Raw genomic sequence first — 71,357 nt, forward strand, 5'->3', positions numbered from 1 at the left:
GTGGGTCTTCCACGGTGAAGCCGATCGTATGAGAGAGGAGGTGGTGAGGCAACATGTCGAGGATTATGATGCCGATGCCGGGGTAGCGGAAATGTTACATGACTATCACGAGGCACAATTTGTTGAAGGACATACGGAGGAGGAGCCAGAGGCAAATGCAAAGGTGTTCTACAACATGTTTGCCGCGGCACAGAAATCCCTTCACGGACAGACAAAGGTTTCTCAATTGGATGCCATTGGACGCATAATGGCGTTAAAGTCGCAGTATAGTCTGAGCCGAGACGCCTTCGATGGTATGTTGACAGTTATTGGCAGCCTACTTCCGGAGGGTCACATTCTTCCAAAGAGTATGTACGAGGCACAGAAACTTCTTCGTGCACTCAAGATGCCGTATGACCAGATACATGCTTGTCCGAAGGGGTGTGTCCTTTTTAGGAAAGAATATGCAGAATCAAAGTATTGTCCAAGGTGTGAATCTTCTAGGTTCATGGAGGTAGACTCTGGTGATGGGCACAAGAGGCAGCTTGACATCCTCGTGACAATCCTACGTCACCTTCCGTTCATACCGAGGATCCAGCGGTTATACATGACAGAGGAATACGCAAAATAGATGACATGGCACAAAAATGGAAAACGATACAATCCTGATAAGATGGTTCATGCGTCCGATGGTGAAGCATGGACCCACTTTGATAGCATTCATCATGAGAAAGCCATAGAGTCTCGTAATGTACGTGTTGCGCTGGCAACAGATGGGTTCAATCCTTATGGAATGATGGCTGCAACATACACATGTTGGCCAGTATTCGTTATCCCCCTCAATCTCCCCCCAGGCGTATGCTTTCAACGACAGAACATATTGTTGTTGTTGATTATTCCTGGACACCCGGAGAATAATATGGGTGTGTTCATGGAGCCTCTAATTGATGAATTGGTCCGTGCTTGGGAGGAAGGAGTATGGACATATGACCGGGCTACAAAGTCAAACTTCAAAATGCATGTCTGGTACCAATACTCCCTTCATGACCTGTTAGCGTATGGGATATTCAGCGCCTGGTGTGTTCACGGGAAGTATCCATGCCCAGTATGCAAGGAATGTCTTAGGTTCATTTGGTTGCAAAAGGGTGGCAAGTATTCGGCGTTCGATAAACATCGGTAATTCCTCCCTCTTGATCATGCATTCAGACGAGACATCAAAAACTTTATGAAAGGTGTCATAGTGACAGACCTTGCACCTTCTATGAAGACTAGTGTCGCAGTTCGTCAGCAGATAGATGGCCTCGTGGTGAATCCAGAAGGTGGCTTTGTGGGATATAGCCAGCAATATATGTGGACTCATAAGTCAGGCTTGACTCGGCTCCCCTATTATGATGATCTTCTCCTTCCACACAATATTGATGTGATGCACACTGAAAAGAATGTCGCTGAGGCACTTTGGGCAACAATCATGGACATTCCCGGTAAGACAAAGGACAATGTTAAGGCTAAAGTGGATTTAGCAACATTATGCGATAGACCGAACCTAGAGATGAAGCCTCCTGGTCGCGGAAAGATATGGAGAAGGCCTAAGGCCCGATTTCATATTGAGCAAGCCCCAAAGGAGGGAAGTACTAGAATGGATCAAGAGGTTGATGTTCCCTGATGGGCATGCAGCTAATCTGAGTAGGGGGGTCAACTTATCTACTATGCGAGTCTTAGGGATGAAGAGTCATGACTACCACATATGGATTGAGCGGCTTCTTCCGGCGATGGTTCGAGGCTATGTCCCTAAGCATGTCTGGCTAGTGGTTGCAGAGTTGAGCTATTTCTTCCGCCAGCTTTGTGCTAAGGAGTTATGTCGGACCGTGGTGGCAGACTTGGAGAAAATTGCACCGGTGTTGCTCTGTAAGTTGGAGAAGATCTTTCCACCTGGCTTCTTCAATCCGATGGAGCATATGATATTGCACCTCCCGTATGAGGCACGAATGGGGGGGGCACGTTCAGGGTCGTTGGTGCTATCCAATCGAGAGGTCTCTAAAGGTTCTTCGGAAGAAATGTGGAAATAAATGTAAAATCGAGGCCTCCATTGCAGAGGCATACATTCTGGAGGAGGTGTCGAACTTCACAACAACATACTACGGTGACAACCTCCCTAGTGTGCACAATCCACACCCTCGTTACAATGCTAGTGAAAATGACTCGAACCTTAGCCTTTTCCTAGGGCAACTCGGAAGTGCAAGTGGTTCGACGACCAAGACATTGACACATCAAGAGTGGCGCCAAATAATGCTCTATGTGTTGACCAACCTTGACGAGGTGGTGCCGTACATGAAGCAATTTATTCATGAATTCTGACGTCGATCAAGGGAACCTACCCAACAGGAATGTGATACCCTTTTTAGCCAGGGTGTTGGAAATGGAGCGCCCGATTTCATTCATTGGTTCAAACAGCAGGTAACCGTCCAATCTAGCTTGTACTTACCTTGTCATTCGAAGTTGCTCCCATATACGAGGCATAAAATGATCTATCGTGCTTGAACATGCAGGGCCATACGATGAATGCTGAGTTGAGACAGGTTGCCGATGGCTTTGCCCTTAGGGTCAGGTTATATTCTGTTTATGACGTGAATGGATATTGTTTTTGTACAGCAAGCTACAAGGCAAGTCGACCCAATCGAAAGACCACAAATACTGGAGTTTTTACTCCTGGCCTTGATGGGATTGAGTATTATGGAAGAATTGAAGAAATATACGAAGTCAGTTTTTATGGTTGCAAACCTCTTAATCCTGTCATATTCAAATATCATTGGTTTGATCCTGAAGTAACGAGACGAACATATTCTAATCTTGGGCTAGTGGAAATTCGACAGGATTCCGTCTTCCCTGGAGACGATGTCTATATTGTGGCCCAACCGGCCATACAAGTTTATTATCTCCCATATGCGTGCCAAAACAAAGAGCATCTTAAGGGTTGGTATGTTGTGCATAAGGTATCACCGCACGGTAAAGTACCTGTTCCAAATGATGAAGACTACAACTTAGACCCAAACAATATGATGGAGAGTTCTTTCAAGAAGAGAGGCTAGAAGGGCGATTTGAGATAGACTTAACCGAAACAGACAGAATGGATGTTGAAACAATTGTTGATGAGGAGGAGGATGAGGTCCAAAATGTGAAAGACTTACAAATGCTAGAACGATTATATTTAGGCAATGCCAATGACGACGTTGATCCTTCGGATACTGTTGATTATGATTTGATTGATAGTGATGATGAGACTTATGATCCAGCTAATCCCGATTATGAAGATTATTTTTAATCAATGTAATACTATATTATTATGCATTTATATTTAATTTATTTTTCATCTCTTTCTAAGTACGTCTTGTTTATCTGTACTTATTACTTTACTCTTCTTAATTGCAGGTGATTGAACAAAGATGGTAGGCAGTGGGTTGAGGAGCATTAGGTCGCTTTACCAGAGGGCTAGGTCAACTACATCTGGGTCGTCTGAGAGGAAGGGGAGGAGGAGGGGGACGACGCAGGTGCCCCAGCAGGAGGCGGAGGAGGAGGAGCCGCAGGTGGGGTAGCAAGACGCTACGGAGGAGGAGGTGCATGTGGCGCAGGAGGAGGAGGAGGAGGTGCAGGAGGAGGACGAGGCGCAGCAGACCACCTCTGGTTCTGGTGCCTCTGGTTTGTCGAGCGTCTACTTGCAAGGTAAGAATCTTTATATGTTTTCATTGATTATTTATGTTATATGTTCAAATTTAAAGTTGAAACTAATAATTTTTCTTAATCACATGTACAGGTCCCGCCAGTCTCCCTAAGCGACCGATACCTCGTGAGAGGCGCCCGTTGATTCGACCCGAAGGGGAAAAGTAAGTAACTTTTCATATTTTTATTTCTTCTTCTTGTTATATGTTCAAATTCAAAGTCTAAACTATTAAGAGGTCTTAATCATTTGTGCAGGTCCTGGACGATTGTGCAGAGTGCAGGTGCTGCTCACAAACGCTCCGTCAATGGCATCCTCGGTCTTCTGTGCAGGGAACACTTCCCTGCCCTGGTTGAGTACGGTGGAGTGACGGAGCCGGCCTATACGTTTGACCACTACGCCGCCGCCCCTGATGCTGAAGATCGGGATGGCAGGGTATTCAACAACAAGGCGGAGCGGGTGAAACAAGAGCTGTGGGTAAGTGCTAAATACATTGCATTCATTTCACATTCTTAAAAAAATGAATGGTATACATTGTGTTTGCATGCAGGATTTCTTCAGATGTGAGGATGGATTTCAGGACAAAGCTGATGTGGTGGCTACCAAAGTCTGTAAGAAACGAGTCGTGGATATGCACTATGAGGCGCGTATCCAGGCCATTATTAGTTTTCACGGCTCCGTTCTTGGAGAGAATGTCACCAAAACGGAAGCAAGAACCATGTCTTTGACTGAGAAGCAGTACTTGCAGATAAATAAAGAAAATTAATATGCATTCTTTTTTACATTAAGCAGGCTTAATTTCATCTTCTAATATGTCAAATACTTGATGCCCTGTAGACGACTCCTTATTGGTGCCTCGGGCATCCAGAGTGCTGGCGACAGATGGTGCAGAAGTGGTGCTCCGACGAGTGGGAGGACTCGCACAACGCTTGTCGGGAGCGGCGTTTGATGATGCCAGGTGTAACACACCATCAAGGCAGTCGCGGCCTCAGCGGATACGCAGAAGCATGGGTACGCGAATGAATTTATTTAATGTAACACTCAATTATGCATGATTTCTAATCGTCTTGCTTGTTTTCTTGCAGTCGTCGTCACATGGTGGCCAGCCTTGCTCCCTCTTGAAGTCATATGCTATGTCCCATAAGGGCAAGGTGACGTCTGACGTCAACTACAATCCGGAGCACGGGCCCGAGGCATACAGCAACCCGATGGTCCATACCAGCCTCAGTGCGTACACAACGATGGCAAGGGAGGTCCATGGTCCAGAGTTTGATCCGGCCTCCGAGGACCTTGACAGAGAAGTCGTCATGAGGGTTGGAGGAGGTAAGAATCATGGGTGGTATTGGATTGCCAACGGCGCAATCGACTCGTCCTCTACTCCTACTCTATCTCAGATTAGAGCAAGGAGCACGAGTGCGAGCCCAGGCATACGACCTCGGCAAGACACTTCACAGTACCGGATACAGGCACTCCAGGTCATTTCTTCTTTATTCGTCGTTCATTGATTATTGTATACCATTTCTTTGTATTATCATAACATTGGAGTGAAAATTTTGCAAGCCCAATTAGAAGAAGAGAGGAGGCTACGTGTGGAGAACGAGCACAGGATGAGGGATATGTTTGCCTACATGCAGACTCTTGGTGCCGCAGCGGGTGTAGCTCCACCACCTTCGTTGTTCGCTTCACCTCGACCTCCTGCTGAGTTTTCTACTCCTATGAGTATGGATAAGTTTTAGCTATGTCTGACCTTCATTTATCTTGTCTCACACATGCGATCGCTTCTCCTCTTTGCAGAATCAATCGGCGGCCTCAAATGACCCTCATGCTTCTCCAACTACGCCGGGTTGGAGGTCGCCGGGTTGGAGGTCTTGATCATGATTTTTATCACTTATCCTGTTTCTGTAGACTTCTCATGTTTTTTGACATCTTATGATTATATGGACTATATTGTGAGACATGCATATTTGTGGTCTGTAATGATAATATGTTTGTGAACCGATTTGGGATATGTATGTGAATCGATTGTGTTTGTAATATAGATGTGATGTTTGTGATATAGATGTGATGTTGGTGGTCTTTGTGATGATATATGTTTTTCTGATATATATATGTGGATGAAATAGAAAAAATAGATTAAAATGGGTAATTCTGGTCACTTTGCCGAGTGTTTGCACTCGGCAACATCTGAAGAATCTTTGCCGAGTGTCAGGTCCACGGCACTCGGCAAAGAAACAATATTTGCCGAGCGCCAGGCATCTGGCACTCGGCAAAGTAACCATCTTTGCCGAGTGCCAGGTCCATGGCGCTCGGCAAAGATTACTTCTTTGCCGAGTGCCAGGTCCATAGCGCTCGGCAAAGTAACCATCTTTGCATTGTGTCTCAGCGCCGGCGCTCGGCAAAGATTATTTCTTTGGCACTCGGCAAACCGTCCGTTATGTCCCTGCTCCGTCACGGCGTTTAAATTTTGCCGAGTGCCAGGTACCTGGCACTCAGCAAAGTAACCATCTTTGCCGAGTGCTGAAGACCTGGCACTCGGCAAACTGTCCGTTATGCCCCTGCTCCGTCACGTTGCGCTCGGTAAAGAGTTTGCCGAGTGCCCGACGAAATGCACTCGGCAAAGTCCACTTTTCCGATATTTTCTCTTCCATATGTCCTTTGCCGAGTGTAACACTCAGCAAAACTTTTTCCGAGTATTTTTGGACCTTTGCCGAGTGTTTTTAACGCTCGGCAAATAGCCTTTTGCCGTAGTGCATGGCGAGCAATAGGCAGCGACGACCCCGGCGGCGCAGGGACGCGCCTGAGGCGCCCAAGCCGACGGTATCATCGACGAATAATGATGAAGAGCCCCCGGAGGTAGGAGGGGCGATGGCGTCGACGACGACCGTGCACGACATCCCCGACCACGTCCTGGAGCTCGCCCTCCTCCGCCTCGTCTCCCCCGTCTGCCTCGTGCGCGCCGCGTCCGCGTGCAAGCCGTGGTGCCGCGTCGTGGCAGACGCCGGATTCCTAGCCCGCTTCCGCCTCCTGCGCGTGCCCCGCATCCTGGGCCTCTGCCTCAACTGCAGCAACCCTCCGGTCTTCGTGCCGTCGCCAGCGCCGGGCATCCCCGTCAGCCAGTCCTTCTCCCTCGACTTCCTCCCAGAAGTCCCCGGCACCTGGGAGACCGTGGACAGCCGCGATGGCCTCCTCCTCCTCCGGAACAGGGACCGGAACTCATCGTGGAGCCGCCGCTCTGACCCTGACCTCGTCGTATGCGAGCCCAAGGCACGGCGGTGCCAGGCAATCAGCTTGCGGGACCGGCTGAGCGGCCGCATTTGCCTCGGCGTGTTCCTGCTCAGGGGCGGCACCACCACCATCAGCATGTCCAACTTCAGAGTTATCGTCGTCCTGCTCAGGGAACGCATGCTGGCTCGCCGCCATGGCGTGCCAGAGGCCTGCGTGTACCAGGCCAGCACCAGCACCAGCAACCGCCACTGGTCCTATGTGAGCTGCGCGTGGAAGGGCAACATCGATATCCCGTGCGCGACCGCCGCCTTCTACTTCGTTGGCCGCGCCGGTGGTTCTCTCTACTGGGCTATCATCGGGGGCGCCGGCGCCGCGCTTGTTCTCGACGAGGCCACTGCGGCGGTGTCGCTGGAAGCCGTCCCGGCCGTGAGCATCGGGTGGCGGGAGGAGGCGCTTTGCTTCCGGGTCATCGGCGGAGAGGACGGCACGCTGCGTGCCGTTCACTTGTCCGAAAACAACCTCAGGGTCTTCGCTCGGCAGCTCAAGGGCGGCGGTGGCGGTGCCACCGAGTGGGTGCTCCAGAAGCTACTGCGGTTGCCGAGAGGCACCGATGGTTTCCTTGGGCGCGCGATGATTGTCGCGGAGCATGATGAGTACGTCCTGGTGGCACCGCGCCACGGCAGGTGGCTCTTCTCCGTCGACCTCAAGACGATGACGGTGGAGCGCTTTAGGGAGAGGAACAAGTACGAGGAGCCAGCAGCCTACCCGTACGGGCTGCCGTGGCCGCCGACCTTGAAGGCCTGACCGAGCACCACGAGTCGACGCCTTTAATTTCTATGTACTGCTTGTGATAGTCTGCTTGGATCAGGCCTTGGCTTGGATTTGTATTCTTCCGGTATGTAATAGCCTTGCTCATATGGATATATTGTTTTTAGAGAAGTAGTCTATTTTGATTATATTCATATAAAGAGTCTTTCTGGATATATTGTTTCTTGAATACATTCAGATAAACAGTAGGAAGGCTGCACTATATATCAAACTAAGATGGTAGGATATCTGGAATCCCAAGATGCATATCTTATTTCTGAACATTAACATTGAACTAGTGCTCTGAACCGCAGGCTGCACTATATCTGCCAGTATGTTGCTTTTTCTTCTTCTTCTTTTTTCATTGCAATTTGCACTCTGAGATTTATGAGTGAGTTTTGTGACTATGAATTGTACTTGTGAATGAAATTGTAATGCTTTTTGTTCCCAGACTCGCTTTTTCTTTGTATGATATATTCAAATCTGATGCCCAACCATAATTAATATGACTGCATTTGGCACCATACTCAATCCTTTTCATTCTGACACTAATCAACAAGAAACAATGTGGCATCCCACAAAGTGGTATACAGTGATTAGGTTTAGTTCCCCTGTTCCCTTTTTTAGCTCATCTATTTATTTTCCCTGTGTACTGTGTCTTTAGTGAAGGCATGCTTATCTTCTTTGTTTGTTTCCTTTTTTCGCCTTGTTGCCTGTACCATTGGTAATCTGTTTACTTGTGTAGCATGCCATTTGTATTTCAATTTGCTTATAATTTCATATGACTTGCAGCTTGCAATGGTCTTCTCCGATGATGATAATCTAATTGCTCAATTTTGTGAGGAAGAGGATGACGCGCATCCGACAATGATGGAGACTATGATGATGTCATTTCAATTTTTATGCTTGCCGACATGGATCATGAGAGGCGCAAGAAGCGTCGTGGTTCAGTTTTGGGACGTCAGGTAGTTCCTAGGAACATATCTAGTGGCAATTCACACATTGTGGTTGATTGTTTTGCAGATCCTTCTATATACAATGCAAAAAAATTTAGAAGGAGCTTTAGGATGTCGACAGAACTTTTCTTGCGCGTATTGGATGGTGTGGAGGCACACAATGACTACTTCAAGAAGAAACCAAATGCATCGGGTCTTCTCGGTGCAACTGTATTGCAGAAGGTATTTGAATTATTTTGTATACTGGCATACGATGTTCCAACTGATTCAGTAGATGAAGTTGTGAGGATTGCAGAGAGCACCATGTTAGAGGCTTTTCATCATCTTGTTCGGGCTGTAGTTGAGGTGTTTGGAGAGGAGTACTTGAGGACACCTACTGTTGAGGACTATAAACATAAAGAAGGGATGGCCTGGTATGCTTGGTTGCATTAATTGTATGCAATGGAAGCGAAAAAACTGTCCAACAGCATGGCATCCCCGACTACGTCCTGGAGCTCGTCCTCCGCCTCGTCTCCCCCGTCTGCCTCGTGCGCGCCGCGTCCGCGTGCAAGCCGTGGTGCCGCGTCGTGGCAGACGCCGGATTCCTAGCCCGCTTCCGCCTCCTGCGCGTGCCCCGCATCCTGGTGGGCCTCTACCTCAACTGCAGCAACCCTCCGGTCTTCGTGCCGTCGCCAGTGCCGGGAATCCCCGTCAGCCAGTCCTTCTCCCTCGACTTCCTCCCGGAAGTCCCCGGCTCCTGGGAGACCGTCGACAGCCACGACGGCCTCCTCCTCCTCCGGAACAGGGACCGGAACTCGTCGCGGAGCCGCCGCTCTGACCCTGACCTCGTCGTATGCGAGCCCAAGACACGGCGGTGCCAGGCAATCATCTTGCCGGACCGGCTGAGGGCCGCATGTTGACTCGGCATGTTCCTGCTCAGGGTCGGCGCGACCAGCCGAGCCGGCGGCGATCTCAGCACCAGCATGTCCAACTTCAGAGCCATCGTCGTCCTGCTCAGAGAGCACATGCTGGCTCGCCGCCGCGGCGTGCCGGAGGCCTGCGTGTACCAGGCCAGCACCAGCAACCGCAGCTGGCACGACATGAACTGCGCGTGGAAGGGCAACATCGATATCCCGTGCGAGACCGCCTCCTTCTACTTTGCTGGCCGCGCCGGTGGTTCCCTCTACTGGGCTATCAAAGACGCCGGCGGCGCCGCGCTTGTTCTCGACGAGGCCACCGCGGCGGTGTCGCTGGAAGCTCTCCCGGTGACCATCGAGGGGTGATCCGGGGCGCGCTGCTTCCGGGTTGTCGGCGGAGAAGGCAGGGCGCCGCGTGCCGTCTGCATGGTAGACAGCGACCTCAGGGTCTTCTCTCGGCTCAAGGGCGGTGGCGGCGGCGAGTGGGTGCTGGAGAACTTGGTGCAGTTGCCGGGGGGCAGCCAATGGAATCCGGGGAGAGCTATGACTGTCGCGGCGCAAGAGACGTGCGTCGTGGTGGAAACGTGGAACAGGAAATGGCGGTTCTTCATCGACCTCGAGACGATGGCGGTGGAGCACGTCCCGATGAGGCGCTACTACGTGGGGCGAGCCTACCCGTACAAGCTGCCGTGGCCGCCGAGCTTACGTCTATTTGATGGATTAAAGTTGAACATTAAACTTTTAAATCTTGGTTAAAATTTAATCTATTCATTAGTATTTTTGTTTGGATGAGATAGTACTTAACTTTAGATACTTCGATCCAAACACCCCATTCAGTGCCTAAGCACTACTGTGTATTTTAATTTGCAGGTGTTGCTAATCTTTTGGTGACCAAACAATTTGCATCTTTTTCCTGTTTCTGTGTGAACAAGAAAAAAATCTTGCTGATAAACAACCGGAAGATGGGGAGAATCGTGGCAGCCACCTTCTTCTACCGCAAAAAAAAGCCACCTTCTTCTTCTGCTAAATAAAATCCGGGCGATCCCGTAACGAGCGGCGAAAGTATCTGAGATGATGCACTCGCATCCCCTCGATCTAAACAAGACTACTTGGAGCTGGAGGCCGCGGGACGCATACGACATCGTTACGGGAATGGAGTCCAACACGGACACGCTCGGACACCAGGAAGAATAGCCACAAATTGTGTTGGGCGGCGTGTCGACCAGGATACGGTTCCATGGCGCCAGGGAGACGACGGCGTCGGGGCGGCGGCCAGGACAGGCCCAAGGGCAAAAGTTCGTCGAGGACAGCGCCACCGGGCGGGCCGGCGACCGCGCACGACCTCCCCGACCACCTCCTGGAGAGCATCTTGGGCGGGACCACCGCGCACGATCACCGCGCACGATCAAAACGAGTTAGGATTTTGCCTCTTCTCGTTCTCGTTGCAGCGCTGCCATCGTAATATTCTCCATTCCGAGCGCCGGCATGCACCGGCGAATGGAAGAGATGGTCTCCGGAACCCTTCGCCTTTGGGATCCTGCACCGAGAGAGGGCGAATAAAGTTTGGGAAGCGCTTCGCGCAACTGCTCAAGGTCTTCACCACGGCACGTCTTCCACTCAACTCCATCACCTCACGGGCCAACCGCCTTCGCCGTCTCCGGCAACGGTGGTTCGTCGTCGTCAGCCCTCCAACCAAGACTTAGTACGTGTTCTGTGATCTGATCTACTTCTTAAGTATGTATCCTGAGATCCTGACTATGCTATTTATGTTGTCTAGTATGTTAGATCTATGTATGTTAGTTCATATGTTCATCATGATTTATTTCATATGGAACTTAATACTGTAATTGCCAATATTCTCAACAATCCAAAAATCTTATTATAAGCAATCTGTTGATTTTGCAATGGCTGGTTTTGATAATGCACTGAGGTCGGAAAAGTTTTCTAGTGTGCACTTTAATTGATGGCAAGTCAAGGTCCGTCTCTGGCTGACTGCAATGCATGCATGGGAAGCGAGGCTTGGCATAACAGCAGGTGATCATTCTCCCGCGGAGAGGAAGAAGTTCACGGATGACAACAATCTCTTAGTCGGTTGCGTTATAAGTGTTCTTGCTGATCATCTGGTTGATGTGTATGTACACATAATAGATGCAAAAGAGTTGTGGGATGCATCGGTTGCAAAGTATGATGCGACTGATGCGGGCATTGAACCGTATACCATGAAGAGCTTGCATAACTTTAGGATGGTGAACAACCGTTCCGTGGTAGAGCAGAATCATGAGATATAGATCCTTGTGAAGGAACTCGAACCCTGAAGTGTCCTTTACCTGCTAAGTTTGCGGCTGGTTGCATGATTGCAAAGTTGCCCTCCTCATGGAGGAACTTCGCCACAGCTCTGAAACACAAAAGATAGGAAATATTAGTTGAAAATCTGATAGAATCTCTTGATGTTGAGGAGAAGGCTCGGGCTAAGGATGCTTCTGAGAAAGGAGGTGAGGATCACTCTAGCGCCAACATGGTGCAGAAGAACCACCCACATAGCAAGAACAAAGGGAAGGCTGCTACCAAGCCTGTCAAGACTACTACCTTCGATAAGAAGAAGACTACAAATGCTAAAAGAGCTTGCTTCATGTGCGATGATGGGGGACACTTCGTGAGGGACTATCCAAACTATGCAGATCGCAAGGAGAAGACTAGCAATGGATCTGGACCCAAGAATGTCAACACGGTGACCGCAAGCAACACTAGAGATGGGTATGGTAATTTACTACTATTTTTTCAGTATTCTAATCTACTAGTTAGTGGCTTGATACGGATGCTAATGTTCATGTGTGTGCTGACATCTCTATGTATTCTTCTTACCAGGTCGCTCGGGGTTCTTTCGTCCTAATGGAGAATGGGTCACATGATTTTGTTCATGGTGTTGGCACGGTAAATCTGAAGTTTACTTCGGGAAAGATCGTGCAGCTGAAGAACATGAGTGCAGCTGAAGAACGTGCATCATGTCCCTTCTATCAACAAGAATTTCGTGAGCGGTTCCTTTTGTGTAGGAATGGTTTTAAGGTAGTTTAGAGTCCAATAAATTAGTACTGTCTAGCATGGATAATTTGTTGGTAAAGGATATGATAGTGGAGGCTTGTTCCGCTTTTTCCTTGCAGAATTTTGCAATAAGTCACTGAACCATATTTGCGATGGCGTTAATGATGATGCAGTGTTTGGCATTCTCGCTTATATCATGTTAATTTTGGTTTAATGTCTTAGCTTTCCAGCATGTGTTTAATTCCAAATTTCATAATTGCCAAAGGTTCTAAGTGCCATAGCTGTGTGCAATCGAAGCAACATCAAAAAAGTCACAAGTTGGTTGAGGAGAGAAACTTGGCACCTCTAGAACTCATACATTCTGATATCTGCGAGATAAATGGTGTGTTGACAAAAGGTGGAAAGAAATATTTCATGATGTTGATTGATGATGAGACTAGATTTTTCTATTTTTATTTATTGCAAACTAAGAATGAAGCGTTAGATTATTTTAAAATCTATAAAGCCGAAGTTGAAAATCAACTAGCGAGAAAGATCAAACTTCTCAGGTCTGATCGTGATGGCGAGAATTTCTCCAAAATTTTTGATGAATTCTATGAGGAACATGGTGTTATTCATGAGAGGATGCCTCTCTATTCACCCAAATCAAACTTGGCTACTGAGAGTAAAAAGTGCAACCTGACTGACTTGGTTAACGCCATATTGGACACTGCTGGTTTATCTAAGATATGGTGAGGGGAGGCTCTGTTGACTTCATGTCATGTCCTGAATATAGTTCCAAATAAGAATGTAGATCAAACACCATATGAGATGTGGATTGGGAGAAAACCATCGCTTTCTTATTTGCGCACTTGGGGTTGCTTGGCGAAAGCCAATGTACCTATTCCGAAGAAACACAAGTTGGGACCTAAGATAGGGGATTGCGTCTTTCTATGGTATGCTCAGCAGAGCATTGCTTATAGATTTTTAGTTAAATCTGAGGTACCTGATATGCGTGTTGATACTATTATGGAATCTCACGATACAATATTTTTTTAGAATATGTTTCCAATGAAAGATATACATAGCATTTCTTGATTTTCTACTAAGATAACTCCTAAACCTACTGCACCTACTGAGTTTTCTGAACAACCTGTTGAGAATGAGGAAATCCTTGAGAAGGATGAAGGAAATCCTTGAGAAGGATGACAGTGAAGCTCCTAGGAAAAGTAAGAGACAGAGAGTTGTAAAATCCTTTGGTGATGATTTCACTATGTACCTTATAGATGACATTCCCACGTCTATTGTAGAGGCATACACATCTCCTGATACTGATGATTGGAAAGAAGCTGTTCATAATGAGATGGGCTCGATTCTATCCAATGGGACCTGGGAACTAACTGAATAACCCCATGGTTGCAAACCAGTTGGTTGTAAGTGGGTGTTCAAGAAAAAGCTTACGCCTGATGGTACTACTGAGAAGTAGAAGGCTCGGCTTATGGCCAAAAGTTACACACAAAGGAAGGAGAAGGCTTCTTTGACACTTACTCACCCGTTGCTAGATTGACCACTATTCGAGCACTACTTTACCTAGCTGCTTCATATGGTCTTATCGTACATCAAATGGACGTTAAGATAGCTTTCCTAAATGGAGAGTTGGATGAGAAGATTTACATGGATCAGTCAGATGGGTTTGTAGTTGAAGGTCAAGAAAGCAAGGTGTGTGTAAGTTGTTAAAATTCTTATATGGTCTTAAACAAGCACCTATGCAATGGCATGAGAAGTTCGATAAAACCTTGACTTCTGCGGACTTTGTCATCAACGAGGCTGATAGATGTGTGTACTATCGCCATGGTGGGGTCAAGGAGTTATGTTATGCCTGTATGTGGATGAAATACTGATTTTTGGCACAAATATTAAGGTGATTAATGATGTCAAGTCTTTCTTGTCAAAGAGTTTTGATATGAAAGATCTGAGAGAAGCTGATGTGATCCTTAACATTAAGCTTATTAAGGATGAGAATGGGATTACTTTGTCACAATCCGATTATGTGGAGAAGGTCTTGAGCCGGTTCGGTTACATGGGTAGCAAGCCATCTCCAGTACCATATGATCCCAGTGTGATACTTCGCAAGAACAATAAAATTGCTAAGGATCAATTGAGGTAGTCTCAAATTATTGGTTCACTCATGTGCTTAGCTGGCGTAATAAGACCCGACATATCTTTTGCTATGAGCAAATTGAGCAGGTCCATGTCAAACCCAGGTTCTGATTATTGGCATGCACTTGATCAGGCTATGCGCTACTTGATAGTTACTACGAGCTATGGGATTACTATTCACACGGTTTTTGATGCAGATGAGCTGTATGCCACGAGTGGGTATGTGTTTACCCTAGGAGGTGGTGCGATATCATGGAGGTCTTGCAAACAGACCATTTTGACGAGGTCAACCATGGAAGCAGAACTTACTGCTCTAGACACAGCCACTGTTGAAGCAAAGTGGTTGCATGAGCTGTTGATGGACTTGCCTGTGGTTGAAAAACCAGTGCCGGCTATCCTTAGGAACTGTGACAATCAAACAATGATAGTCAAGGTTAATAGTGCTAAAGATAATACGAAGTCATCAAGACACATCAAGAGACGACTGAAGTTAGTCTGGAAGTTGAGAAACTCCGAAGTGATAAGTGTGACTTATATCTCAACAGAGAAAACCCTGGCAGATCCTTTCACAAAAGGGCTTTCACGGATGTGATTGAAAATGCATCGAGGGAGATGGGTATGAGACCCATATAGGTTGCCATAGTAGTAACCCAACCTTTATGATTGGAAATCCCGTGAATTAGGACCTGGGAAGAACAAGCTATTGCTTAATTGAGCAGAGTAACTTTTAACCCTCTCTAAGTGAAGATGCAATACTCTCAAATGATGTAAGGCAGGTTGGCTATACACCTTAATGTGTTTCTATTAGGGTTTGATAAGCAAAGGTGCTTTCCCTATAGAGCATCCTTGAAATAACACACATATATGAGCCTACTGTTAAATGTCATAGTATATGAGATTTGGGTAACCTCCAGCAAACTCAAGCTCATGAAGAGACCAGTGAGTATGACATATATGCTCCATCCAAGGGGTAAGCTACTGGCAGCCCTGTACTGGTTACGACTTTGAGTGAAACTTGTTCGCAGAAAACTAGCAATTCAAGGCATAGTCCATTGTCAAGTTGTGAATAAGTGTAGCTTGAAGCTCTAGGCGGAAGTTCAACTTAACAGTCTTTGCTGAAACACTAGTATATCAAACAGTGGTAAGAATAGGCAAAATTCTAAATAGGTATTTGAGATCTGGTGGGGGATTGCTGGAATTTTAGTGGGCTTGGCCCATTAATAATTTTAGAAATTCTAGTAAATCTCAAAGGCCCAGTATGCAAGAGGATGTGGTGCAAGTTTAGTCCCAACTTGCTAGTGGAAGAGAGGGATAGCAGTTGGCTTTTCCATATATATATATGACCCAACAGCCTCCACTAAAAATACATCAAAACGAGCTAGGGTTTTGCCTCTTCTCGTTGCAGCACCGCCACCGTAGCCTTCTCAATCCCGAGCACCGACATGTACCGTCGAATCGGAGAGCAGGTCTCCAAAACCCTTTGCCTTTGGGATCCTGCACCGGGAGAGGGCGAATAAGGTTTTTGGGAAGTGCTTCACGTGACTCCTCAAGATCTTCACCACGGCGCGTTTTCCACCCAACTCCGTTGCCTCATGGGCCAACCGCCTTTGTCGTCTACAGCAGCAGTGGTTTGTCGTCATTAGCCCTCTAGCCAAGACTCAGTACATGTTCTGTGATCTGATCTACTTCTTAATGAAAGTGCATTTGGCCCCCTAAGTGGATTTTTGGTGTTGATGACATGCATAATTAAGGAGCTAATAAGTTTTATCGAGCTAATGAATATGTTAAAATTTGCTGAAATAAAAAAGAGGAAGAAAAGTCCCAATTTATTTGAAATACGTTGTTGGAGCACAAATAAATACTATATAGGGGGACGCAAAGAGATTGCTTGAAGATGTCAAAGTGCTTAATTGAGATGCTAACCACCCAAGAGAGACACAAAATCACACACTTGTGCACCTAAGTTTCTCACTGATTCAGTGTTTGTCAGAAGTTCTGACCATGGGTCGGAAGTTCCGACTCCTGCTGGAAGTTGCTTGATAGTTCCAACATGGGCTCCTCGGCCGGCTATTTTTAATAGGGTCGGAAGTTCCAAAAATCACTTAACCAGCCTGCTAACGGCTAGTTTTTGGGGCTCGGGTATATATACCCCCTCAGCCCGTCCTTCATTTGTTGCTGACTCTTCACAAACACAGCACCTCCACAAGCTCCAAATCCTTCTCCCCACTCCCTCCAAGAGGTTGATTTGAGTTAGGGCTGATGAGAGCAAGATTGAGGTATGAGGCTTGAGCATTTGAGTGAGAAGGTAGCCACGTTCATCTCAAGAGCACTTGAAGCATCTTCATCCATCGATTCGCGTTTGTTACTCTTTAAGCTTGCTTCTAGACGGTTTGGCATTGCCCGGTTGAGCGTCCTCTTGTGTGCGTGCGCCCCGCGAAATTTGTGTCACCCATCCATTGTGGATTTCATAGTAAAGTGTTAGTGGAAGGCATGACTCTTTGTGAACTCCTCAACGGAGATGTAGCTTCCTTAGTGGGAGTGAACTTCGAAAACAAATCTCTTGTATCTTGTGCTTATTGTATTTATTTAGTTCTTGTTGACTTAGAATTTGTTTTGTGTTGATTTACATACTCAAGTTGTTGTGCTTGCAAAGATTACCTACAGAAGTCTCCTAGTATCATGGCACAACTTTTGATTTAGCCAAGTTCTGCAGTTTTAAATTTAATTTTGAATTTCGTATAAGAACTTTCCTTTTGTCGGAAGTTCCGGTCCAGTGTCGGAAGTTCCGACCCATCGGAACATCCTACACAGGGTCGGAAGTTTCAACAGGTTTAACCTTCTTTCTTTGATAGGACGGATTATCTCAAGTGGTCTTATGATATGAAAATGCATCTCGACATGCTTCACCCCTCTACTTGGCAAGTTGTTGTAGGTGTGACTCCAACTAATGGTGTACCCACGGCCGAACAAGCTCAAGACTACTTACGCAATTCACAAGTCATGAGGGTCATCACAAGCTCTCTTTGTGCTCAAGAATTCAACAAGATCTGCAATGTTGAAATAGCCAAGCAAATTTGGGACACATTGAGAGAGGCTCGTGAAGGAACTGATGAAGTTAGAGAGGGCAAGATGGACTTGTTGTAAAGAAAATTAGAGCACTTTGTTATGCCTGATGAAGAAATCGTGAGGCAAATGTATGATAGACTAATGATCCTTGTATCGGACATTAGATCTCTTGGAAACATGGAATGGGATGATCACAAAGTGACAAAGAAGTTGCTTAGGGCTTTCACACCAAGGAGCTCTACTCTTGCAACAATGATTACAAGCTTATGGAGAAATTGGAGAAAATGAGGGAGTGCCTCGATATGCAAGAAGACTTGCTCATCCTTGAGAAGGAGAGAAATCTTGCCTTAGAGAAAGCTCTTGCCGAAGAAAAGGTGAAGGTTGAAAAATTGGCTATTGACTTGTCTCTAGCTAATGATTCAAATGAGAGGATATATAAGGAGAACACTTTGATAAATGAATCTCTAGCTTCCCTAAAGGCCGCTCATAGTGAACTTCAAGAAAGCTTCTCATGCTTAACGACTAAATACAATGGTCTTGAAGTTAGCTATAATGCTCTTTGAGAGAGTGCCAAAACCAATTCCAAAGAAACTCTTAACTCCAATGTCTCCACAAGTGAATGTTGCTCCAAATGCTATAAAATTGACTTGCAAGCTTGTGTTATTAACATGGCAAAGCTAGAGAAGATGATCTAAGCAAAGGATGCTCAACTTGAGAGAATGAACATGCTAGTAAAGAATGGATATGAAGGCAATATCAAGCCTAAACCTAAGATTAACTATATCAATGGAAGATATCCTAACAAAAAGGATGGGTTTGTACATTATAAGGGAGAAAAGGTAAATGACCACAAGGTGGTCAAAGGTAAGGAATGTGTCATGTTCACAAAAGAAGCAAATATTGAGGACTTGATGAACATTGCTCATGGTGTGACAACCACAATTCCCTCCCAAGTCAAGAAAAGTGTTGAGGCTCCCATCAAGGACAAGGTTGCCAAGCATGAGCCATCACCAAGATACACTACCGACTACATGGTGATAATGGACTACAATGGTAAAACAGTGGTCAAGTATTTTGGAGCTTACACTAAGAAGGCCATTCTTAGAAGTGTGTGGGATCCAAAAGTTTATCCATCTAACCCACAAGGACCCAAATATTTTTGGGTACCTAAATTCCAAGCTTAACTTGTTTTGTAGGCCTACTCCTCCAGTGGCACTGCATGGTTGCTTGATAGTGGATGCTCAAATCATAAGACCGGGGATAGGAACTTGTTCACATATCTAGAGCTTCATGATGTACCTAAAGAAACAATTATCTTTGGAGACAATAGAAAAGGGGATGTGATTGGTTTGGGTAAAATTGCTATCTCTCATGACACTTCAATTACAAATCTTTATTTGGTTGAATCTTTGGGATACAATTTGTTGTTAGTCTCACAACTTTGTGAGAAAGGCTTCAATTTTCTCTTTACTAATGCGGGTGTGACCGTCTTTAAAAGGAAGGATTCCTCTATTTCTTTTACGGGTTGTTTGAAGGGCAAACTCTACCTTGTTGATTTCTCAAAAGAGAAGGTTGAGCCCGAAACTTGTTTAGTGTCGGGGGCAAATATCACGGATCCCCCAAAGAACATTTCTTAGCAAGCTGATCGCGGATTAGCTCCCTCAAAGTACGCGGCTTGGGCCAGCTTGGCCGTCAAGTGGCCGCAGAACATCCCACCGAGAGAAGGGGCACCGACAGCCGAACACGAAGTCGCCTCGCTCGACCCCATGGGTAAGGGATCGGGCACGTCCGCCTCGCCCGACCCCAACGATCAGGGGTCGGGCACGTCCGCCTCGCCCAACCCCAAGGCTGAGGGGTTTGGCACATCCACCCCAAAGGCATGGGGCCCCTAGGGACCTCAAGAAGTGATGGGCCAAACTGGAGGACGAACCTCTAGAGTAAGGGTAGGTAAGGATGTGCAGTGACATGACCTCCAGAAAGGACAAGCTACTACGACAAGCCCCGGCCGTCCACCGCGCCAGGGGTCAAGCCATAAAATGCGTCGGGGGGCTCCCATCGCCTGTCTCGGCAGGGCGCACGTCACTCGTCCTGCGGCCTAGCAGACCCGCGCCGCCCGTTCCATTAGAGCGCACGCCGCATGTCACACCAATGCACGGCATAGGAGCGCCTCCGTCATCATCTACAGGGCTAGCAGGGACCATGCGAAGAAGAGGAGAGGCGGTAGGATCCCAGGGATCTCTCTCTCTCTCTCTCTCTATCCACTCCCTTCCCTTTGAATTATAAAAGGGGAAGGGAGACCCCCCGCCAAGGGGACCGAACGTTCAGATTTACATCCTCACACGCACACTCCATCAGAGACTTGGGAACCCCTTCCCTCTTCGCCCGTTTGTAACCCCTACTACAAACCTAGTGCAAGAGCACAAGTGGCTTGAACTGGACGTAGGGACATTCTCCTCGAACCAGTATCAACCCACATGTATTTCTTGCTCACCATCCGGGCCAGACGCGTAATCACATAATTTACTAGTGGGTGGTTTGAAACATCAATAGTTGGCGCGCCAGGTAGGGGATTTTGCACGTCTCGTCGACCTCTCCAGGCTGCGGATGGCCAACCACATTAGAGGATGGGCCCCGGGCGCGCTCATGTGCTTCGGGAGCTTAGACTTCATCATCAACACATGAGGGGGACCGGAGCAAATTTGTGTTCCTGTCCAGCCCGCACCACCAACCTTGACCCCGTTGTTGCCAACCTTGACCCCGTTGTCGAGGCGTTCGACGGAATGCAGTTGTGCGCCCTGGAGGATCGCGTCCTCGGGGTTAGTGGGCCCCTCAATTTCGACTATGCGAGTTTGGGGCATCAGCTCCATGTCTTCTTGGGTCCCCGACCGACCCAGGAGGACTTGCACCATGTTCTCTTCTCGCACGCCAACGTCACCACGCAGCTCTCCGGGGGAGAACCACTATCCCCGGAGATCCCGGCCAGCGGCATCCTGATGAGGTTTCCTTTTGGCCTGCGCAACGTGTGGAGGACGCACATCACCTCACCACGGTGCCTTTTGGTTCATACCCCACAGATGGCGAGTTCGTGGGGATGAAGGACTACGTCTCGGAATCCTTCCATGATCTCCTTGCGGGGTAATCGGAGGTGATCTCTAACTCTAGCTCCAGTGGAGGAAGCCACCACCCCTCGCAGGAATGCTTCATGGCGGGTGTCCCCGAAGGGCGTGTCGAAGATGCCCACATCGGGGAAACTCATTGGAAAGCTGTCGACGAGGAGTGGACTGAAACACAAATGCCCCCAGCAACCGTCGATGAGGAGTACTGGATGATGTACTTCGACGGATCGCTGATGAAGCAAGGAGCCGACCTGGGCCTAGTCTTCATCTCCCCTTTTGGCGTGCGCATGAGGTACGTAATCCGCATCCATTTCCCCACTTCAAATAACGTGGCTGAGTATGAAGCACTCATCAATGGCCTACGCATCGCCATCGAGCTGGGCATTCAACGACTCGATGTTTGGGGTGACTCTGGGCTTGTCGTCGACCAGGTCATGAAAGCGTCGAGCTGCCCCAACCCCAAGATGGCCTCGTACTGCTAGGAGGTCAAACAATTGGATGGTCTCGAGCTCAACCACTTCCCGCGATGACTCAACAAGGCAGCTGACACACTAGAAAAAATGGCGTCAAACTGCCAGCCCATCCCGCCTCGCATCGTCGCCTGCAACTAGTACAAACCTGCTATGTGGAGTTGGACCGGGCCGAGGGCAAGCTGCCTGCCTTGGGCTCGGGTGCTGGTCACGCCTACCCTGCCCGACCCCGAGGTCATGGAGCTTGACGAGGAACCAACGGCGGAGCCCGACACTCCGGTCAACCAGAGACTGCATTACCTCGATTATCTCCTCCGCAAGGTGCACCCTACCAACCAAACAGAGGCTCGACAGCTCGCATGCCGCGCTAAGTCCTTTGTCATCGTCGAAGGGGAGCTTTACAAGAGAAGCCACACTAGGATCCTGCAGTGCTGCATTTCGATCAAGCAAGGTAACCAGCTACTGAAAGACATCCATAGTGGGGTCTGCGGGCACCACGCCGCGCCGAGAACCCTGGATGGGAACACTTTCCGCCAGGGATTTTACTGGCCGACGGCGGTCGTCGACGCCGAACGGATCATGCGCACCTGCGAAGGGGAATACTATGCTCGGCGGACCCACCTGCCGGCTCAAGTGTTCTAGGCAATCCCCATCACATGGCCATTCGCGGTCTAGGGGCTCGATCTGGTCGGGCACCTTAGGAAGGTGCCCTAGGGTTACATGTACTTGCTTGTCGCTGTTGACAAGTTCACAAAGTGGATCAAGGCCAGGCCGATTGCGACAATCAAGTCTGAGCAGGCCGTGGAATTTTTGCTCGACATCATCCATCGCTTTGCAGCACCAAAATCCATCATCATGGACAATGGTACACAGTTTATGAGAAAAAATTCCTCAAGTTCTGCGATGACTACCATATCCGAGTCGATTGGGCCACCGTGGTGCACCCCCGCATGAAAGGGCAGGTCGAACGCGGGAACGGCATGGTCTTATAGGGGTTCAAGCCTAGAACCTTCAATCGATTGAAGAAGTTCACTGGGCGGTGGCTTGCTGAGCTCCCCGCGGTTCTCTTGAGCCTCAGGACGTCCCCCAGTCGAGCGACCGGTTTCACCCCTTTCTTCATGGTCAACGGTTCCGAGGCAGTGCTCCCGACCGACCTAGACTATGAAGCGCCTAGGGTCAGGGCGTACAACGAGCAAGGAGCAGAGGCGCCCCAAGAAGTTGCGATGGACTAGCTCGACGAGGAGCATGAAATCGCACTACTTCGATCGGCCAAGTACCAGCAGGCGCTGCGATGAAACCACGGCCGCCGAGTGTGGGATCAGGCGTTCAACATCGGCGACTTGGTGCTATGGCTCGTCTAGAGCAACATGGACCGTCACAAGCTCTCCCCGCCCTGGGAGGGGCCCTTCATCATCGCTGAGGTGCTCCGGCCAGGCACCTACAAGCTATAGACCCTCGAGGGCGAAGTATATTCACCAACGCTTGGAACATGAACAACAACGTTGCTTTTACCCTTAGTATTTTCCAAGCTATGTAAATTTTCATGTTGAATGGTCGAGCTGTGCTGCGAAGAATTTTTCTTTCACTCTGCTGCTTTTTAGTGACGCTCGACCCCAACCACAGCAGAGGGTCGGGCCTCACTCGGGGGCTATCAGGGCCATACCCACTTAAAATCCCTTATGCCCAACCCGTTCCTACAATTGAGGCAAAAAAGAAAATGCAAGTTATGAAGCACCACGCTCTGAGTAAAGTTGGTCGGACTGCTAGAAACCCATGCCCCAGCGGCTACGGTGGTTTTGCTCACCAACATGATCAGAGTCCTCTCACTCGCACCTCTTTTCCCACTTCCCCAATATTAGGAATAGTCGGACGTCTTTAAATTTCCTCGCCGAAGGCCCTCCCGGCAAAAATTCAAAAGTTTAAAAGTTTACATAACTTCAGGCGTCAAGGCCCAGTTCACCGCTAAAATTAAAAACTAACTACTTAAGAACGATCTCCTCCTCCATGTTTGTAGCCAAGACCGGCGTGAGAGGGGCCACCTCTTCTTCGATCTGGTCCAACTCGGCGTCATCGTATCCAGGCATGAAGCCTTGGCTCATCGCCTGCAGGTCGATGTTCTCGTAATGGGAACGCGTGATCGCAAATGACCACTGCACGCCGAGGTGCAGCGCCCGCTTCGCCATCCCATGCACCCAGTCCATGACATTGACAACCTGGACCACAGGAGAGCTCATTCCCGGCTCCGAGGTCATCTCGAAATCGTTCAAAACCAGCCCAACGGCGGTCCGCAAGGTGTCGTGCTTGCCAGATTCCTTGCGGAGCATGGCGTTCGCCTCGCCGAGCTCCCTCTCCAAGCGTCGGCACACACCACCTCCTCTCCAAGGTTCCCATCAAGCACTATCCATACACATGCCAATGATGTCAAAAAGCTTGCCGAGAAACATTGAAGGAATGGTTATGGCGAGCGAGCTCTTACCATTCACTTGGTCTTGAACCTTAACTGCCTCGGCATTAAGGCGAGCAATCTCTGCACGCCCGGTAGCAACCTCCATGACGAGATCGCCAGCCATCGCCTCAACTTGAAGCTTTCGCTTTGCTTCTTCGGCGCACTCTTGCTGAAGGAGCGCCACTTGCTGCTGGGCACCTGCTAGGAAGAAAAATTAAAACACACCGCGACCGAGAAACTGACAATCCGAGGGGAACAGGAGAAGGATCTTACTCACAAGATTTCCCTGAGCGGCCCGCTCCTGCTCCTCCCGCTCCTCGGACAGGCGCACGACGGTGTTGTGCTCTCGGTCGGCCGCCTTGAGCTTGCCGCGGAGCTCATCCATGGCACCAACCAACTTGTTCCCGCACCCCGCGCAATTGCTCGAACGCCTCGGCATCTACAAGCACCTTGGCTCGGGCATCGGCCGCATCCTGGTCGGCCATAGTGAGTTGCTCTGCCAGCTCCGTGCACCATCGCGCCTATTCGACACGTCGATCCCAGCTGCAATTCATGAGGAATTGCGAAGAAGAAATATGTCAGATGTGCCCAAAAAGGGCGCGAGGGTCAAGGGTGCCGACGTGTCATACCTGGCAGCTCGGGACAACAACATCACGCAACATGTTGGGTATGGCGGACAGGGCTCCTGAGATGCTCCGCCACTCCGCATCCTCCACCTCATCACCCAGAGTGAGGATCACCGCAGCCGGGTCTCGCGACTCCTGGGTGCCTCCCCGCGTGGGCAGATCAACGCCCGTTTGGGCCAAGGACGGCGAGGCCCTCCCACCATGGCTGGGGTTGGCCACTCCCGTCAACGCCAAGGGAGCAGGCACCATCTGCGACACCAACTTTGCGGAGACGGTCCCGGCCGCCTCGCCACCAACGACCGAGGCCTCCTCTTGGGCGACCGCCATGACCTCACACGGTGGCGGCTCCTCCCGCGCTATCTCCTTAATTGTTCGCCCCACGGAAGACACATCAGCCCGACGGGGCAACGGCGCCATCTGCACCTCAACCTTAGGGAGTGAGTCAGGCACGCCCTCCCCTGACCCCTCCTCGATGAGCATTGTTGACGGCAGCACTTCATCCACGGGTGCGTCTTCTTGTGATGGACCCTCATCCACCATCTACGGTGCCGGGTTCATAAGCGCTGCGTCTTCCTCGGTGCCCTCCATGCTTGGCCCCGATGGAACGCCGACCGCACTCAGAGCCGACCGCCGGAGTGCGAGGACCTTCCACGATGCCACCACCAGGGTACCCGCTCGACCTCCGGCACTGTAGCAAACTCCCGAGGGCGGTTAGTACACCATTGGCGGAGAATCACCAGCCATGAAGGAGCAAGGTGATCATCGACTCACCGGGACACCACCATACGAGGGTGTTTCAGGGTCGGGCCTCCCGACCCTAACTCTGCCTCATCAGCATGCTGTTGTTTGGGATCCCCCACCTGCGCGAGAGCTTTTGACGGGGTGATGCGATCCATCTCCACCATCGTGCGCGCATCCTCCACCTGCCGCGTGGGGCAGGCATAGGGCTGGAGGGCACCTGCGCTGATGGGGTGTCGCGCTCCATCTCCATCACCTCCATGCGCGCAGCAACCCTGCTCCGTCAGGGCAGGCATCAGGCTGGAGGGCCCTGACGCTGACAGCTAGAGGGATGGCCCCACATTGTCGTCACGCGCCAGCCTTTTCCCAAGGAATGATGCCCCCGTCCTCCTCCTCCTCCTCTTCATCATCATCGTCGTCATCCTCCTCTGCCTCCTCGTCCGATCTCTACTGGCGCTTCCCTCGCTGCAGCTTTGCGCGCTCCCACGCTTCCTTCTTCACCTTCTCCGCATCCTTCTTCTTATTGCGTGCCTCGTCAGCTGCATGGTTCGCCACTCACGTGGTTTCATCCTCGGGCAGTGGCGCGCGGGAATCTCGGAAAGGGCTAAACTGACCCTACAAACGCCGACCCACGAAGTCAAGAGTAAGAATCAAGAAAAAGAGCAAAACACAATGAGGAGGTCGGGAAATACTCACCAGGTCGATGAACCCGTTGTCGGGACGCATCGCCGGGTGACCCTCGACCGGGAAGGTCGCGTCAGGCTCTTCCAGCGCCTCTTGGATGCACTGCTGGATCTCCGAATTTGGAAGCAAGCTGTGGGCAAGCACTGTGCCCTCCAACCGCACTCCAGGCGCCATCTTGAACAGTGGAAGCGCACGAGCCTCGAGTGGTACACCCCGATGCCGCTGGTGCTGCAAAGGCCATGGCCGTTCAGGTATGTGATGGTGCCCAAGAGCGGGGCGAGCCTCTTCTTCTCCTTGTCCACAAGCCCCCGCGACCACACCAGCGGAGCCACCGCAATGGTACGGCCAGTGAAGAGTGGGAGAGGGGCGGCGTTGTAGTTCTTGATGTAGAACCACCGCGAGTGCCACCCTTTGTTCGACTTCGTGGTGGCAATGGCCATGTACTCCTGCGCCCGAGGCCCGCGGAGATGAATTCCGACACATCCTATCGAGGGCGTTAATCCATCCCTTTTCTTGACCAGGGAGACGGCGAAGAAGTACCTCCAGAGCTAGAAGTGAGGTTCGATCCCTAGGAATCCCTCATACAGCGAAATGAAGGCTGCAATCTACTAGATCCCGTTCGGGTTGAGGTGCTGCAGCTCTAAATGATAGTGATGAAGGAGCCCCCAGAAGAAGGGATGTGGGGGCGTCCCAAACCTGCGCTCGTGGAAGTGCGTGAAGGAGACAACATAGCCATCGCGCGGCGCCGGCAACTCCTTGTGGCCAGGTACGAGCCACTCCTCCGCAGCGGACCGCGGGCAGAGAAGCCCACGCTTGATGAGACCCTCCAGGCGTGACCGGCTCACGTCCGAGCAGTACCACAACACCATTGTTGGGCGGTGAAACAGGGTGGGGAGCTCTCGTAGGGAAAAGGGCGCAGAGGAGGGAGGCGGCTTGGGAAGATGGCGGCGAGGCGACGAAGAGGGTAGGACGATGAAAGAGTGTGGAGGTGGCGGAGGGGCTGAGAGCCCTAATTATAAGCGAGGGAAGTGGAAGGCGAACCGGCGCCTCGACCCCCACGACCACCATAATGACCGCTTTCGTCGTGTCCTGGCCCCCCCCTAGCAAGGAGGGATACGGGCTGAAAATGCCCTCGACGGCCCATTAAAGTCCGAGGGTTCAAAGGTTAGCCCGCGAGCGGGTTCACAACCACCCCCGGGCACCACCAGAGTGAGGTGCGAGGACGGATGGGCCTGCTAGCAGCCAGCACGTGGGTGCGCAAGCGCCACGGGCATCCTGACCCGTGTCCAAGTCTTGACTAGGACAAGATCCGTGGTTTTTCTCCGAAGAAAGGCAGCGAGCCGTCAGGACCGATTGAATGGAACTAATAACTATATGGATTGGCCGTCGAGAGTTTGGAGTCAGTCACTAGCTGACCCAAGCTGGATCCCCTCAAATGAGAGCCAGGGCCCCACTCGGATTGACCGTTACCAGCTCACCGAGCACTGCGTTTCGACCTACGAGGAAAAACGTGGCACGGCTCAGGCTTTCCGTCCTAACGACAAGGACGCTTGAAGGGAGACGATCATAAGAAGAGACGGCCGCCCAACCGGTCTCCCACTAACACGTGGGGGCTCGGGGGTCGGACTCGTAAGGAGACCGAACGCATGGTCGCATCCAAAGTAATGGCGAGAGTTGAAAGGAAAATCCTGTTCTACCCTTCGGGCCCCTCCCAAGTAGGAAAAACCCCAAGACGGCATCCGACCCTTCATGGGCTCGGGGGCTCCACCGGTGTGCGAAACCAGACATAGAAACATCCTTCTTTTATTCCAAATTTAGGGGGAACGATTACATGGTGCACTCCGGGTGCTTTATAACGAAAACCATGAAACCTAGATTTACCAAAACGACCCACACTTTGGACGGAGAAGGTAGCCGGCCATGGGCCGTGCACGAATACAAACGACTTAAGCGCTACGTTGCAGTCCGTCCACTAACAGCAACCAACAGGGGGCCGGGATCCAGCTCGAACAAGCCGAACCTTAGCTTTACGAGGCCTGGCTCTACAATACATTCTTGAAGGACTTGCCGCTTGGACTTGGCGCCGCAACCAGGAGCCCAGCACCGCTATTTATAGCCACGCCCGGGCAAGGCCACGACGCAGGGCCGAACGGGCAAGAGACCAAGCAGCCAGCATTGAAAGGGTCCACCTACCCCGGTCCTCTTGAGTGACTGCAGCCCCGACGGGACAACACGAGATAAGACGGGGCAAAAGAACACAAGCCAGGACGGGAGCAAGCGATAGGTGTCGCACGAGCCCGAGGCGAGCGAGGACGGACGCAGCAGGAGAGCACACGCCATGCCACTAGGTGATCACCAAAGCTGTCACCAGCCATAGTCGGCGGGCGTAAGAGACGAGACCCGATGAAAAGGCGCTTTAACCAAGGCATCATCACGGGGCACCTCCTGGATATGCTAGCTGACCCTCCGTACGAATCTCCAATTCGCCTAAAGGCTCGGGGGCTACACCCACTGGGTGCGCTCGCGTACCCAGTGAGATAGGAGGAGGGAGAAGCTCTATGCAGTCGCATCAAGTGAGATAGGAGGAGGGAGGAGCTCTATGCAGTTGCATCAACCAGGACATGAAGATGAGCACGCCAGCAGGACCCTCTGCACGAATCTCTAATTCTCTCAGAGGCTCGGGGGCTACACCCACTGGGTGCGCTCGCGTACCCAGTGAGATAGGAGGAGGGAGAAGCTCTACGCAGTCGCATCAAGTGAGATAGGAGGAGGGAGGAGCTCTATGCAGTTGCATCAACCAGGACATGAAGATGAGCACGCCAGCAGGACCCTCTGCACGAATCTCTAATTCTCTCAGAGGCTCGGGGGCTACACCCAGTGGGTGTGTTCGCGCGCACCCACGTGAGCCTGACAAAGACAAGCCGCCTCCGAGTCATATCAACCCAAACACCAAGCTGGGAACGTGTTTGGACTAGCATGGAACTCGCTGCCTGGGTAAAGCGAAACCTCCGAGCCGCGCAGGGGCTCGGGGGCTACTGTCCGGGGCAAATATTATGAATCTCCCAGAGAATGTTTCTTAGGAAGCTGATCACATATTAGCTCCCTGAAAGTACGCGGCTTTGGCCAGTTGGGCCGTCACGATAGGTGCTTAGGTCTAACTTTTATAACATGACGGATACATATGTATCATTGTATAATTTAGTTGTATAGTACCTGATACGTGAAGAGTTACATATTTTAATGATCCTACCCTAACGTGACATGCTCAGGAAAGTGTACGTGGTAGATGGTAGCTGCATCTAAGTTGGCTTGTACATACGTAACGTATTTTAATGACATGATATAAGTGTGATTTTGTTTATGCAAGTGATATTAATATTAGTATTGTGTAACGTATGCGGTCGTTCAGATATATTTAATCTCTTACCTCTTGGAAGATAATATCGAAGTACTGTAAAGTTGGATTGCAATCAAGAAATTATTGCCAGTAATAACAAAGCCAGAACACTTTACTAGTAACTGATTTAACCCCACCTTAACATCTGGAGAGTTGAAACATCAAAAAAGTGTCACAGACGAACGAACCTCACCTCTTAATCCGGAGAGTTGGAAAGGCTTACTCTTTATGTCCAAAAACAAGTCACTTTAAGAATTCTATAACAGATTAATAAGAAGGAAACATGATCTTAGTTGTCCCTTTTATAAGCTATAGTTAACACTAATTGATTGTAGCATACACATGTACATACTAAATGGGGTAAAATGATTTATTTTAGGATAAGTTTTGAATCTTATAATTACTTACTTTTAAGACAGAGAGAGTATCTAGGAATGGAAACAAATATATCAAAAAAATCTATAAGAAAAACATATTTTGCACCTGCTCATATTAGGTCTTATCTCCACGTATTCCATATTGTGGAAGCAGGTAACGTGTAGTTGTGGAATTTTAGTGTTGGAATGTAAAAGTTGGAACAAAACTTCAGTGATACTATTTAGGTGTATTAAATAAAATCTGTTTATAAAACTTTTAGCATAGATAGGTGCTAATTCGCGAGATGAATTTAATGAGCCTAATTAATATATAATTTTCTATAATGATACTACACGTACTACAGTAACCATCCGCTAATCATAGATTAATATACCTTATTAGATTCGTCTCGCTAATTAGACCAGAGTTGTATAACTAGTTTTTTAATTAGACTTTATAGCCCACGGGTTCTCAATTAGTTTTGTAATTAGATTTTATTTAATACTTATAAGTGATAAGATTGTCTTTAATGAGCCCTCTGAGCGCGTTTGGATTCTAGATGCTAAAATTTAGTCACGTCATATTGTATATTTCGATGCTAATTAGTTGGACTAAATAAGAGCTAACTATAAAACTAATTGCAGAATTTTGGACTAATTCGCTAGACGAATCTATTAAAATGAATTAATCTATAATTAGTACATGTTTACTCTGAAGAAGCAGCCATGTCAAGCAAACGGTGGAGCGCCAAAATCCCACTGGTTCCCTTCCGGCTTGACCTCGAAGTTCCTTAGTAGTTCGTTTGGTTTACAAAGGCTAAATTTTAGCCCCATAAAAATCTTGCCACTTAGAGCACTAAATAAAATTTGTCTAAATTTTTTTATAGATGGATGCTAATTCGTATGAACGAATTTAATAAATCTAATTAATCTATAATTTGCAACAGTAATGTTATAGTAATCATCCGCTAATTATGAATTAATATACCTTCATCTCGCGAATTAGCCCACAAAATTCTACAATTAATCTTATAATTAGATTTTATTTAATAATTTTAAATGATAAAAAGGTTATACCGCTGGACTACAATTTAGCGGCAGGAACCAACCACCCTCCGAACCAACACATCAGCGCATCCATCACATTCACGTCCACGTCGCGCGGCGGCCTTTTCCCACGCTGCTCCCGACACCTGTCGCCCCCTCGGCCACCCCGGCGCCCCACGCCTCCGCCCATCTCCCCCCGCGCGGCTGGCCCCACACGCACGAGTCCCGGCGCGGCACCAATTTTCAAAGCTGCCTGGCCTTGCGTGGCAGCAGGCCCGCGTTCCCGTCCCCGTCCATCCCTCGCCCACTCGCCCCGCCCAGCGCCGAGCCGCACCGCCCGCCGAGCCCACGCCGCCGCTGACCGCCTGACCCCGCGCGCGCGAGAGAGCGAGATCCCACGGCACCCACCCACCACGCCCCCCGCTCACCTCGTTCACCCCGAAACCGACACACCCCGAACCCGACGCCACCGTTTTTCACTGCGCGCGATCGCGACGCCCACTGCCGGCGACTTCCCCGTGCCATGCTACTCCGAACGTGTCGAGCGCCGGCGCCCACACGGAACCTGAACGGGACAGCACGTCCGCCGCGGGGGTGCGTTCCGCCGCGGTGGCGCCGCGCGTACCAAGCCTGACCGCCCCGGGCAAAAGCGGCCGGGCGAACGTGTCATGTCCTCCCCTTCTGGGCCGGGTCGCGCCGGGCGCCGAGTCAAACGGGACACGAGTCCTCGCGCCACCAGCGGGCATGGCGGCCAATCCCCGCCCGGCACGCACCCACCCACCCACCCACTGTGGCCCCCGCGGTGGCCGCCTTTCGAATCAAACCAGGCGGCATTTTGCCGGGTGGGGGTGTTCAACCAAAAGACGACGACGACCCCACCCGCTGACGGACGCGTGTCGCGCCGCTCCGGCGGCCGGATCGCCACCCGGATGCGGTGCGCCGGTCGTCGCGTCCAGCAGCGCCTCGCGTGGCCCAACCGCCGCTCGCCACCAGCGCCGGGCGGTTGCGTCGGGTTCGGTCTGCTGGTGCGCGATTAGATTGGACTAGACTCTGCAGAATAACGAAGATTAGACACGATAATAATGCGGGGCGCGCGTGCTGGTGCTTAGGACCGGCCGGCCAGCCGGCGTCACGTGTCGCGGGCCGGCTGAACAGCGTCGGCGACGTGTCGGGCGCGGCGAGCCCCGTGCGGGGGCTCGTGGACGGCCCGGATGTGGCGGAGGGACTTTAAAAAGGGCGCCCCGCACGGGGGTCCCTCTCTCTCAACTCTTCCCAGCGTTGCTGTGGTCTCCCTGGAAGCTTTGCTGGTCGGTGGGGGTAGTCGGGGAAGCTCTGAGGTGGGGGGTGCTGGTTGATGTCGATGGCGCAGGTGTGCTGTGACTCCGCGAGCGCGGCGGTGGTTGGGCCGGAGGCGGAGGCCAGGGCGAGGGCGCGCGCCGAGAGGCGGCGCCGGGCAGGGGAGGCCGGGAGGTGGAAGCACGCGCCGGCGGCGGCGGCGGCCGGGACGGCCGAGGCGGCCACGAGGAAGCGGCGCGTCGAGGCCGGAGAGCTGCTCGTGGCGCGGAAGCACGGGGCGGCGTCGGTGGCCGGGCGCATGAGGGAGATGGAGGACGCCGTGTCCGTGCGCGAGGCCTTCGCCGCCGGTGCCGCCGGGAGGTGCGACTTCTACGGGGTGTTCGACGGCCACGGCTGCTCGCACGTCGCCGAGGCGTGCCGGGACCGGATGCACGAGCTGCTCGCCGAGGAGCTGGCCGGCGGGGAGCAGCGGGAGCCCGCGGCCTGGACCGCCGCGATGGAGCGGTGCTTCGCGCGGATGGACGCCGAGGTCGCCTCCGCCGGCGGGCGCGCCGCCACCGCGGCCAGTGCCAGCTGCCGGTGCGACGCGCGCAAGTGCGACCACGTGGGCTCCACCGCCGTGGTGGCCGTGGTGGAGGAGCGCCGGGTGGTGGTGGCCCACTGCGGCGACTCCCGCGCGGTGCTCTGCCGCGGGGGCGACGGCGCGACGCCGGTGGCGCTGTCCTCGGACCACAAGCCCGACCGGCCCGACGAGCAGGAGCGGATCGAGGCCGCGGGCGGGCGGGTCATCTTCTGGGAGGGCGCGCGCGTGCTGGGCGTCCTGGCCATGTCCCGCGCCATCGGGGACGGGTACCTGAAGCCGTATGTGTGCTCGGTGCCCGAGGTGACGGTGGCCGAGCTCGCCGACGGCGACGAGTGCCTGATCCTGGCCAGCGACGGGCTGTGGGACGTGGTCAGCAACGAGGCCGCCTGCGAGGTGGCGCGCGCCTGCCTCCGCAGGGGCAGGGAGAAGTGGTGCGCCGAGGCCGCCGCGCTGCTCACCAAGCTGGCGCTCGCGAGGCGCAGCGCCGACAACGTCTCCGTCGTCGTCGTCGATCTCCGGCGGAAGAACCGCTAGCTCACTAGTACAGTGGGATGATGCACAAAAAGGATCTGGGGTGGTAGTAGCAGCAGCTAGCTAGGTAGTAGTAATTCTACTGATTGTTTTTTCTTCTTCTTTTTTTCCGTTGGAGATCAAGTATTTTCTCCCTGAATCAAAAAGTTCAGAGGAGCGCATGCATAGATGAATGAATTATTATGGTGTAACCGGAATTCGATCCGGATACCATGTGGGATGAAAATGAAGTTTTCAAAATCATCGGAAAAGCAGAGATGGCCTGACGAGAATTCGATGGATGTGATGTGATCCCATCTGAAACGAAGAGACAAGAACGACGGGGAAGATCATCTGAATAAACAACAAAGAGGGGGAGCACATCATAAACAAATTGAAGACTTCGAATCATCCCTGGATCTCTGAGTGACGGGAGACGGATTGTGCAACCATTATTTGCGTCGATTATTTAGTCGGTTCAGATTGTCAAGAAAATATTGTTGTAATCTCCAGAAAATTTGGCTTCCTTGCCCGATTGAACAGGATTTTGCAGGTCGGGTGGAGCACACTGATGAATTGAAAATTATGCGCTGAAAAAGGTGATCTCAATTAGCAAAGAACCGATCTGTACGCCTCTCGGGCCCAACTGAATGAAAACTATTGCACAGGAGGAAAAACCAGTCCACCTGCACGTCACTCGAGAGATCTTTCTTTCTCGGAAAAAAAAAAGTTGCTCCCAAACTCGTCATGCGTCAACGTTTGCGAGCGCGAACGCCCGTGAGAAACTTCCGCCCGGAATCCCGCCGGATCGGCAGCAGATCTCTCGCTGGCGCTCCCCGGCGGCGAGGCGAGACGGGCCAGCGCACGGCTCGGAGGGAGGGAAGCGCTTTCAAAATCGTGCGCTCCGACCACCGGGCACGGGCAGGTCAGGCGGAGGATCTTTTGCGTTCTCGGGGAAGGAACCGCCTGGTCCGGTGGGTGGTTGGGCTGGGCACGGCGGGGGCCTGATGCTCGTTCCGTTCCAGGTGTCCGTCCCAGCTGGTAGGACAGCTGACCGCTGCCGCGCTCCAGCTGTGGTGGGATTCGGCGAGGCGACACGTGGGGCGGAGGTGCCGGCCGGGCCCGCGCGCGCGAGCTGGCGCACGCTAGGCGACACGCATCTGCTGCGCCTGCGCGCGCCCGGAAGGTTGGGGTCGACCGGTGGAGGGCTCGAGGCCTGCGAGGTGGCGCGAGCGAGCTTTTCTAGTAGTAGGATCGACGAGCGGCTGCTGGGCTGATGGATCGGCGGGCGGGCGGGCCACTGGGAATCTGAAGCCTTCTCTCTCGCCATGAAGCACAGCTCTACCAGTAGTTTCCCAAAAAAAAAAGGATGTATATCCCGGGCAACACAGCAGACATAATTTTGTGAAACTCAAATCACGTGGAACACAGATAATAGGGCAGGCATTTCCTTTTGTGCCTGAAAAAAAAGCGCAAACAAAAATTAACAAGCATGTCTGAGCCCAGGTTCGAACTGGGGACCTTTAGTGTGTGAGACTAACGTGATAACCAACTACACCACCCAGACAAGATGCTCAGCCTTCTCCTGTTTCTCTACATATTAGTTCATTAAAACTGTAGCTCCACTTCCACTTGCCTTGGCACAAGGACCTTAGTCGAGGTAAAACCCTATTTACATTCCCCATATTCTTTTCTGGGCAAAAGCTGCTCGTTCACTCTTTTTTATTTTGCCTGTTGCGCCTGCACATGTTGAGAATATGGTAATTTGGACCTGCCGCTGTTAATGCATATGGACCGGGCCAGAAAGAAGCCCAGAAGCCTGTGTTTTCTTTCAGGTTAGTCAGAGGGCCATTTGGGCTGATGTCAGTTATATAAGCACTGCCTCACAGAAATTGACCCGGCCCAGTATTCCCACAAAATACAGATAAGTTGGATCCACGTCCACGGCCCGGTAATGCCCTGCTGCTGGGCCTGGGGACAGGCTGGCTTTCAAGCCTGTACGTGTATCATTGGCAGCAGTGAAGTGAAGGACATTTTCTGACGTGTGCCCCCTACCGATGAGCAGAATTCCTATTTCCTAGTGCAGAGTAGTAGTTCCACAGTTCCCTAGCTAGTTGGATTGTTGAAACGAACAGCAAAGAGCAAGCACTCCTGCATCATCATTCATCAGGACGGAGCCTGGCTGCTGCCGTTCTGAATTTTTGGTTCATGCCGCCCGCTAGGGCTTGCTCTGCTCGACAAACAGTACATTTCCAATGCCACCGATTATCAGCAGCGAAACATCTCTACAGTCAAGCTCAGTCACGTCAGCAGCTGGATCTCACTGGAAATATAATGCACGTGGCAGTAGTTCCGAGTAGTACATGTGTGCTAGATTCTGAGATTTGCAGCATGAAGATAATAAAGAAATGAAGGCTTGCATCATGGCTACCTTGACATTGTTCAGACACTGGCATGGCTTTGGATGTTCACATCTCTTTGGAGGGGCCATACCAAAAGAGCAAAACACATTGGCATGCCTTTGTATGTGATGTACATAAGAAAAAAAAAACCATGGCACAGTGTAGCGTGTGTGCCAGGGCAATAGATGTGATGGTAAGACGATATTAGTAACAATCATGTACAGACTGAAGAATACAAAATGCATCAGGCATGTATCACGTGCAAAACACAACTCGCGTTACCAACATTCAGATGGTAATGGGTAAGAGTTGACGATGTTTTTGTCCAATTTTTGGATTTCCTCTCAATTTCAAATTCGAGGATTATGGCACCATATTTTGTATGCCAACATTGTTGCTTCGGATTTTCTACTACACCACCATGTTTTGTGTTTCTCTGCTAGGTTGACAAGTTTAAATTGTCAGTGTCGCATGGAATGAAGATAAACAAACAAAAGCAAGCATGATGACTACCTTGACAATTTTCAGACACATGCATGATTATGTGTGTTCACACATCTGGAGTGGGCCATGTCAAAAGGCTACCAAAAGGAAATGGCACTTGTAGCAAGTGCGCCAACTACGTACTGCTTTTCTTCTCACTTGCATTTACCCTTATAGTTAATATCTCACACCATAAGTTACCTTTCTTTTGTTGCTTTTCTATTGTTTGCACTGTGTTGGTTTTGGCCATCATAGTTGGCAATCACAGGATTCCGCCGGCACTTGCGTCTCATTGGCTGCTCAAGGACTGAGGAGTCCAAGATTGCAGCTCCTAGAACCCTAGTGGGGTAGAGGTGCCTTTCGTCAAGAGGAGATTCATGGAGCCCACCACAAGCATGCGATTCTCCAGTTTCAATCATGGAGGGGTTCCATGAGTGTCATCTCAATGGGCTCCATGCAGATCATGCACTTACATTCTAATGTTCATTGCAGAATACAGTTCTAATGCACTTACTCTTGCCTGAAATTTACACTGACGAACATCAGTTGTATGAAACAGGCATAGTTGAATTGATTTTGACTTTTTCATGAAGATCTGACCCTGCATTTAGCAGTTCAGCACAATTTTTTTCTATCCATCTGTATACTCTTCCATTTGTATACATTATGAAAATGGGTGTATATTATCATTAAAGTGTGAGCTTGCATTCGATTGTTTCCTCCTTTAGGTTAGATACTTGTGCATGGTACATAGTGTTACCGAAAGGGTGATGTAACAACACAAAGGAAGGAAAATTAAAAAGACGTCGAATGTGCAACCACACACACACACAAAAAAAAAAACACTAAGAAGGTAGCATAGAAGCAGCTAAAAGCTAAAGTGCATGCACTGAGCACGCAATCATCCTGCCAATTCATGCAATGAGAAGCCGCAAAGGTCAATTCATTTGTCTAGGGCTTTAGCCTCTAGGCACACTTGTCCTAGTGTCCTACCAAAGATTGATGGACAGTTGGGCTCCTCATGTCTTCAGAACTACAGACCTGTATTTCAATCAAGTTCTTTAAGACTTGTAATTCAATCAAGTTCTTTAAGACCTGTAATTCATTCAAGTTCTTTACCACTGATAAAAATGTGATGTTCCTGCAACTTTCTGTTGTCGCATGATAAATGAGCCACGTGTTTCCAGACGTAAGAGAATAGGAGTTGGATTTTGTAAATTCATATACATATTGGTAACATGGTGAAAAATAAATTGTAATGCATAACTGAAGCTTCTGCGAATTACTCTGCCTGTCTGCCAATCAGACGTGCAGGTTCTAGTTCTGTGATTCCACAGTATAACATTCTTTCAAAAAAAATTCCACAGTATAATAGTCACAGTGGCACGGTCCAATGATTTCGAGCGGCAAAAGCAGATGGAAAATCCGCAACATCTGGATCCACGTAGGGCATGGCAAAATAGTAGGTATAGCGCAGCTTCTGTTCCTCCTGTTTTTACTGCAGCCGCCATGAAACCTGACTGTGATTCTGTGCAGTGTCTGCTTGGCTGCTTGACTGGACAAATTGGGCACACAAAAGGAGCAGACAAAAGAAGCAATGGGACCAACAGGGCTACTCAAATCCGATCACCGTCACAGACGTTCTTTAAAATAATGCTGCATGTTTTAAGAAAAAAAGCGCTTGTCATCGAACTCAATCATTGGTTAATACTTGAAATACTGTAGCATGTTTAGATAGGAGTTAAACGGTGAAACTTGCCTACACTTTTCCTAAGTTCCACGGGAATTGAACTACTTTGTTCAAAACTCCAGTGAAATTGTTGAGCACCAAACATGCTAACTATTGGTTTGGATAAAGGTAATCGTGTTTTCTATTGTCAGGTTGCGATCCATGGAAGTTTAAGTTCATTAAACACTGTAGCATTTCCACAAGATGTTCCAAAGTATCTTACCAGCATCCGGTGGAAAGGTTTGGAAACTAAGCACAAGAAGATTGAAGTATACCACCACGATAGCACTACCTAGCCATGAACACCAAATCTTTGCCACAGGACAGATTGATAGCAACCAGCACTTTTCATTCAAAGCAAAAGGCTAGTACAGTTACAAGCTTTGGCAATGTTTCAGAACTATCTAGCTGCTCTCAGGAATGCACTTCGCAGGATCAGATGTAATGCCAATTGGTTTGTAGTACGTTATCCGAGGAGAGCAAACACATCTTTTATTCGTTATTCTTCAGATGGGTTTGCCTCAGGTCAGACGGCCAGAGGTGCCACCTTCAGCTTCGGCTTGTTCGCTTCCTTAACCTCCAGCAGCATCTTCACCACAGCCCTCATTGGTGGGCGGCTGACTGGAAGGTTTGAGACACACATCAGGGCGATCTTCAGAACCTTGCACATCTCATCCTTGAACTGCTCAGCGAGAGTCTGCTCGAGCACAGACTCCAGCCCGTTCTGCTCAACAGTGGCAGACACCCACGTTACAAGGTCCATCTCGCCAATCTCCGGTGCCATCGGCTTCATACCAGTGACAAGCTCCAACATCACCACACCAAAGCTATATATGTCGCTCTTTTCAGTCACATGGAGAGTGTAAGCATACTCTGCAACGCACAACAGATAATTCAGGTTAAGAACTAATATGCAATAAATGTCAGCTCTAAGCTGTAGCTTCAGTTTGCTAGAAGATGTTTCAAAAACTATATAGAGCAAGTGATGAAAAAGATACTCTGGAGAAGTACAAAATAAAAATGGTGAAGCATAGCAGCTACTTATGTAACAAGCAGAACTACTATTAGGCATCAGAAACTCACCAGGTGCGATGTACCCACAAGATCCTGCGATTATCGACATGGTGGCTGGGCCATCCCCAATAGTCTTTGCAACACCAAAATCTGCAACCTTGGCACCATACTCCGCATCAAGCAGGATGTTGTTTGACTTCACGTCCCGATGGACGATTGGGGGCTTACAGTCGTGGTGCAAGTAGGAGAGTCCTTCAGCAGCGTTGACAGCAATCTTATACCTCATCGGCCAATCAAAGATGCTGCGTTTTGCACTATGAAGCATATCCCCCAAGCTACCATTTGGCATATACTCATAGACAAGTAACCTGCAGACTGTGTTTGTAATGCTGCAGGCAAGCTTTACAATGTTCTTGTGCCTCACTTTGCTTAGTGTGGCAACCTCAGCCTCAAATGTGTCTATCCTTTTGCTTGCCACACCGATAGGCCAGAGTTTCTTGACAGCCATGGCCTCACCCTGAGGCCCGACAACGGCCTTGTACACCTTGCCTGCACCACCCTGGCCAATCACATTGCTCTCGTCGAGACTATTCACAATCTCCCTCTCACTGAAATCCACCCTGTGGTAGGATGTGAGCACCCAGCTGGACTTTCCATCATCCAGTTCAGCTGCACTTATCTTGTACAACCTGCACTTGTAATGGAACCAAAAAAGACCGAGGAGTAGGATGATCCCAGCAGCTACGAAGATGTAGACAACCAGCTTGATAATGGTATGTCGTTTGGCATCAGAATTGCCATTGCCCTGACAGAACCCATGGCACAGGCCAGGGTTGCCCAAGAAGCTTTCTTGGTACTGTATTCCATTGAAGAGAACAGGTAAAGCCCCTGAGAGCTTGTTATAGGATATGTTGAAATGGGTCAGCCTGAGATCCTGCAACTGCGCAGGCACCTGACCTGAAAGCTCATTGTTCGACAAATCAAGGGTATTCATCCCAATAATCTCCCCAAGCTCCGGAGGGACGTTCCCACTAAGGTGGTTATCTGAAAGGTACAGCTGTGACAATTTCTTCAACCTACCAAAATCCCTTGGGATCTCTCCAGAGAAAGAATTGTGGCTCAGATCAAGATTGTCAAGTATGGAAAGGTTGGCGAGCGATGGTGGCAGAGGCCCAGAGAAGAAATTGTTTGAAGCCTTGAACTCTTGCAGATTGGCCAATGTTCCCAGCTTGGCATGCAGAGCACCAGTGAACCGGTTGTCCTGTAGGAGCAGCTTGGATAGGTTCTGGGCACCAGCAATGGCAGGGTCAACCACCCCCGATAGCTCATTGCCACGAAGCTCCAGCAGGTAGACACCCGGCAATCCCCAGAATTCCGGCGGCACCGGACCAGACAGCCTGTTGTTCGACAGCCGCACTCTGGTCAGTGTCCGGCATTGCCCCAATTCCACCGGAATGGCACCTTCAAACTCATTGTCCAACAGCATGAGCTGCTTTAGCTTCCCGGAAGCACAAAGCATCGTCGGAATTGGACCTGACAGCCGGTTGTCCGACGCGTCCAGGAATTGGAGGGGGCAATTCTTTCCAAACTCCGGCGGCAACGGCCCAGAGAGCTGATTGCCGAAAATCCGGAGGTCGGACAGACTGTGCGCCTCCCCCAGCGTCGCCGGCAAGCGACCGGACAGATTGTTCTGGTACATGTGCACGCTCGCCAGCATCGGCGCCGCGAACATGTCCTCCGGTACCTCCCCAGTGAGCCCATTCATGGAGATGTCCAGTGAACGGAGCCTCTTGAGGCCTCCAAACCCCACTGGAATTCTCCCGGAGAGCTGGTTCGCGAAGAGCTCGATCTGCTCCAGAGAACTCAAATTCCCAATGCTTCCCGGTATCTCGCCGTGGATGCTGTTCCTTGAGATGTCCAGATTGACGAGATTCTTTAGCTTTCCAATGGAAGAAGGGATGATACCGTTGAGGGAGCAGTTGGCGACGAACAGCACGCGAAGGTCGGCGAGGTCACCGAGCTTTTCTGGCAATGGCGACGGCGAGAACAGGTTGTAGGCGAGGCTGAACTCCTGGAGGGCGGTGAGGTTGGCCAGGAACGCCGGGAACTCGCCGGAGAGAAAGTTCTGGACCAGGTTTAGCACGAGGAGCGACCGGAACCCGGCGCCCCACTCCGGCGGGACCTCGCCGGAGAAGTTGTTCCCGGCGAGGTTGAGGTGCGCGAGCGCCGGGATCGCGGCGAGGCAGGTCGGCAGCGGGCCCACAAACTCGTTTGCGGAGAGGTCGAGGTGCTCGAGGGACCGCAAGGAGCAGAGCGCGGCCGGGAAGCCGCCGCCGAGGGAGAGTTTGGAGAGGTCGAGCCCGGCGACGGCCGCGGTGGAGTTGTTGGCGCAGGACACGCGCGCCCAGCAGCACGGCGAGCCGCGGCCGGAGCCGCCGCTCCAGCCGGCTAGCGCGCCGGAGGGGTCGCGGAGCGCGGACCTTGCGGCGAGGAGGTATCTGGCGTCGGAGGAGGCGGCCGCAATGGCCTGGAGCAGGAGCAGCAGGAACGCGAGGAGGAGGCGCTTGCGGATGGCAGCCATGGCATGGCGCGCGCCGGTGGACTGGTGGGGAGAGTGGGGAGTGTGGGGGTGGGGGGTGAGGTTTTAAGGAGGGAGTTGCCTTGCGGTCGCAGGATTGGAAGGCTCCCTGGTTTTGTCTCTTTGGGAGAAGTGCACATTGAAAGTGAGAGAGGTTTTTCGCAACGGGACCCAAAGGGTGTGCACCCAAATGGTTACTATACACAAACACGTCACCAACCGCGTCCATTGAGGTAATTTAGCTGAGTTGGCTTGCGCGGAGTGGCTCGATGCATCGCTGATGGAAAATGGCGTGGTGCGCCAAGGAACAACGAGAGATACATTTCTCGAGTTAATTGGCACGGTACAGCTGTCGCCACGTAATTAATGGAGTTCCACACAAGTTGGGTCAATGTTAACCTTTTGTTGGCATCGAAAATGTAGCCGGTCAATTTATGTAGTAGCGACAAACGACATTAGACATATGCCTGTATTGATAGTAGGATAGCTGCGTGATTCAAATAACCGATGATTTGGTTGTTCAGTGTACGAAAAGTCAAGTCCCTCATATTTTTTAGTAGCATAAAAATATGAAACATCTAATTGTATTAATATTTTTTGTTTCAATAAGTTGATGCACTGTGAATTTACCTCAATGAAGAGGAAATATATAACTAGATTAAGTTTCTTATGACTTGCGTGGAAGCGTTGGCTAGAATATTTTGAGCGGCATATTGATTTCTTGTAAAATATTCAGGAAAAATGAAGGTTATATTTCAAATTTCATTTGAAGACATATTATTAGCCTTGTTTTCTCTCTCTTAATCGACGTTCTTATAAGGATGGTTAATTAAAATCCTTCAAAGCCATTTACGGCGCTGCTCAAAGTTCAGTAGCATGAATTCACTAAAAGGAAGTACAAGTCCAACAATTTCTAGTATGCGTCAACTGATTTAATAGCATAATTTTACTCGATTACAAACCGCTAGTCCAAACCCGTGCCGGTTTCCGCCGAGGAACGTACGTGCTTCGGGGGGTGCGCGGCTCCGGTGTGGCCCTAGCAGGTCGCGGGGGAGCCCGGTTGGTTCCCCGCCAGTGATCGGCCGGTTCTGAGAAATGCGAGAAGCATGGCTCAGCGAAGCCCGCGCGCGCCTCCTCTGCAGCGCTCGCCCGCCGCGCGGTCACTCCGCGCCGTACGCCCCCGGCCGTGGACGGGCGCTCCGTTCCGTGTCACGGGTCGAGTCCAGGAGCGTGGCAGGGTCGCGGTGCCTGGCGCCTAGCCTAGTCCCTAGGCCTCTCTATCTCTCGGCTTCAGCAGTGGTGGCAGCCGCAGCGAGCGAGCGAATCCCAGCCCGGGGCAGGGCCCCCAGCGTGGCGCGGGCAGTGCACGAGAACCGAAACGGCCTCGCGCCAGCCAAGAAGTAGGAGGCGTGTGTCCAGGTGTAGAACGCGATGGTCTCGTGGCATTGGCATGGTCCCGAGGAGGGCCTGGCCACGGCCAGGCCAGCGGAGAGAAACTTTTTATGGGTTCGCGCTGGCGCCTTCCCGGCTCCGAAGCCCAAACCGATGCTTTTGCCCCGCACCAAACAAAAACCGTTCTTCCGTTGGCCCTTTGCTCCGGCTCGTGGTCTAGGTGACTCACCCGGTGAACAGCCCGTCGCCCGTCGTCACCTGCAAGGCTGCAACGGAGGCGTTTCGGCGAGCGCCGAGCTGGCTGGAAAGCGCGAAACGGTGGGCGCGGGCGGCCAGTGCCACGGCGTCTGCACGTCGCCCCCTTTTGGACGGCTGCGCTGCGCCCGGCGTGAGGGGTGGCGCGGTGGTGCGTGCCGAGGCGGTGCGCGACGGCCCGCTTTTGGCGCCGCGCGGTAAAGAGGGCGGGGGAGGGGAGGCGTTTCGAGGCTGGGCTGGAAGAAAGTTGGGAACGGCCGATCGATCCATCGGCCGCAGGCCAAAACTCCCGGCCGGAATTTGGACGCAGCAAGCCCCGGGTCGCGCGGGGAGGTTAGCTAGGCTCGATCGGTCCGGGAACGGACGCCGGCCGGGCGGCTTGGTTCGGTGCGTGCCCGGAGTGGCAGCCTGCCAGGGGGCCAACGGCCAGTAGCCGTACGCGCTTCAGCGTTTCCACGGGTTGCCTGGACAAGTTACCAAATTGAAGCTTCTTTATTTATGAGTTGGAGCTGCGTGCAAAGATCTATCGACCCGGAACTAGTACTCCGGCGACGAATGATGCATGGAGTGATGTGAAAACACCACGCCGGCCGGGCGATTCAATTGTGTCACAAGCTGATACTAGCTAGTGTCCCCATACGCGATCCAACAAATCGCAACAAGGAGAGCGCGACGTTCTGGCAAAACATGTACTGCTTGTAGTACTGAATCCCTACAAATTCGCTTTTGCGCATGCTAAACTGCGCCTCTGTTGTTGGAAACCAGTAGAATTGGAAGGATGGATCATGGTTACGCACGCATGCTCTCGCAAGGCAAACCCAAACATCTAACAAGCAAAACAAATCCAAGTATTGCTAATATGAAGAAACAACTCGGCATGCATAGGAGAGTTGGCTAGTTTGGGCAGTAGATTTATATACCTATTAAAAACATCAAGCAGCAGCAAGGCAGACTCCACGTCTTTCTCGCCATGCACCTCCATGCGCTCTTCATTCATGTTTCCATAAACAGTAGAGCAATGACGTCCATCAAAATCAAGCATACCGATCAGGAGGTATCAAGCTGCTTGCATGAAGAGTGAGGCGATGGATAAACTGAAAGAAATGGATCGGAATTCATACCCATAGGCGATAGTCGAGCGACATGAGGCATCAAGCTTGCATTCTCTTGATCCGGTTGAAGCCATCACGGTGCAGAATCCCTAGCAGAGAAGCTTCGATCTTCGAGCAATATCTACTACTTATGGTGGTAAGGATGGAGATGCGAAGGGTAACATGAAAGCAGTGGCGGAGCCAGGATCAAATCTACCTATGGCGAGCCTACTACTACTAATTTGTATTAAAAACGCATACATACTATAAGAAATTATAATATAATAAAATATAGATATAATCATCAAATAATATAGATATAATTATCAAATATATATAAATGTACTACAAATCAGCTTGTGAGTCACTAGCGGCAGGTGTGGCGGTCGCCGTACCTTGCCATATTGGTGGCTCCGCCACTGCACGAAAGAGTAGTGGGCAATGGTCGAAGAGGTGAGCCGCGCTCGCTATGCCTATATACATGATAAGCGATGCCCACCTAGTAACGACAAAGGACACGCATTCAGTGAGGTTGTGGATTTGTTAGGACTAGGGCGACGCTATGATGGGTCTACAATGCGCACTGTCGCACGGATGAAAACGTCGACAAGAACCACCAGATGGTATATGATTGCGATTTTGGTGTTCTTGCCCCTGTTTTAAAGTCAAATGATGATTTTACCCTTATTTTTTCAACTGTGCGATTTTAACCCCCGCTTTTTGAAAATAAGGCACCGTTTTATCCCTGTTTTTAACTCTGTTAGTTGGATGTCCAAAAAATGAATTAAATTGGAAAACTATTCAAGGCAATTGGAAAAGACTGTACTACCCCAAACCTTATCCAAAATCTCTCCCCTTCCATCCTCAAACTCTCAACCAGACCTCCTAGTTGGAACCCAAGCTAGGCAGCAAGAGGCGGCCACACTAGGAGAGGGGGCGCGCGCAGCCTCCCTGCGCGCGAGGGGTGGCCCCGGCGTGGGCTTGCACGCTACGCGCGGCGGCCCAACGCGGGTGCCCAGGCGCAGGCTCACACGGCGGCCCCAGCATGGGCGCTGGCACAGGTGCACGCGGGCGCACGCAGCACCTAGGCGGAGCTCGCGCGGCCAGTTGCGGGTTCTGCTTGCGTGTCTGCCTCTCCTAGCCGTGGCCGTGGGCCACTCGTCGTGCCACCGGCTGGTCTCGCTGACGGCCATGGCTCGGTGTTGCTCGCGCGGCTGCCTCCCCTAGCCGCGGCCGCGAGCCACCCCGTCCCGCCGCCAGCTAGCCTCGCCGCCTGCCATGGCTTGGTCTTGGCTAGCCAGGTGTTCTCTGACCGGTGCGGTCCGTTGGTCATAGGTTGCTAGGATTTAGGAGTGTGCTCAATGTTAAAAGAAGAGCAAAATCACATAGGGTATATCTGTCTTTTTCTACATATTTAACACCGTTAACTCCTTCTGTGGCAAATTTGAGCTTTGTTTTCAAAAAGCGAGGGCAAAATCGCATAAAGCAAAAAGGAGGGGCAAAATCACCATTGGCACTCAAACAGGAGCAAGAACGCCAAAGCCCCCATACGATTTGTTTAAAATGATCTTGTTTTAGATATTTTATCACGGAACAATCATATGATTGGCCACATAAAAAAGTAATAAAGGTAACATTTGAAATCATGTAGAAGAAATCATGCTAAGCTACAAAGTTGTATATAGCTTAATACACATGATTTCTCAACCAGGAAGAAAGCATTGTGTAGCCTTGTTTTGTATCGAATGGTGGAAAAACTATACAACTTTTATAAATTATCTACCACAACTTTGTCTGAGAGCCCATATGCTTATTGCGCTCAATGTAAACACATATACACTTTTTCTAAGACCAGAACATATTTAAATTAGACATACAAAGCAAAACTTTTTAAACACAGCCATGAGTCATACATGTGACTTTCATTATTTTCACATGTATGATTCATTATTTTCAGTATCTTTATTTATGAAAAATGTATATATGTAGTACTCCTTCCGTCCTAAAAAATAAATCATTCTAGGATTCAATTTATCCCTCATTTTATCCTATTTAGAAAGTTACATGTACATATAAGAATCAATTAGTGCCAAATATAGCTAATAAATAGAGGTAAATATGGCCATTTTACCTCCTTGTTAATCTATCATAGAATTTATAGAAGGATTTGGATTTTGAGATGGAGGGAGTAGATTGGAAATATAAAAATCACAAAACTTATTTACCTAACATGGTTCACGTTCAAAAAATTTGCCTAACATGGTAACTGGATTTTGTGGGGATGGGGACCGAGCTGTTTGACAAGTTGAAATTTAGGGGGCGTTTGGTTATTAGCACTAAACTTAAACTTTAGTTGCTGTCGTATTAAATATTTAGTTACTAATTAGGAGTATTAAATATAGATTAATTATAAAACTAATTTTACAAATGAAGATTAATTTTCGAGACAATCTATTAAGCATAATTAGTTCATGATTTGACAATATAGTGCTATAAAATTTGTGCTAATGATGGATTAATTAGGTTTAATAGATTAATCTCGCGAGTTAGTCTTCAACTTGTAATTAGTATTATAATTATCTTATATTTAGTCTTTCTAGTCCTCTTAATTAATATCCGAAGATTCTATACGATAGTAACTAAATTTTAGTACCTGCAACCAAATACCCTCTTATACGGAACTCGAGGAAATCCTGCAGAGTATATCTGATAAGAAAACGTACAAGTGCATTTTCCAAGGCATTCAGTACATGCGAATCATTTTCTCCATGCGAAGGGCTACCAAGGCCTTGTAGGCTCAGTGATCGTATTTAAATCCCAATCAAGTCAAGTGTACTTCCGGCCAGGCTGTGGCTCAAGTTCAACACGCTAGCGGCTAGCCCATGCCCCGACGTCAAATCATAGCTGCTATGTGTTGTGTCTTTGGGAGCGCGTTGGTTGCCTATTTGGTTTTGAATCTCTTTGATATCACTGCAGTAATAAACATGTTTTCAAGATTAATAAACTTTGGATGATGGAATATAAACATGTTTTCAAGATTAATAAACTTTGGATGATGCAAAGAAGCACCCACGCTAACGCTCCCCCAGACGCCCATATCTCGTTCACCGAAGCGTTACGGAGCCGGATACAAATATGATATCCTTCTCCGACATTTTTCAAAAACGAGATACTCCATCTAAAAAAACCCGGAGGGAGTAGATCACAGCTTCTGCAACTCAAATAAGCAACTGAGCCCTTGTCACCTTTCAACCCAGATTGCTCATCGAAATCTGCTTACTTATGTCTAGTATAGGTTAAAAGATGAAAGATTTCCCAAATCTTGTTCAATTTCTCCTTCCAAACAATACATGGACTTCAATTGATACCAAACTGTTGGCATCACAAAGTCACCTTTTATCAAATTAAATTAGCGATTGAGGTTTGCGCGCTCTTCTTATGGTAAACTGCTCATTTTGGAGTTACCAGAAATTAATGTTGGCAGTGCTTACAGTTAGTCAAGAACAAGTTCCTCTGTGAAATAATTTTCCTTCTTATTGTTTAGAGTGCATAGTTTTCTCTTAAAGAAAAAATTACAGTGTATAATAAAGATTAATTATCACAAACCACACGTCTTCAAGACAGCAAGTGAGGCTCCTTCGTTGAAGGACCAGATTGGCGACCAGAGGGGGGGTGAATGGGAGCCTCAAATCCAATTAGAAAAATCCTACAGAAAAATCCCGATTACACCCAACACACCTCGGACGAAGAGTATCAGTACCGCATAGCTCAGAACGACTATCAGCACTAGGAATACTCTTGACTCACAATCGGAAGCTCGATCGAGAAAAGTCCGAACAAAATCTCACAAGTTCAATCACGCAAACAAAGATCGGAGCAAAGCGGTCGGAAAGCCAAAATATCTCAGAAACTCGAACAAAGCGGTTAGAGCATAGATAAAAACAAAAACTAGAAATACTAGAATGAAATCTAGCTAACCTAAGAACAACTAAACTAATTTTTGTTTTGCTTTTTCAGGTTTTAATTAAGCAGAAAATTAATTAAACCTAGAGCATGAAAATAAATCTAGAGAAGGAGCTAAGCGACTAATACTAGAAGGCAGCCCTAAAACATGATTTGCTACTCAAAAGGGACCTAAGAAAAATCTAGCAAAATCGATAGAAAAAGAAAAGACTGGTGAAGCAATTCATCGAACACCTTACGGGCAGAGTTGTGCTGATGAAGAACGAACGCGATCAGAGTTGGGATTTCCCACACGCGCACTCGATTCGTCTTCCTGCACAAGAATCACACATACACAAAACCATAACGCAGCTGAATTTTACCGTTTCCTTCATTAGGTGCCCTGCACCACCCTTGCCCCGCAGCTGCTGCCTAGCGCCAAATCAAAAAGGCCAGTGCCCCTCCTGGCTCCTCGCTGCTGCTGCTGCTCATGTGCAGAGGACAAGGGGTGTCTACTTCTTGTGCTGCACTTAAATCCCTGCACACGCATGCACCAGAACCAAGCAGCCCAAAGCTCCTGCACCAAGAACAGAGCCAACTCCAAACCACGGGAATAAAAAGGAACACAGCAAAAAGGGATGAATCAAACACCCCAGATGGCACAGGAGGATAAGGCCTCCATTCCCTTCCAATTTCAGTACAAGAACTCAATAATCCATAGTAATTTCCTAACCCTAGAGAGGAGGGAAAAGAGGAGGGGAGGAGAAAACCAGAAGAACAAAAAGAAGAACTGAGAGGGGGTTACGGGAGGAGCACAGCTCCTCTGTTCTTGCGTCAGGGGAAAGAAAAACTGGCAGCCCCCCTCTTTCTTTTAACCCCACTAACTCTCTAGACTAAAGACTAAAATACCCCTAGACTTAACTAGACACTAGAAAGACCATAGGGGCAAAACTGGAAAAGATACATTGGACTCATCCGACGGCCGAAGTTCTTTCTTCGAGTCGAAGTCTTCTCCGCGATGCCGCCGTGTGGACGAAGATCCGGTCCGCGGTTTTGGAGGGTCCGCAAAACCTGGGTAGGTGGCCGGTTTTGAGAAAACCGCCAAAACTCCACGCGCGGGAAGATTCCTGCCTCCACGTCGTGGCCCTAGACGCCGTTCCCGCCTCAGCCTTCTGACGGCCCTAGACGCCGCCCGACGCCCGTCACCTCCTCGCCCGCAGCGAGGCCCTAGACGCCGTCGACGCCCGTCGCCTCCGTTAGTCTCGAGACCGACGCCCGTGCCTCCACGACTTGGCGTCTTCAACCGCCGTCAGCTTCCTTGGTTTTGTGGCGCAAACCAAGAAACCCGCCTTCCGTCGCCGCTTGCGCCCTCGATCCAGGAGTGGACGTCACAGCTGCCGCCCGGCCTGAGCTCCTCCACGGCAACTATCCGTTGACACTCGACGCCCGTATACCTGCAATCCAAAGACGAAACGCACGATCACACCGCACGGTTGACAATTCACTCATCACAGGTAGGATAGAGTACTCTCATTCCTCATTCGTTTAATCCATCCATCACAAAAAATGTGACATGCAAACAAATGGGCCCACACATAATATCTGTGAGAAACCGAGAGCCAAGCATGTCATGCATATCATCCTTATTTGGGGAGGGTTACATGGGAACCCTTTCATTATCTCAAACAAAACTAGTTCAGGAAGGACAAACTAGGTAAATTACCTTGAACAATAATCTGTCGTAGAGTTTCAAGAGTGACTTGTTACTAATCTATCGTAGAGTTTCTAGAGTGACTTGTTTTCTAGATGGTGGGAGTAGTTTTTATAAACAGATTTACTCATCGTCAATTGATTGAAATTTTGCTTATCCATCAATCACCAAGATTTATACTAAAAATTGAATGAAGATGAAGGTTTCAGATTAGGGATAGGGGGTTTGGGAGGAGCTACCCTCGGTGCCCGGTTGCAGAGGGAGCTTCGAGCGGCTCGCCGGCCGATGATAGAGCGGAGGCGGCGAGGACGCCACTGGAGCTAGGCGACGGAGGATCTCCGGTGGGCAGTGGAGGCGGCGGGGGCATCTGGTCCAAATGGATTAGAGTCGGGAGGCAGAGGAGGTGGCTAAGGCTGTCGGAGACGGACGGGAGGCGGCGGCGGTGGGGCCGTGGCATCGGACCTCCTCGTCACGCGCCCCTGCGTGAGGTAGACGATAACGGGAGGGAGGAGAAAGAAGAGATAAGGAGAGGGGAGGGATGCATCTGGGCCGTTTGATCTATATCCAACGATTACGAAGGATCATTGAGGGATAAAATAAATCTCAACCGGTTGACGAGAAGACTTTTATAAATATGGTGCTGTTCGGATCCAAGGGCAAATGGCAAAAGGGCAAATGATAAAATTTTTGCTCCTGTCATATCAGATGTTTGGACGCTAATTAGAAGTATTAAATATAGTTTAATTAAAAAACTAATTACATAGATGAGGACTAAATGACGAGACGAATCTATTAAGCCTAATTAATCCATAATTAGCAAAATTACGGTAGCATTCGGCCTTTTGCATTTTGAGGTGTTTGGATCCAAAAGTGCAAAAAAAGTGCAAAAGAGCAAAAATTTTGCACTTTCTCTTTCTCTTTCTATTGGATCCGAACAGGCCCTATATAAGTTTGAAACATTTTCAGGAGATGCTGCATTTTCTACTTCTCCATAGGTTACTCCAGTTTTGTTAATTTGACGTCCATACACGAGCAGTGCTACAGTGTCTACTACAATGCAGTTGCCACATGAACGCAGGTACCATGCAGTACCCGGAGTTCACTGTTTTACGCTACCTCCCGAGGGTGTGAGAGTTGGAGTATCTTTTTGCCATGAATCTTTGCCAAAAGGCTCGCCCCTGAACTCGTCACGTGAGCAATGTACTGCACGTTTGCTTGTGTTTCCTGGTGCCTGCAGGATGCAGATTTTCACTTTTCACCGTGCTGTACGTCCTCTTGGATTCTCCACCTTCTTGCCTTGCTTGGCCGCAGGAGCAAAGAGCCAAAGGTATCATCCTTCCATTCTTTCCTGAGCACGGCCATTCTATTTTGTTTTTAACTGCCCATTCTATTCTGCTACGAGTGGAATTGGTGCTTGTAGCCTAAAAGGAAGAGGTGGATTAGTCAAACTTAAAAACTTAACATATAGCACAAACTAAATTACACAAAACATAATCTAGAACATGCTACCTAGATGTGCAAATATGGTTCATTTAATGTGAAATCTTATCTCAAAATAAGTTTTCAACCTATAGCTAATACTAACCTGAAACTACTGTAAGAAAGTAAAAACAGTCAAGTCAAGTTGCAAGTATGAAATGGAAAAACGTAAAGGAGGGGACGAGAGCAAACAAATTCTTAACACGAGGATTTATTCCGTGGTATTGCTATGCTACCCCTAGTTCACGTTGTTTAAGCATTCACAACGAGTATTGCTTCCCTGTCACCAAATCTTTTTCGGGACTCTCCTTGACTTGCCATGAAGGTTCGGCCACTGAGGCTCACGCCAAGTCCCCTGGTCATCTTGATGCCACCTTCACTACGGAGTTTCCCATAAAGGAGGGGTCTTCTCGTTCCCGCACAAAGCCATCGTCGCCGCTCCACACCAAACCGGAGGGTCGAAGACTTGCCGACAAGAGACAAAGACTCAAAGGGAACGGCACACCAAGATTACAACGGTGGTTCACTCTAGAACCATGCACAAGGCAGCAACACCTTGCTCTCTCACTCTCTTGGTCTAATCTAGCACTCACACTCTCAAACCTTGTGCTAAAGTCTATAGATATGATCACTAAGCACTATGGTGGCTAGGATGTCTTCTTGAATGTGTATGAGTTTCTTCTAGACTCCAGCACCCACAAATGGGTGAGAGAGGAGGTATAAATAGCCAAGCAACTCTAAAGAGCCGTTGCTCCAATAGCTAGCAAAAGTGCAGTAGTATCGGATGAACCGACGCTTTGTCAGGATGGATGTCAGTTCATCGGTGACCCCTTTTTGCCACATAGTCGTTGGCCCCTCTCTGCCATGCCAACTTTTGATTGCGTCATTGTACCCACGCCTTCATTCGATACCCGTCAGTTCATCCGACGATGAAAGGTTTTCTCCCAAAACCTTATGTTTCTCTAAGCAATCAAACTGGATCATCCGACGCTTGAGGACCCGTTCATCCGACGCTGAAGACTTCTCTTCATTTGATCGTCGTTGCAATTCAGTGCCCGTTATAATTCCAGGGCATCGGTTTGCTATCCGTTGATGATTCCTGCTGCACCTTGTCTACATCATCGCTGCAGTCATTTAGATACTCCAAATATATTCTATCTCTGGTTTTCCACTATAACTTGGGCACCTTGATAGCGATTTGGACACTTTAACTATGGATTGGACTTCATCCATATTACTTGAGCTCACGAATTTGCTAGTGCCATTGAGTAAGCTATCGCACAATCACCAGAGCCATGTTCGTTACATGCTAACATAACATAATCATTTATCTCTTCAATTGTCAGTCGTCACGTTATGTTACATAAAAAAAGGAACACTTACGACCTACAAAGAAAAAAAATCTACAACCTAGAAATGTGCTGGACTCTTGGAGATGAAGCATTGAAGCAGCAGAAAACTGATGATGTCTAATGTCTGGACTGGATCTCCTCTGTTCTGTATCGCTTACCTCTCAAATCTATGGGCAAAGCTCTATGCGGCCCTTTTTGCCGATGTGAGAGATGGACCTGCACCTACATCCGGCTTCCCAGTATGATATCTGTCTTTCTTTTCACGTGAGCTTATTGGATTCGATTGGGTCATTGCTTCCCCTCCTGTCCTGCTCTTTCTCTGTCATAAACGACATTCTCGTCCCAAACGGTTTTCTAGCATGACATGCTAGGATCAAACATGCCATGAATAACAGAACCTGATATGTTTCAGTATCACTGGGATGGTGGATCAGATTGAGCACCGTATTTGCAAAAGAAAATTTAAAGAAACGATCATGTGACCAGAATAATGCACACGTTTGTTAGGCCTGTTTCGAGTGTATGAATATCCAAAAATCGTTATGCATAACTTATACAAGAAACAACTCGTTTCGAAAGCATTTTCACGGTACAGTGAAGACACCTTAGCTTGTTTGGAACATGGTAATTGTGCATGACTGACTGAAAACACTCTCAACAAATGTACTAATGGATATTTCATATTTGCAAGAACATGCTACTAGGAGTACAAGTTAGTAGTTCGTTTTGAGAAATAAGTACTAGTTCATTTGTCTTCATCTAGGAGAGTAGTTGTTTTCCTTTTGAACAAATGAGTCTACAAGCTGCTACCCAGTGGCGTAGCTCGATCAAAATTTTAGGTGGGGCAGACTCGCGCAACAAACATTACTAGTATATAAAAAATTGCATCTGTATACTTCATTTTATAAAAAAATCATTGAAATAGCATGAATATTTGAATCAAATTCTATTATGAGAAAAATACCACCAACCATTCTTTACCCCCTTGCATGTGCTTGTTGTGCAGAAGTTTAACTGATGCGACTGCATCAACTACAGATTGAATTTCAACCGGTTATAAATCTTGTTCCACAGCATAGCCTTTTAACTATCTTAGTATCTAAAATCTCTAGAGACTGGTAATTTGCCCAGACAACAGCTGCTGTTCGTTTTTCAAGAAAAAGAAAAGCAGCAGATACTGCTATGGTGTATACTGGGCCGTCTGCATGCTCACTTAGCCCAGCCCAGAAGCCGGCCCAAATAACTGTTCGCCTTTCTTCAACCTCTCGATGCCGAGGCTGACGAACACACCCAGGTGCCGCCGCTCCACTGCTATGGCCGCCCAGATTGCCATGGGGAAGAGAGGGAGGAGGACTTTGCTGCCGCCAGCTGGGGCAGCTGCCCCACCCTGCGGTACGGGGAGCTCCGCCTCCGCTGTTACCACCTACCAGTACGTGTGGCTGGTGAGTGAAGACACCTACTGCCTTAGGTAGGGATAGGATGTGACTGTACAGTCCGACGTGGATACCGAGTTGGATTGTGAGTCCCTTCCCGTAGATTTCATGGCATAAGCAGCACGTAAGCAAGCGCACAACGCAACGAGTTACTGGCATCATGTGCGTACTGGCTGTGCTGGGTGCTGACCATCGGATAGCAAAAAGGAGTAGCCAGTAGGCACGTAGGGTTGCAGTTGTGCTTCCGCGTGAGATTCTACACGGAAAAGGGCAATATACCCAGGACAGCAAGCCACGAAAATGTTCGAGGCTCTTTATTTCCCCCCTTGGATGATAAGATGTTGCGACTGATTGAGGAGACATTAGCCGTACATGGTAGTTAACAATCTTCTTTATAATTTCTTACCGAGCCAGAAAAAAAGATTTAGTTTTGTATATTGTGAGCAACGTTCTGACGTTTGAGTGCAGTTAACAATCTTGATGGCCACTCCATCGACTCAATATCTTGTGTAATGTATCTTATTACGCAAAGATTTTTACAGTATGTTATATGACAATTTGATTTACTTTAGTCGGTTCGCAAACGATTTTATTTTGGTAAAAACATCCATGTACACCAAACATTCTATTTTGTGGAACACCAAGTGTAATTAGGAAGGTTCCTAATGCTCCTATTTACGACTAATCATTTCTTTAGTGGTAAGCGACATATTTCATTAATAAATGGAGTGCCTTTGGTGACTTCATCACTCCCCAAGGCATTAGGTGTTTGCACGCACATTAGTATGGAAATAGCCTTTTATCCCAGTTGAAAAGCCCATTTAGTCCCGGTTTAACCAATTCGTGACTAAAGCCTAGAACCTTACCGGGACTAAAAGGGTTGCCAGGCCTAAAAAAGTAAGCGCGCTCCACGGGACTCAAACTCAAGACCTCTTGCCTTACATATAGCTTCCTTACTATCCTATCTACACAACACATGTGACTCTAAATAGGATGCTTTATATTTACCAACCGGGACTAAATGATCTCCCTTTAGTTCGGGATGGTGGTACCAACCGAGACTAAGGTTTAGAGGACTTTAGTCCGGTTGTCATTTGATGTCCGTAAAATTTAGATCGGGGACTAATGTGGACATTAGTCCCGAACCCAAACTCTATAGAGACAAATATGGATTTCTATACTAGTGGCACATTTAAAGGGATGAGTGTTCATGTATATATGTGAGCATCTGGATTTTTATTGTGTTTCACATATAAAAAGATAATCTTCGTCTAATTGTTCCTTTTAGCTCAATTTACTCTAAAATATTTAATACATCCAATCTATCCATAATAAGATTTATTTTTCTTTCACGTACAAGTTGAACTTAAAATTTTCGAGCAATAAAGGACAAGGGTATCCTATGTTTATAAAAAGTTAATATTTTTTCTAACAATCTTTTTAGCTCTAGGATTAATCTGTATTAAATGGTACCAAGTTATGAAAATAATCATAAAAAATTCTAAATATATTTTTAGTGTCCTAAGTTGTCACTTCACAAAATTACAAATTATAACTTACATGGAGAGGCAGAAAGAAAATATATTTTTATAGGAGTAGATTGGGCCGATTGAAATAATTTATATGAGCAAATTTAACCAAAATTTTGTGCTGAATGCAACCTTTTTTGATGGATGAAATTTATGCATTGTGAAGTAATGCATATTGAGATTTTTTTTGGTAGGTGGTGGCAAAACGTTTTTTAATACAGAATGATTTATCATCATTTTGTTCGCTTTACTTCCAAAGTTGAATATAAAGCTACATAGCTGAACTTTCATTCAATGAATGTACTTAGAATTTGAGAAGTGCTGGTCAATGAATGCAAATTGTTATTCATTTAAAATGAAATTCATCTTGTATTTCCGAACAGAAAGAATAATAGTGAACTAAGCTTCATATGTTGCCTGCTGTGCGCTGTATTTTTGTTATTACGAATAACCGGAAGTCTTTAGGCCGGCCCTTGGGCCAGAATGAAAAGGGTGGCGGTCTACAGCCCAATAAGCAAAACCTTGCAATTACTCAAGAGGATGAGGGCCCAAGAGGCCAAGACTGGAGGATCTTTACTGACACCGATTGGACGAAGGTGGGATTTAATCAAATGGTGCAAAGTCTTAGATGTGTACTCCAGTTCTGTTTTGGTATTTTTAGGCTCAAAACTGATGAATACCAAATGGATAATGTCTGTTACTTTCAATGGACCAATGCTATTTTCAGGCTCAAAACTGATGAAGAACAATGGATCAAAGTCTGCTACTTTCAATGGACCAATGAAATTCATCACTTTTTGCACTAATTGAGTAGGGAGGAAGGATTTCGTCGATTGCACAAGCTATTCATTTCTTTATTGTTTTTCTTTTCCTCAAAGGTTTGGTTCAACAGAACGTCTCCTATGGTTATGTATACTAGCCTATCAATCTGTTCCTGCACGGTCTACTAATTTTGATAGAAACAAACTTGTAAACTTCTTGTATAAATTTGTGATCCACAGCTAATCAAGATTGATGATCTTTGCTATTTGCCTATTTTTATTTGCTAGTAATTGTGCCCGTGCATTGCAACGGTAGGTAGGGATGGTAGGAATAATCACAATGGTGACACACTTGGCATAACCAATGGTCCATACGCAAGTGCTGCGGCGAGAAACAAGATGCGACTGGTCGACACGAGAAGTCACAAGGTGGGCCCAACACGGATCTCGGTGGCAGAATGTGCGGTGCGAGATAAGGTAAGGGGTGGCATACGCAAGTTGCAGCTTGCATGCTGGTGTGGGGAACGTGTGCATATATACATGGTTGATGCCAGTTATGTACTGCGTGAGTGAGTCAGCGTGTGGTTCTGGCTTCCGAGATCAAAGCAATCCCTTATTCTCGATGTCATGGATTATATATATAGTTGTAAGATTCGGACACGAGTAAAGTATACTTCCTCCGTTTTAAATTATAGATAGTATATAATTTTTATTATACATCTAGATATACACTATATTTAGATATATAATAAAAAAATATGTATCTACAAAGATTAAAACGACCTGTAATTTGAAATAATGGGAGTACTTACAATTTGTAGCAGCTTTGAGGACGTGATAAGGACAGAGAGGTAGCATAGGTTTTGCCATGTGGGCCAGTGGGACAACTTTAGAATGGCTGAGAAAAAGTATAATATGAAATTGAGAGAAATTATTAGAATGCATGTCAGCTAGTATATCTTCACTACTTAGCAGGAATTTTAATGTTAGTTGTCCAACCTCAACTGCTCAACAGTGCATAACATGTAAAAACCAGTCACTTCAGTATTACCTCGCCGTTCTGTAAATTTGCATACATCAATATGAATCAACTAAATCCAAATCCAAAGGAAGCGTTGCCCTGATCAAAAGAGGGGCTAAAAGAGACTTGTCCATTCAATTATATTGTATCCCCAGGTAAATGCGATTCATCTTCCATGCCTTGTGCGTTTTATTTCCCAAAACAATGTGGTGGGTCATATCTCATACGTCCGATCCTCTTGGCAAACTTGGGAGAACCATGCTTATATACCATGTATGGGTTGCCCAGAATGAACGAACCTTCATCAACATCCGGCAGTTTCACTTCTCCTTGCGGTCAGAGTGTCTCTAACGCTTTCAGCTATTTTTCTGCTCACGGTAGTCAGTACTGCTAGTACCACTCCCGACAGATAAGAGACTTGAGCAGTTCAGGGGAGTAGAGTGCACTGTTACAGATTCAGTGCACCGACCAGGGTGGCAAACAACAGGCATCAACGTGTGTGGCGAGTGCGTTTTCATGATGCCACTCATACCAAAGGGATTAGGAGATCGACAACACGGATCATGCATGTCATCTTTGGCCTGGATTGAGTCCTCACCGGCGAGATGGCGACTATACAGTTAGGAACTTAGGACTTGGAAGAACACACGAGTGAGGTGAGAGCTTGCAGTATCTATAGCAGGTTAAAAATGCAGGGCGTGAACTTGCACGTCAATGTTTGGTTCTGATCTATTTCTCTGGACTCTGATAAATATAGAGAACGAGTCTTGGTAGGTCAGATAATAAATTAGCCAAACTACGAGTACAGTAGGAGTTGGTAGAAGCGCGTCTTATTTTAGGCTGTGCTTAGTGCAGATGAGCAATTAAATATCCAAACATTTTCATTGAAGGTGCTGCACATATGCTTAGGTTGGGTCCTAAAAGGAGAAAAAAGAGGGGGGGGGGGGGGGGTGTTGTGACAACAATATGGTTGCAGCTCATGTACAGTCTGATTGGGTTTATTATTAGAAAAATGTACAACCTGATGTTTCTTGACGCTGCAAGAAAAAACAATCAGTTTTCATGGCAAATCTGGACGCCGCTTCAGCACCAATCTTCTCCCGTAAGTCCACTAGCTAGATTCAGAGGGCCTCGGAGGAACAACATATGCCATTTGGCCGGTCCCTTTTCTGCTCGAGGCAACCACCAGTTACTTCATGTTCATGTGCAAAAATAAGCTCACTAGCCGCAACTGGGTGCGCGCGCGCCGGTAGCGCTGTTTTGTGTCCATAAGCATCAAACCTTGTCCCAAACCAACGGCGTCAATGAAGATGTGGAATAGTTTTTCCCAATGCCATTCATTCTGAAGCCAGCGTCGCATTACATGGCAACTGATGATCCGTTTCCACTTGAGCCTTAGTGCGTGGTAGTGAAAATTTGGCAAAAAAACGGTTGGAATTTATGGGCTTGGTCCATTTTATTCATTTACAATAAAAGAATTAAAAGTCCACTAATAAATGCTGGGGAGATTTGTATTTAATTCTGTATGGGTATTTGAGGCTCGTGGTCGTGGTCGTGGTCATGACGTGCTGCGTGGCGTGGAGAATCTTTTGCACTAAATGAGATTAATGGTTCGTTTGATGCTGGCTATTAATAACAATAGCTGGCTCATGAATGGCTGATTCACTGAGTTAATAGCCATTATGCCTATTCATGGTGTCGCGGTGCATTATCTCCCCTCGTAGCCGCACATCTATATAAGAGACCAGCCCTTCTCCTCCAAAAGTGTGTGAAACATAGATTCACTCCCTTTTCCCTCAAGCTGCTTTTTTGCATTCCCATCGCTGGCACTGCGCGCACGGTACTAACGAGAGTAAGCCTCCAGAATCTCTGCACGCTGAAGGTCCTGCACGGGATAGTGGGCAATCAGGTTTTTAGGAGTGTCTTCACGCGACTGCTCGCTTGCTCCCAATCGAATACTATCAGTGTTTTACCGGCTGCCCACCGAGGGGTATACCCAAGGTGGTAAGTTTAGGTGAGGAGACGCCGAGATCAGGAACTCGAAGGTGCAAGGAACACAATACTTAGACAGGTTCGGGCCGCGAGGCGTGTAATAGCCTATGTCCTGTGTGGTGGTTTGTATTGTCTTTGGTGTAGAATGATCTAAAGATCTTGTTTTAAGAGGGTCTCTGTCCCCCCTTATATATCCGGGAGGTCAGGGTTACAAGGATCCTAACCAACACCAGCCAGCCAACGAATCGTACCAGAATATATCTCGAGTAGATTCCTTCTGCATCGGTTAGCTTTATCTCCTACTTAAATGGGATAAATAAGAGATAAACGAGATAAATAAGAGATAAGACAGACTTAATCTCTTAAACCTCTTTAAACTACATTATGTACACAGTCCCGTAGCCCCGGGTCTGACAAGCCCCCGAGCTCTTTGTAACTGAGTACTGCAGGCTTATCGAGTACCTTCGAAATAGTCTTCGACTTCTTTTGAAGCTCCGTCTTGAAGTCCTTCTTCGAGTACTTACTTAGCTGCATCGAAGCTATGAGGTGCTCATGCCCCGAATTATATTTTTAATATGGTGTGCGATTGAAAAATCACACTCCATATGGAGTAGCCCCCGAGCCTCAGGTTGAATCGGAGAACCAGGCTGAGGGTCACATTAGTCTTGAATCTTTCTTACTTACCTTTCAAATAAATTTGAGAAAAATAAGTAGTCGATGCCACGTATCCCGCAGCCTCCGAGTCTTGAATCCAAATCCCCAAATTTGGAGATAAGGTTCCAAAAGTCGTGGCATGCAGTGTAAAAATGTCCACACGGTAAATTACCAGTATGATGGTACAAATGATGGAAGTTAGATCTGAAATTCGAAAAACCCCTTTTTTCAGGACAATTATCCCTGAAAAAATGATTAATCGAATATATCGTCTAAACAATCCACCAAATGACCCCTCATCTTCCGAATATTTCCGGAAACGACTCTTCAACTTCAAAACATTAAAACTTTACCCCAACCGCTAGTTATTTAACCCCGCGGTAACGCCAAGCAAACACTGTGCTTCCAATCTGCAAACCGCCAAGAACTGCCAAAAAATCCCCAAATAGAGCCGCGCGCTGCCTTCATCCTCCCGAAGAAATCCCAATCCCCCAGAACTCCCCGCCCCTCTCCCCGCAGCCCCCGAGCAACTCGTGGCGAGCGGATCCAGAGATGGCGCCCAAGAAATAGGAGAAAGAAGGGAAGAAGAAAGAGGCGCAGCCGCCGACCGGGGAGTGGACTCATAGTAAGTGCTCCCTCAACGATCTCAATAGGCTAGTTTCCGAGGGATTGCTCCAAGACAAGAATCTTGTCAATTGGCGCCCCTCGTTCTGCGAACCTTTCCCCATGAAAAATGTTGATGAAATCATCACATTTTACCATTTTGCCGAACGGGTCTGGCCCTCCCCTCTTGTTCTTTTTTTCGTGGCCTCCTTTACTATTACGGGCTTGAGCTCCATCACCTCAACCCAAACTCCATTTGCCACATTTCCATCTTTATTCATTTTTGCGAAGCTTTTCTCGGAATTGAACCCCACTGGGATCTTTTCCGCTTTCTTTTTCGAGTCAAACCACTGCCCACCTCCAAGAATCCATCCATTGTAGGGGGCGCCGGCATCCAACTGCGACAGCAGGCCGGCGACAAGTACCTTGCATACAAATTCCCCTTCAATATTCCCGGGTGGAAAAACCATTGGTTTTATATCGAAAATCATGCCCCCCAACTCCTAGAAAAGTCAAATAGTCCACCTGTTATGAGGCCGGAGTGGAACATCGAGCTGTCCAGGGGGGATATGGATTTGTTAGATACCATAGAAGCTCACAAGCTGATGGGAGTGACCGGCGCGTCTGTTATGATCCCCTTCTTCAAACACCGAGTCCAGCCAATCCAACAGCGCCACAAACTTGCATTCGAGTATACAGACGCTAAAGATCCGTCTCGCATGTGCGCAGAGGAACTGTCAGACGACGCCGCCCTCCTCCGAGTCAAGCGAGTGCTGCTGGACGTGAATGCCGTGCCCTACATCCCAGGATTATTTTCCGCACAAAATCCTCAAAAACCAGTGAGTATTCGACTACTTTGTGCTGGAAACAAACTCTGTTCTGCCGCTACTAACTGAAAAACCTCTGCAGGGGCACACAGAATTGTACTGCAGCTACCCGCCACAACCCGACATCCCTCGGCCGGACCACCTTCTCCCCAGCGCCGCTGCCGAAGCAAAGAGGGCTCGGGTAGCCCAGGCTCCGCACAGCAGTGAGTCCACGGAGGACGAGAGCCCCCTGGCGGAGGAAGAAACCGAAGGGGCGAGGCGAGGAGGGTGTTATCGCCATAATTTGACTGGGCCAAAGGATGGGCCAAGAGTGTCATGGGCTGAAGGAAAGCATGGTAACAGTCTGCAAATCAGCTTCTGTGCGAACGTGTCAAGGGCCAGGATGGCCGTGTATCTAAGAATAGTTTAAATATAGTAAGTTAGCGATTGTATCGTAATCAGCTAGGGTTAGTTAGAAAAGAGCAAGTCTCTGGACTATAAATATGTATCGTGAGATTCAATAAATCAATCAATCAATCATTCACAACAAACTCTCGGCGCATCGCCACCCCTTCCCCAAGGGCATTCTCCAGGTAGTCGACATGCTGCTCCGATCATGTTCTGCATGGTCGGAGCAGCGTTGCATTTATCTGTTTATCTTGTGTTTCTCGTACTGAAGCGTTTTTGATGGCGAGTAACACTAGTTATCATAAACGATTATGATGCTGCATTGGTTTTGAATAGTAAATCCATGTCTTGCTTGCTGTTCATAATCCTTTAGCTGCTCTTGTACGTAATCTTAGGTGCAAGGGCAGCGCCTTGCTCTGTTATTGTTTAGTAGATCTAATCTGTTATAGTAGTTCTTTGTATTACAAGGAATTGGTTTAATATCTGTATGATTAGGCCTTTCAAACGGGTTAAATGTTCCGGCTGCATGTTTGGTGCCTTATGGTAACCTGATGGGGGATTGTTCCGGGAATCGACTTGTTAGTTGGTTTTTAGGCCTCTCTTTGGGTTAGCGTATTATTATCTTTCATGTTCGTTAGGCTTAACCACGCGTAGGATGTTCCAGTCATACGGTGAAAACTTTTACCGTCGTAGATTAGATTAGCTTGGCAATTACAGAGCATACTTTTATCTTTTCTATCGGATTCTTGCAAAACGTTCACATATTAGTAGATCCGATCTATTAAACGTGGCAATCGGCTTCTTTTAGCTGATTCTGAAAGGTACTCGAAGGTCCGATCTAGTACAACAATTCAGTCAGCTTCTTTAGCTGATCTCGGGGTCGTTGTCAGAGCCGATCACGGGTCGGACTAATGTTTGATATGGCTGTGCATGCAGGAAAATAGCTGACGAACGGTTTCTACACCTTCCTGATCAGGTATAGGTCAGGTGATACGCCTAGCACTTCACCAAGCCAGGGCGTGTGCCGGACTTCTGGGCCGTTGACCGAGGGACCGGGACCCACCAGCAGTCCCGGAAGCCTCCCGGCTCCTCGTGTTGCCTGTCGCTGCTCGCCGGTGGGTTTCGACCGACAACACATTCTGGCACGCCCAGTGGGACCTCATCGACTACTTCATCGACTTCACCGATTACATCGACTACTGCATCGACTACATCAACTACTCCAGTATATATACTTCGACTGCATCAATTACAATCGATTGCATCATCTTCTTCGGCTTCATCGACTTCCGTTGTTAAGATGCCGGACGAGAACCCGATTACTTTTGAGGAGTTGTCTAATGAGCACAAGCAGAGGTATAATGAAATAAAAGCTGCTTTTGAAGCCGATCTCATCGGCTCGTTTGAAAGAACTCGTCACCACGGCATCAGATGGAAGGGATTTTCATCTGAAGGGGCACTCGACGAAGTGGATCTGTCTACTCCTACGGAAGAACGTATGGGAGCTCTCCGCCAGAAGGTCAACTACATGGTGGCTCACTCATTACATCAACATTCTAAGAGTTTGGTGAACACCCTCGAGCGCGTTGCGGTGCGCGTGGTGCAGGAAATTATGAAACACCAGTACTCTCCAACAGGACCTGCTTTAGGGAGTCACAGAGGGGAGTTGCCTTCTCAATCCAGACCGCTAGTGCCCTACGCATTTGCCGTCCCAGAGCAACAGAATTCTCTAGCATATGTCATATACGAGGTGGGAGGTGACCCTGCTGATCATCAATTCTTCAGTGAACCACACAAAGAGGTACCGCATGGATATGTTTGTGCGTATATACCAGATGGTGGTAACCCGGCGCAACCCACGCAGAGAGCAACTGGAGGAACATCTGCAGTCGATGCCGACAAACAGGCATGGCTAGCTACTTATGCAACAGGGCCGAGTCATGAAGGTACGCACTCGGCCCCAGGAGTTCATACAGTGGATCAAATTAGTGCCATTTTGAGAGATCAATTTGGAATTCTCCCAACAAGGCGAGCGATCGGCTACACCAAGCCGTATCCAAGTGACTACGACGTGATTCCTCTGCCGCCCAAGTATCGGCTACCTGAGTTCACCAAGTTCAGCGAAGCAGAAGGATCCAGCTCCATAGAACATGTGAGCCGTTATCTGGCGCAGCTGGGGATGATTTCGGTGTCCGATCCATTACGGGTAAGGTTCTTCTCGCAGTCTCTCACAGGGCCGGCTTTTGGATGGTACACATCATTGGGCCCTGATTCTATCCGTACCTGGAAGCAACTAGAGGAACAGTTCCATATACAATATCATTCAAAAGCTGCAGAAGCTGGGATTGCTGATTTGGCACAGGTCCGCCAGAAACAGGGAGAAACAGTGGCAGAGTACATCCAGCGTTTCAGGAAAGTCAAGAACCAATGCTACTCAATTCAAATTTCAGAAAAAGAGGCAGTCGAGTTGGCGACTTTGGGATTGGTAAAGCCAGTCAGAGATTTAGTTTTCCAGCTGGAGTTCAACTCTTTAGCACATCTGGTGCAAAAGATGACGGTATACGAGCAGCGTCACCCAGAATTATACCAAGACAAGTTTAAGCGTCAAGTAGTAATGGTTGACGCTGAAGATTCCGAAGGCTTGAGGATGACCAAGAGATCGCAGTTGTGGAGTGGGCACGGGGGGCAAAGCCCGTGCCCTGCAAGTGGGTGAAACAACAGGGCCCTCTGAAAGGTTTTGATTTCGATGTAAGCAAAGTCGACCAGATATTCGACCTACTCTTGAAGGAAAAGCAACTGAAGTTCCCTGAAGGATTCAAGATCCCAACAGCTCAGGAGCTCCAGGGGAGGTCATACTGCAAGTGGCATAACTCTTTCACTCACGGTACCAATGACTGCAAGGAACTCCGGCGACAGATACAATCAGCCATTGAGCAAGGCCGATTAATCTTGGGGCAGTACGCCATGAAGGTCGATACTCAACCATTCCCGAATGTAAACATGGTAGAAGGGTACGACCGGTCAACACGTCGTCAGCTGGATTTCACGCTCGGTATCCACATGGCAGGACATATATCACGTCAACATACAAGGAGGCAAGAGGCCGATTCCCGCGATCGGCCCCAAAAAGAAGAAAGAGACTATATCACCGAAGAACAGGTCAGGCATGTCAGGAATCAACGACCGGTTTCCTCTCATCTTCTGAGAAAATACCAGTATCAGTATCAACAGCGTCTCCAACGCGAGACTGAAGAAGAAGAGTACGAGCGACGCACAGGGAAACGCCTCAGGAAGTGAGAGGATACACGAGATCATTGGTATTGCCCGTTCTTCAAATATTGCTGGGATTCTGATATGAAAAGACTACCTACCCTTGAGGATTGCCCAGAATGCAATTCTCAGAAGCAAGATACAAGAAGCGCCTCGGTTTTTCAGCGTTTGGGACCAGGGCAACCCCGCCATGAACAAGACAAGTCGACACATACAACGGGAAATTTAGAAGATGAGGAGGACAAGTATCACCGACCACGCTGGTGTCCTAATGGGCTCAACCGGTCCCAGAAGCGGAGGGTACAGCGGCTGCGCAGCCTGGAGGAAGCCGAGGCCCAATACATAGAAACATTAAGGAAGGCGCTGCCAGATTTGGCAGAAAAGGTCCACAACCCTCGAAAAGCAGAGAGTTCTTCCAAGAAGGTATGGCGACCCAAGAAGTCGAAAGCCGATGTGAAGACATCGGCTGATGCACACATGGTGTTTGTTCTTCTTGCAGAGTTTCATGCACCAAGACATGAGGAGGTGCCAGTGGCTCAGCTTGACTTGGGGCCATGACCAGTCATTTTCGAGAAGCCCCGAGAAAAGAATTACAGGCACCTGAAGGCGTTATATCTCAAGGGGTACATAAACGGCCAGCCTGTCAGCAGGATGCTAGTCGATACAGGAGCAGCGGTTAATATAATGCCGTATTCAGTGCTGTGCAAGTTGGGGCATTCTGTTGGGGACTTGATCAAAACCAACATCACGCTAAGTGACTTCAACGGACAAACTTCAGAGGCGCAAGGAGTCCTCAGCGTGGATCTGACGGTAGGAGGTAAAACCGTCCCTACGTCATTTTTTGTGGTCAACGGCAAGGGCTCATACACCGTTCTGCTTGGGAGAGATTGGATCCATGCCAATTGTTGTATCCCTTCTACAATGCACCAGTGTCTGATTCAATGGGACGGTGATGAAGTAGAAGTGGTCCACGCAGATGACTCTGTTAAAGTTTTACATGCTGCCATGAGTGTCTGGGATGCGGAGGACCAGGAACCGATCTCAGGGATTAGCTTGGTGGGCTGCGACCGCGTGGAAGCTACGAAAAACGGGGTGAGGCTAGTCTTATCCACTGGCCTTATGGAGTAGATGGGAAAGTAACAGGAAAGGCCAATCCCCGAGATCGGCCCCCAAAAAATAGAATCGAGTTGTTTTTGTCATCCATGTTACATTGTTATAATGATCGCAAAGAGGCCTGCTCGAGTAGCCGGCCATGTGATTGTAAAATAATATACATTAATGCAAAGAACAAGTCGGCCGATCCCTACGATCGGCCAAATCCTTCTGCTTCATATTCTTTGTTTATTTGTAGTATCGACTTGATGGATGAAGGGAAGCTAGGATACGGGTTTACATCTGCTGACGAGCTGGAAGAAGTCGATATTGGTCCTGGGGATAAGCCACGGCCAATATTTATCAGCAAAAAGTTAAATCCAGAGTTGAGAGAGGCGATGATAATACTGCTGAGAGAATATACGGACTGTTTTGCCTGGGATTACACAGAGATGCCCGGGTTGGATAGAAGTATTATTGAGCATCGACTCCCTCTTAAGCTAGGATTTCGGCCGTTCTAGCAACGTGCACGGCAAATGAAGGCCGAAGTCCAAGAAGAAGTCAAGAAAGAAGTCGAAAAGATGATAGCAGCAGGCTTCATCAGGCCATGCAGGTATTCTGAATGGATTTCCAGTATTGTGCCTGTACAGAAGACGGACGGCCGATGGAGAGTCTGTGTAGACTTCAGAGATCTTAACAGAGCCACACCAAAAGATGAGTATCCGATGCCAGTTGCGGAAACGTTTATTAATGCGGCTGCTGGTCACAAGATGTTGAGTTTTATGGATGGCAACGCTGGTTATAACCAGATTTTTATGGCTCCAGAAGATATTCATAAGACTGCATTCAGAGTACCAGGTGCAGTGGGATTATTTGAGTACGTGGTCATGACTTTTGGGCTCAAAAATGCTGGTGCTACATATCAACGGGCCATGAACTATATGTTTCATGATTTGATCGGCAAGCTGGTGGAAATCTATATTGAGGACGTAGTGGTAAAATCTGCATCGGCTGAGGGACATTTAGGAGATCTACGGCGAGTTCTGGAACGAACTAGGAAGTTCGGGCTTAGAATGAATCTTAAGAAGTGTGCCTTTGGTGTATCGGCCGGTCAGTTCCTAGATTTTCTGGTTCATGAACGGGGAATTGAGATCGGCCTAAAAAGTCAAGAAGCTGTAAAAATAATGGTGCCACCTATTACAAAGAAGGAACTCCAACAACTCATTGGTAAGATAAATTTTGTTAGGAGATTCATTTCCAATCTGTCAGGAAGAATCGAGCCATTCATGGAGTTGGTGAAAATTAAAGCCAATGACGAGTTCCGCTGGGGGGCAGAGCAACAACAGGCGTTCGAAGAAATCAAAGAATATTTATCCAAGCCGCTTGTGTTAGTCCCACCCCAGCAGGGTAAGCCATTTTATGTTTATCTGTCAGTGGGTGACACTTCCATTGCTTCGGTCATCGTACAAGTGCAGGATGGCAAGGAGAGAGTTATTTTTTATCTCAGCAGGAGGGTGCTAGATGCAGAGACAAGATACCCTGAAATTGAGAAACTATGCCTTTGTCTATCCTTTACCTGTACGAAGCTCCGCCACATCCTGCTTTCTGCCGAGATAATTGTCATCTGCAAATCTGATGTTATCAAGCATATGTTGTCGGCCCCAGTGTTGAAAGGCTGACTTGGTAAATGGATGTTTGCTCTGTCAGAATTTGATATCCGGTACCAGCCTGCGAAAGCAGTCAAAGGGCATGCGCTGGCCGACCTCGTTGCGGAAAGGACCAGCTCAGACATAGCGGCGCTCTCCATCCGAGCATGGGCAATGTATTTTGATAGGTCGGTCTGTGGGGATGGTTCTAGCATGGTATCTTGCTCGTCTTGCCTCGGGGAGCAACATATTCCTTTTCAATCAGATTGCCAACACCTTGCACCAATAATCTAGCCGAGTATGAAGCGGTGCACAAAGGTATGGAGTTACTTCTCGAAGCTGGAGCAGAAGCAGTAGAAGTTTTTGGGGATTCCAAACTGGTCATCTCTCAGCTCACGGAGACATACCGATGTGCGAGCGGGTTGTTGTTTCCCTTGTGGAGATAATGCCAGGAGCTAATGGCTCAGTTCAGATATATAAATTTCTACTGGATACCAAGGGTACAAAATTCTGAGGCCAATGATCTTGCCCATATGGCTTCCGGTTACAAGGACACGGCGGATGGAGCTGATTTTCCAGTAAACCTGCTGGATCAGGGGGATTGGAGAGCCAGTATCTTCGATTACTTGAAGGATCCAGCACGGGGGGCACCTAAGAAGATACGACATAGAGCCATGAAGCACGTCCTGGTAGGGGACGACTTGTTCTACAGGACTCTGGAAGGACTACTACTTAAGTGCTTGGGGCCGATTGAGTCCAATCGGCTTTTACATGAAGTCCATGAAGGTACATGTGGTACTCATCAATCAGCCCACAAGATGAAGTGGTTGATCAGGCGCTCGGGATATTATTGGCCTGATATGCTGGAAGATTGCTTCAAGTATTATAAAGGATGACAGGCCTGTCAGAGGTTTGGAAAGATACAAATAGTACCAGCGTCAGCAATGAACCCTATCATCAAACCTTGGCCATTCAGGGGCTGGGGCATGGACATGATCGGTAAGATTAATCCTCCATCGAGTAAAGGCCATCAGTTTATTTTGGCCATTACAGATTATTTTACCAAATGGGTAGAGGCTGTTCCTATGAAGTCAGTAACATCGAGGGACGTCATCAATTTCGTCAAAGAACACGTTATTCATAGGTTTGGGATTCCTCAGACCATTACAACAGATGGAGGGTCGGTTTTTATATCTGATGAATTCAAAAAGTTCGCTGCCGACATGGGGATTAAATTGATCAGGTCATCTCCATACTATGCTCAAGCAAACGGACAAGCCGAAGCGTCCAATCAGAGTTTGATCAAGCTGATCCAAAGGAAGATTGATGAATACCCACGGCGTTGGTATGAAGTATTATCAGAAGCGTTGTGGGCTTATCGTGTTTCATACCATGGGGCAACAAAAAATTCACCATATCATTTGGTATATGGGCAGGAGGCCGTATTGCCATTGGAATTACGGCCGGTTCAAGACGGATAGAGTTTCAGAATGAGTTGACTGCTGAAGAATATGCAGCACTAATGAGCGACAATGTGGAAGACATTACAGAACTCAGGCTTTGGTCGCTGGAAAAGATCAAGGAAAATAAGGCCAAGGTAGCCCGCGCGTACAACAAGAAGGTTAAACCAAAGGAATTCCAAGTTGGGGATTTAGTGTGGGAAGCGGCGTTACCATTGGGGACTAAGGATGCGGCATATGGTAAATGGTCTCCGAATTGGCACGAGCCTTATAGAGTTGATCAAGCTCTGCCAGGGAATGCATACTTGCTTGAAGAATTGGATGGAGTAAAATTTCCGGTAGCCGTCAATGGCCAACATCTCAAGAAATATTTCCCAAGCATGTGGGAAGATGAGTGATGAAGCCGGTGTAATGCATCAGGCTGTGGATCAACCCAATCAGGGTATTTATGAGGGAAGCCGATGTGATACATCGGGCTACAAGTGGATATGGTCGAGTAATGGTCGAGTACTTTGTGACACCTCTAGTTGGTCTAATCGGGTACCTCGTAGTATATCAGGCTACAAGTCGGCATCTATCGGGTACTTTAGAAGCCGATGCAATGTATCAGGCTGTAAGGTGGAATGTGATGAACGAGCCAGATCTGTAAAGATAGAGCAGTGCCGGTCCATGCACAGAGCTAAAGATTGAATAGCTGATGTTAAGCCATCGACTTTAGAAGCAATAATCGGGCCTTGCAAATCCTGGGTTTCAATAAAAGCAGAGAGGATGGTTGCAGGTGTCTCTTGATCTTAAAAGAACAGGTTCGACTTCTTTACGGGGTTTTCTGGGTACTCATATTTTTCGACCTGATTGGGGATCGAGATTTAACAACAAGCAAAGAAGTCGACTGCGGAGTACTCTTGTTATTAACGAGATCATTTGAAGGGTACTCGAGTTCTTGGGATTTTTGATCAGGAATAAAGAAAAGTTTGAGATTGGATCAGGCAATTCAAGGAAAGAGGCCGATGCGATGCCATTGGACTTTAGAAGATTAGATTCTTTAACACTGGCTCGCTGAAACAAAAGGGTTCATTTACAAGAAATTATGGCAAAAGAGGCCAATCTACCAGCTATGCGCACAATGGCGGAAGACCCTATGAACTACCCCCAGTAAGTCCCTAAGATCTTGCGGCGTTTGTACGGGGGGGACGCGCTGGTGTCATCGTCGCTGCTGCCATCATTGCCGCCGGTGCTGTTGCTGTCACCACCATCATCGCTGGTGTCATCGCTGGCATCCCCGGTGTCTTCTGAAGTCGACGATCCGCCACGCAAGAACCCTCCTGCTGCTGAGTCGTCGACGGTGGAAGTGTCCTTGGCATCTTCTTCTGAGAAAGAGAAGAAATCATCATGCCAGGAATCTTCATGGTTGCCTTCGTCCAAGTCCCCATGAAGGAGAGTCTGGAGGTCCTCATCGTCGGTCAGGGGCTCATCGTCCTCTGACCAAGTGCTGAAGTCCCACTCCTCTGCGTCCCAATGCAGAGGAGTGAGAGCTTCATAAGAAGCTATTAGATCGAACTCCGGCGTTGCCTCCCTGGAGGTTTCGGAGTCTGGAGAAGTGATGGAGATGATGGAAGAAGACGAAGGGGAATTGGAGGAAATAGAGGAAGAGGAAGCCATTGTCAGGGGATGCCGAGTGTGCTGATGCGACTAATGCACGGGGAGAGAAGATGGACAGAAATAAATCCGCCGATGATAGTTTATAAAGGCAGAGAGGGAAGGTGAAGCGGTGTTATCACGGTTCCCGAGGGAGAAGTCGAAGGGTCGCGTCCGGTGGTATTGGAAGGCAGCGCGCGTGTGCAGGCCTTGGAAGTCGAAGGGCCACGTCCAATGGCATTGGGAGCGGTATGTGCGTGCACAAGTCTGAGAAGTCGAAGAGGCAATGGCTTCGGAATTATCAATGCCAAAACCAGGGGGGCATGTGTTATCGCCATAATTTGACTGGGCCAAAGGATGGGCCGAGAGTGTCATGGGCTGAAGGAAAGCATGGTAACAGTCTACAAATCAGCTTCTGTGCGAACGTGTCAAGGGCCAGGATGGCCGTGTATCTAAGGTGTATTGTGAATTGATCTCATAGTACTTGTCACCTGGAGGAAAATGAGAGAAACATGAGTCAAATAGACTAGT

At 48.5% G+C, this 71,357-nt stretch overlaps 4 protein-coding genes, 1 long non-coding RNA gene and 1 other non-coding gene across 6 annotated transcripts; 4 read left to right on the plus strand and 2 right to left on the minus strand.

Annotated features, from left to right (window-relative positions):
* The first annotated feature begins 3,564 nt into the window (after nucleotides 1-3,564).
* LOC112879522 lies at nucleotides 3,565-4,027 on the plus strand. Its single transcript, XR_003226092.1, has 3 exons — nucleotides 3,565-3,696; nucleotides 3,788-3,857; nucleotides 3,949-4,027. It is a non-coding gene; the product is annotated as an uncharacterized LOC112879522 (long non-coding RNA).
* Nucleotides 4,028-8,927: 4,900 nt separating this feature from the next.
* On the plus strand, nucleotides 8,928-10,234 carry LOC112883134. Its single transcript, XM_025948376.1, has one exon. The coding sequence runs from the start codon at nucleotides 9,585-9,587 to the stop codon at nucleotides 9,939-9,941; it is 357 nt and encodes a 118-aa protein (XP_025804161.1). The 5' UTR covers nucleotides 8,928-9,584; the 3' UTR covers nucleotides 9,942-10,234.
* An 11,408-nt stretch (nucleotides 10,235-21,642) lies between these two features.
* Nucleotides 21,643-22,047, plus strand: LOC112881015. The gene has a single exon (XM_025945728.1). The coding sequence runs from the start codon at nucleotides 21,643-21,645 to the stop codon at nucleotides 22,045-22,047; it is 405 nt and encodes a 134-aa protein (XP_025801513.1).
* A 9,895-nt stretch (nucleotides 22,048-31,942) lies between these two features.
* Nucleotides 31,943-33,656, plus strand: LOC112883449 (probable protein phosphatase 2C 68). Its single transcript, XM_025948749.1, has one exon. It carries the CDS (start codon nucleotides 32,054-32,056, stop codon nucleotides 33,110-33,112), a length of 1,059 nt encoding a protein of 352 aa, XP_025804534.1. The 5' UTR covers nucleotides 31,943-32,053; the 3' UTR covers nucleotides 33,113-33,656.
* Nucleotides 33,657-34,581: 925 nt separating this feature from the next.
* Nucleotides 34,582-34,655, minus strand: TRNAV-CAC. The gene has a single exon. It is a non-coding gene; the product is annotated as a tRNA-Val (tRNA).
* Nucleotides 34,656-38,073: 3,418 nt separating this feature from the next.
* Nucleotides 38,074-41,297, minus strand: LOC112881016 (receptor-like protein kinase HSL1). Its single transcript, XM_025945729.1, has 2 exons — nucleotides 38,786-41,297; nucleotides 38,074-38,575 (listed from the first exon to the last, which is right to left on the minus strand). The coding sequence occupies exons 1-2, from the start codon at nucleotides 41,295-41,297 to the stop codon at nucleotides 38,229-38,231; spliced, it is 2,859 nt and encodes a 952-aa protein (XP_025801514.1). The 3' UTR covers nucleotides 38,074-38,228.
* Between the last annotated feature and the right edge of the window lie 30,060 nt (nucleotides 41,298-71,357).

This window comes from Panicum hallii, chromosome 2 (genome assembly GCF_002211085.1).
Source record: "Panicum hallii strain FIL2 chromosome 2, PHallii_v3.1, whole genome shotgun sequence".
Lineage (NCBI taxonomy): Eukaryota > Viridiplantae > Streptophyta > Magnoliopsida > Poales > Poaceae > Panicum > Panicum hallii.

What these genes read in the sequence shown, in the direction of transcription:
- LOC112883134 (XM_025948376.1), top strand. Translation starts at nt 9,585, where the DNA reads ATGTTCCTGCTCAGGGTCGGCGCGACCAGCCGAGCCGGCGGCGATCTC.
- LOC112881015 (XM_025945728.1), top strand. Translation starts at nt 21,643, where the DNA reads ATGGAGCTTGACGAGGAACCAACGGCGGAGCCCGACACTCCGGTCAAC.
- LOC112883449 (XM_025948749.1), top strand. Translation starts at nt 32,054, where the DNA reads ATGTCGATGGCGCAGGTGTGCTGTGACTCCGCGAGCGCGGCGGTGGTT.
- LOC112881016 (XM_025945729.1), bottom strand. Translation starts at nt 41,297, where the DNA reads ATGGCTGCCATCCGCAAGCGCCTCCTCCTCGCGTTCCTGCTGCTCCTG. An exon ending in TTGTGGGTACATCGCACCTG is followed by an intron (nt 38,576 to 38,785) that starts GTGAGTTTCTGA and finishes TGTGCGTTGCAG; the next exon opens with AGTATGCTTACACTCTCCAT.